This window comes from Berghia stephanieae, chromosome 3 (genome assembly GCF_034508935.2).
Source record: "Berghia stephanieae isolate SIO BIC M18660-M18661 chromosome 3, UCSD_Bste_1.3, whole genome shotgun sequence".
Taxonomy (NCBI): Eukaryota; Metazoa; Mollusca; class Gastropoda; order Nudibranchia; family Aeolidiidae; genus Berghia; species Berghia stephanieae.
In genome coordinates, this window is record NC_088362.1 from 73,891,631 (window position 1) to 73,944,130 (window position 52,500).

Genomic DNA, 52,500 nt, shown 5'->3' on the forward strand with positions numbered 1-52,500 from the left:
TACTACTACTACTACTACTGCTGCTACTACTACTACTACTACTACTACTACTACTACTACTACTACTACTACTACTACTAAACTACTACTACTACTATTATTATTATTATTACTACTACTACTACAACTACTACTACTACTACTACTACTACTACTACTACTACTGCTGCTGCTGCTGCTGCTGCTGCTACTACTACTACTACCGCTACTAGTACCACTACTACTACTACTACTACTACTACTACTACTACTACTGCTGCTGCTGCTGCTGCTGCTACTACTTCTCCTCCTCCTCCTCCTCCTCCTACTACTACTACTACTACTACTACTACTACTACTACTACTACTACTACTACTTAACATGTTGGACAAGACAAGTCGACTGTGGGGTGCTATTACAATCTTTGACAAAGACAACGCTCCACAGGCGATTGAGAAATTGAGTAAGCTCCGATATTGGGAATGAAAATTAATTCAGAAAAGTGAGTGGAGCAGACAGTTATGTTCGAGCCCCCATCACCGCAAAGTTTTTATTCTCTATTGTCTTCTAGCACTTTTTTACTCACGTCACTTCTTGTTATTGTCCGTGGGTAAGGCATTCCATACGCTTTACTCCGTTAGAGGCAGGTATAAATGAGCATCTGGCTATAGACAAGTGACAAGCATTATGTTATATGAAATGGAAATGTGGTTCCACGTTTTCCTTAGGGAAGTAAGTAAAGTTTGATAAGCAATGACCAAGACGATGCATGGAAATAGGCTCAAATTTACTTCTTTTTTTTTTTTTACTGTTGCTTATCTAGATCAGAGGTTTGAAGACCAAGCTAATCGTGAGCCGACGTAATCCTAAGGACACCCTGGTCAACTGTTTTCATAACACAGTACAACGGAAAGATCTCTATAACTACGATGGTGATTTCACCAACTATTTTCAAATGTTCCTACGTGGACAAGGCGAGTCTTTCACTTTACTTATCTATAGTTTGTATTGCTTGTGTTGTGCTTTATTTAAAAAAAAGTCAAATGAGTATTATTACACCCAAAAAAATTATCGATCATTTAACATGTAAATCAGGTTCGTATTGTCATAAAATTATAAAGTCAAAATTATAGACAGCAAAGAATATATCTTTAAAAATACATTCCATTGAACAACAGGAATCGCCCTTGTTTTCTACTAAACAATGTTGATAATCTTGACCCAAAATGGACTAAACGTATATTTAAATGTATTTTTGCTATCTGCTGAAAAGATCCCTTTACTGATATTGATCTTGGCCTGTCCTATGAGCACTAATGTTTACTGTTAGCTTATTATTTAAGTGGACGCAGGGGAGAACATGGTGATACGAGATCAAAGAGAAAAAGCCGCCAGCTCTTGGGTGTGGAAATGGTTGTTGGGGGAGGGGGGGGGGGGGGGGTGTGTGTGTGTGTGTGTGTGTGTGTATATGTGTGTGTGTGTGATTATTCTGTATGACCTGAGTTAGATACGATTTTTTTTGGGTTCGTGGATAGCTCATACGGTCGAGTCACGCTCTCACCAGCCAGGCGGAGTTGGCGTACCAATAAGTCGCGGGTTCAAACCCCCATCACCGCCGCGAAAACTTTTTATTCTCTATTGTCTTCTGGCACTTTTCTACTCACTTCATCTCTTATTCTGTTTTTAATGACTTAGAGATACTCATGAGTCTCTCTCTCTGTGTGTGTGTGTGTGTGTGTGTGTGTGTGTGTGTGTGTGTGTGTGTGTGTGTTTACAAAGACCGAATTGTCACGAGAAGCAATTCAGACTCAGTGTCCGAATTGCCACGGGAAGCAATTCAGACTCGGGTCCGAATCAAAACTTCATGTCTGATTTATGTTGTTTGTTTACATTGCTTTAAAAACAAACTTTTAATTTGAAATCGTCATAATACCGTTTTTAGACGACGATCACATAATTTTATTAATAGTTTCCAATTCAAATTTTTAAGAATATGTTTTGTCATAATAATATGTTAAGGCTATCATACAGACTGAATGAAATTTATATCCCTCTCCTTTTTCTTATTATTTTAGACAGCCAGAAAGATAATCCATTCTAGCTAAATTCTCTTTAACCAATAATTGTCTAAGCTTTGTGTTTTTTCGTTAAAATAGTTTTGGCGGGCAGAAAGTTTCTTTACCGCATGCTATCAATACATCATTTTCAGTGGCGTATGGCTCATACTTTGATTACTATCGTGACTGGGAGAAAGTCGGCAAAGACAACCAAGGAATTGGGATTTACTTTTTGGACTTCGAAAATATGAAGGAGGTAACATATTATATTATATATATATATATATATATATATATATATATATATATATATATATATATATATATATATATATATATATATATCTTCTCTCACTTAGATTTGAAAGAAAGTCCACGGGCATTTTGGGTTGTCAGTCACCGAATGGGCGGCAACGACAACAAACTTTAGCCCTGGCTGGCGTAGTTGTAGTCGTATTGCCTCTCTTGAGTCAGATGTAAATAGAAATTTGGCTATATTGGTTTATCTCAAAACATCAATCTCTGAAAAAAAAACAATGTACCCATTTTTTCTTTTAACAAATCCATCGCACTTGAAGATATGTCTTGTAATCAAAAAGGATAAAGTTGGCCTTATAGGAACCTCTCTAAGCGTCAGTTCTGAACATTGTGTTAGTACCAGGAATAATGGAAGCCTTAAATGTTATACATAGTAGATGCCGCGTGAAATGGAAGTTTTATAATATCATGATCTGTCTGAGAATAGATAGTGGGATAGATCACTCGCTTCACACGCAAAGGAACCGGTATCGGTCCATGGTGGAGTCAGATTGTTTCCTACCACTCTGTCCACTCAGAGGTTGTATCAAAAGAATGGCAAGCAATTGATATTGTCTTTTCAACGCTACGGCAACTAAGAAGAATCTCAGCTTGATTAACCGAAGATAATACTCTACTATTTGCAAATCAAGAGACGAGAAGCATGCTTTTCATTTCTATGTAGATGGATTTTGTAACTAATCCATGATCAACTGATAAGAATGGTAATACTTTGGAGGTTAAAATTTGGGTTTATATCATTTTTATTTTTGTTTGTTTCTTTGATTTTCAAAAACGCATGTAATACATTTTCTGTAATTCTCGGTCATGAAGGGTAACGACATTATTATCTATTGTACGTTTCCAGTATTGAAATGATAAAGTTTATCTTAGCTTAACTATCTTATTTAAATGATTAAACAATTGTGGTTCAATTTGATGTTACACGTTTTCCGTTTGGCCAGAAATACTTCACTTTTATAAATATTGGTTTAAATAAAACTTGAGCTACCAGAATGAGCAATATTCACTGAACTTGCTCAAAGCGCTTTTCGAGGGATCCAAAATCAACAGTAACCCTTAACACATGGACGAGACATGACCACCGCGAGGCGATGTTATACTTTTTATCGATAGAGACAACGCTGTCACCGCCAAGTTACACCATTTTACACTTGAGTACAATTAAAGACTGTGAGTAGAAAGCGTTTAGTTTTCCGAGAACTCAGCTTTGCGGGATTCGTACCAGGAACATACCGCTTTGAAGGCGATTGTATTACTACTGGTCCATAAAGCCGCAAATATTGAATGTCTTTGAAGTACCAGGTGTGAAACGTATTTTTTCGTTGTTCTTGACAAAACGAGTTTTATCTTTAGTTCATCAATTTTTAAAGTAAAATTTGTGTTTGTTTTGTTTTATTATGTTTTAATAGCTTTTTTGTTTGTTTGTTTGTTTTTTGTTTGTTTGTTTTTTGGTATTTTAAAAACTTTTGTCTGTTTTTGTTTTGTTTTTTGTTGTATTTTTTTAAGGGGGGGGGGGGGTATTTTGGTTGTTTATTGGGGGGGGGGGGGAGTAAAAATGTGTTTTTCACAGTACTGCAGAGTATGCGCAACGTAATGGAAGAAGATTTTTTTAATTCTGTAGGACCGGAATAGGGAATTACTGTAAATTGCTGGGATGCTTTCAATGATGTTGCAGACAATCACCACGATCATTTAATCAATTATTATTGAAAACTGATTCAATGGAGGAAATGCTCCTTTTCTTTCGTCATGAAAAAAAAAAAAGAATTCAAACATTGGTTTCTTTTCCAGGATTTACCGAGGACGATTAGAAGTTTGGCTAAATTCCTGGACGTGGACATCACCGATAGCCAAATTGATCAAGTGGTTTACGATGCACAGGTTGATGACGCTAGCAAGGATAGTAAGTTGTCCATTTTGACTCATAGACACTTTGGATTTTACACAGCGCAACATCCACTAAATTTGCTAAAAGCGCTTTACAAGGGGTACGGTGTCAATATCAAAACTTTAACATGTTCGACGAGACACAGATTCGGTATTCATTTTATTATCGAAGTAAGATTAAATGATGTGTTATTTTCTGCCTCTTATGATGGAGAAGAAATACTATTTCTTGCATTGGTAACAAATACTATATACCTTATTTATCTTTAACCAGTTTATTGTCTAACTGTGAGGAGCTATTTAATTTTTTTCGACATAGATTCGGTATTCATTTTATTATCGAAGTAAGATGAAATGGGTGACTAAAGGCCTTTTCAAATTGATGCAAATGTGCGTCGCCAATAGCGAGACTCGAACCCAGGGCCTACAAATCACAAGCGAGTGTCATACCAGTAGATCACAAACTGTACTTATCAAAACTTTAACCCTTTGTGGGCTGGATTGGATACAATCCAATTCGAAATATATTTTTCACAATATTTCGAAACAATTTTAGAATTTTATAACCTTACTATGTTTGCATGCTTTTGTGCATCCATTAAGCAGTTTATGTTCTTTGTTATTGTTTTTGACATGGCTTAATAGCATTTTTGTGCGACTTTGTGGTCTTTTGGTATAACATTCGCGTTTGGATCGGTAGGTTTTGGGTTAAGTCCCGTACTGAGCAGCGTAAAGTTGAGTCCTTGAAAACAAAACAAAACAAACAAAAAAAAAAAACAAACAAACAAACAAAAAAAAAAAAAAAGAAAAGGGTTTATTTATTTATCTTACCATGCTCCGATGTAAAATGATTTCAAAACTCGAGCCTCTATTTTTGGGATTTAAGTAAGACAACCAACACCACATTACCCCAAATCGAATCAAGTATGAATGCCTATTCTCTGATTGAATAATATAAAGGATAACTGACAGGTGATTTGTACAGTATGAAATCGAAATTTCGTGCCTTCTTGATTTTAAAATAAAGCTTTTAGTCAAGTGAAATTGTGGAAACATGATATTATAGAGATGTGTATATGCGTTTCACCGTCACAAAACGGTACTATCTCGAGATGAATCGGACCAAGAAACGTGAATCTAAAAATAAGATGATGAAAAATACGAACTTTGAGTTTTTACCAATACAAGAAATAGTATTTATTCTCCATCATAAAAGACAGAAAATAACTCAAAGTCTCATTTTTGTAGCTATAAATTAGATTTCCAGCACCGGGTTCATCCCAACACAATACTGCTTTGAAACGATGGGTCACATGTCAATTCCATTTTTTAAATATTGAGCTTATTTCATTTTCTAGGACTTGATGTTTTTTATTGGTCAACGTTGTTAAATTATGGTTCAGATAACCGTGCACGACAATAGTATTAAAAAGTGTATTGATTGCAGTTGTGTTTTCAGTAAAGTATTTACGCGGATATCTTTTAGCTTTTTGTGTTTTTCTACCCAATTTATTTTAACCTGTCACCTGCCCTACTCTGGAAAGACACGTATTTAAAAATTTGGCCTTCGTGAGGCCCCATGTTTGAGAGTTTTGTTAAGATAAGAGTCATTTAAATCGATCGATGTTTGAAGGACCAGTTTTCTGGTCAAATATTTGAATACGTGTTCTTGCAGAGTTTGGCAGTAAATCTGTTAAAGATAGATAAGGTAGTATTTTTTATTAGTGTTATGTTTATATTTTCTCAAATCGATTTGAAATATTTTGATTGCCTCTGTATCTGTAGTTTCCAAACTCATTTGTAGTAGGTATATCGTTTTTATGGTTTTATTTCTTATATATTTTTTAAAATCCTCAGAGCAAGTTGGAGTATGGAAACAACACATGACAGTAGCACAGAATGAATTAATGGACTCTCAAATTGATTCTTTCTTGAAAGGCATGGATTACAAACCAAGATACGCCCTTTAACTTTGATGATACGGACTTGTAATAGTTGTATAATAACACATATTATTCAGTACAAATTTGATGTAAAATGTATCTCAACACATACTCGTATAATAGCCAAAATAAACATAATATCCACAATTCAGCTGGCTGACTGATCACTGAAATGTGGACTTAAATCATCGTTGTAAGGGGGATTTTTGTTGATTTGAGATTTTATTCATAACATGAAACCACTTATAATGTCTAGTTGTTTTGTCAGACTTGTAAATATATAGAACTAAGTATGGGATGCACCACTCTGAAATGATGCCAACGTGAACCAGATTTTAATGGTGATACACATAATTAAAACCGCAAAACAATGGTTGCTTCAACCCGAAAATGACAGGAAACAATTTTCTTTGTGTTGTCACAAACTAAAAATAGTTATATATAACTATATATATATATATATATATATATATATATATATATATATATATATATATATATGACCCACTGTACAAAAAGACTTTATGTCGGAATAGTTTAGGTTTTACTCCATTTAGTAGACAAGTAAAATGTCATATCTCTGATCATTTCAACTTAATCGTCACTTTTCGTCATCAGCATCACATAATATGTAACCCACCGCCTTTATCTCCAGTGATATGCTGGGATGAACAGGGTGCTGGGAATTTAATTTATATCTATAGACGTGACACTTGGAGTTATTTTCTCTTTATTATGATGAAGAATAAATACTATTTATTACAGTGGTAAAAACTCGAAGTTCGTATTGTTCGCCATCTTATTTTTAGATTCACGTTTCTTGGTCCGATTCATCCAGACATCATACCGTTTTGAGACGGTGGAGCACCATATCAGCATGCGCAAGTCTGACCATGGAACTGATACTGATAAGTCATCGTGGTGGAAATTTTGTAACCAAAACTGTAAACGCATTGTTTTATAATCTCAAAATTCTCAGCTTGACTAAAATATATTTACTAATGCATCTTATATTCTTAAAAAGATATATTCTTGTATAAGAGAGTAGAGGTGTTCTCTAATAGGTAACTCGAGAACACAATCTTTAAAATAATTTCATAAAAAAGATTATCAAAGAAGTGATGTACAAAAAATACACCATTCGTAATTGTTAATTCTAGCAGCAAAAATATGTTTGGTTAAAGCGTGTGAAATGTTTTCAATGGTTGAAAAGTAACCGCGGCATGGTCAAACTTTATTTCAACCTAAAGTGTTATTTATACTTTTGTTAGTTAATGAGATATTACATTACGGGCGAACGTCCAAAACGTGCATTTTCCCAGTCTATTATTGTGAGAACAATGGGGCAGATAATCCCATTCGATGTTGAGCGTTTTCCAAAGCGCGCATAATATCGAACACTACCACACTATCACCACTACCACTACTACCACCACCACCACCACCATCATCATCATCATCATCATCATCATCATCATCATCATCATCATAATCATCATCAGCTAAATCATCATCGTGATCATCATCATCATCATCATCATCATCATCATCATCATCAGCTTAATCATAAGTGTCATCATCATCATCATCATTATCATTATTGTTGTCCTCGTCGTCTTCATGATTATGATCATCTTACTCACAATTAAAATTTTCCAACTTTTCGAAGAGTTTGTTGTTGAAGAGATTCTCATACTTCTATCATTTTGATTTAATTATATTCTTACTTAAACCACTACACCAGATTTCGGTCCAAAGTTGCTTTGATTAACTGTGTTATGTACCAATTCCAAATAAATAATAAATTCGTTATGCCCAATTGCTAGTTGTGTTTTTGCTATATTTTTCTGATTATTAACTGAAGCTTACGAGCGGCTCGAATTATTTTTGGACATTTGTTTATCTTCATGACGTTAATTATTTTCTACTGATAAAAACCACTAGTAAGGACAGCACCCTCTGGGCTAAGGAAGAGTAACCCACAGATGGAGTAACCTGCTGGAGGCTAAAAAGCTTGAGCCATAGCTTTTATTTAACGCAACACCAATTAAATGTGATTAAAGCGCTTTACAAAGGATGTTATGTCAACAGCAACACCCATCGAACTTGTAGGACGAGGCCTGTAAGGTTAGTTTTTGTGTTGTTTTTTTTTTAGGGGGAGGGGGGGGGGGCGGTGTTGTGTTTTTGTTTTGTTTTTTTTGGGTTTTTTTTTTCCAGATAGAGACACTACACTGCATGCAGCTACCGACCAGGCACTTATTTTTCGATGACTCAACGGACCAGAAGAGAAAGTCCAACCAGGAACCTACAGGTTTGTATGCGACTTTCATGTCGGCACAGATGGCGTGGTGGACAAAAGCACGCAATGAAATTCTGATCCGAAGATTGTGGATTCAAGTCCCCGTATCGGCACTTTATAAGAAGAAATAGCATAAAGGCAACAAGGAAACATGACTCAGATGCGGTCCAGCCTCTTTAGAATTTAAGAAGTTAAAGACCGAAACACTTGTTGATAGTAATAATGATGATACTGATAATAATAATAATAATAATAATAATAATAATAATAATAATAATAATAATAATAATAATAATAATAATAATGATGATGATGATGATGATGACGACGACGACGACGAAGATAATATCGATGGTGTCGACGACGAAGATAATATTATTGATGATGATGATCATCATGATCGAGACGACGACGACGACGATGATGATGATGCTGCTGCTGCTGGTGATGATGATGATGATGATGATGATGATGATGATGATGATGATGATGATGATGATGATCACTGAATGGCATTTTTACTATATATCATTGTCATATAAAAGTGAGAAATTGGGGAGCACTCACGAGTGTAATATAAAACATCCATTGACTGGAGTCCAATGAAGGGGAAATTTTATTTATTCATCTTTTTATTCATTTATTAATTTATTTTTATACAGTGCTAGATAAATAAAATTTAAAAATACCAAGAAGTATCATTTTACACAAATAATATATATATATATATATATATATATATATATATATATATATATATATATATATATATACTTCTGGTCTTCATCATGTGAAATTGCACATTTCCTGACAAAGGGTGTGTCCCCGAAACGACCCCGGTGTGTATTAACTCTTTCCTTACCTGTCATTTTCAAGATTTTCCCCAAAACTTCGCACCAAACCAACACAAAAATAGCCTTTCTTTTTTTTTTTTTTTACTCCAACATAAAAGCTGTGTGTATCTAGCTCATACTATCTATACAATTTTTTTTTAACAAATCGAACTCTACAGCAGTAGTATGATTTTATAATCAAAAGAAAAAATATTTTGTTCATCACAAAATTTAATCAGAAAATGCTGGTTAACGTAAAGAGTGTTACGATTTTCTAATAGTTGGTTAGCAAAGGGTTACAACAAGATATGAAGTGAGTAGAAAAGTGCCAGAAGACAATAGAGAATAAAAAAATTTTTCGCGGCGGTGGTGGGGTTTGAACCTGCGACCTTATTGGTACGACAACTCCGCCTGGCAGGTGAGAGCGTGGCTCTACCGTGTGAGCTATCCACGAACACAAAATATTCGTTTCAAACCCAAAGTCATTTCTAGATCCCTCTCTCACCCACTTCTTGAGATCGCCGATTCGTTCACCACCATCGCGAAGTAATTTTGACCAGCAGTTAAGCTTAATAGCCAATATTCTCATCACAAACATATAACATAGAAACGATTGAGACATTGAGTATGCTCCGGTGTATGGGGTGAATTTTAATTCAGAAAAGTGAGTGGGCAGGCACTTATGTTGGTAACAACAAGATATGAAGTGAGTAGAAAAGTGCCAGAAGACAATAGAGAATAAAAAAATTTTTCGCGGCGGTGGTGGGGTTTGAACCTGCGACCTTATTGGTACGACAACTCCGCCTGGCAGGTGAGAGCGTGGCTCTACCGTGTGAGCTATCCACGAACACAAAATATTCGTTTCAAACCCAAAGTCATTTCTAGATCCCTCTCTCACCCACTTCTTGAGATCGCCGATTCGTTCACCACCATCGCGAAGTAATTTTGACCAGCAGTTAAGCTTAATAGCCAATATTCTCATCACAAACATATAACATAGAAACGATTGAGACATTGAGTATGCTCCGGTGTATGGGGTGAATTTTTAATTCAGAAAAGTGAGTGGAGCAGGCACTTATGTTGGTAACAACAAGATATGAAGTGAGTAGAAAAGTGCCAGAAGACAATAGAGAATAAGGGTTAATGACTGACGCCGCGTTAGGTGGTGGTGCAAGGTGGTTAGGTGAAATATTTAACGAGTTAACAACCGGGCTCTGGAAAGCCTTGTGCGTGTATTTTAAAATTTGGCCAGAAAACTCATCCTCCGAATTAAATACCGATCGATTATATAGCCCTCACCTTGGCATAAAAAATCTCAAACCTGGGACTTCGCGTAGTTAACTGGTTTATATAAATGCGACATATCATTTCAACTTAGTGTTAAACCGGGACGAACCATTTATCAAAATGTGAATTTCAAGTCAAAATGAACAGGAATATGAAACAAGCATTTCTCAAGAGGAAACAGTCTTTACTTTTCTCAATAAAATATATCAAATCGAAAAAAAAATATCATGTTTTTAACTGTATGATATGATACATAAATTTCAAGCATGCAAATCACCCCTATATAATACTGTTTTGAGACGATAGGTCACAAATTAAAGACAAATACACTCCTCATCGGATTTAGATAATGACAATGATTTAATACCCTTGCTTAAAACGCGAACAAAGCTGATCGTAATCACAATAGGTGTCGATCGTCGGACAACCTTGGAAGAAACAATAGAACTCAAAACAATTGCATGTACAAAGACTTTAGTGGGCAGCTGTCAAACAAATTGACCACGTCTCTTTCCCCTCGAGCTACCCGCGACAACCACCTCCACCTCCACCACCACCACCAACTTGGAACGCCCATCCAAGTCTTTGTCTTTTGATTTTGACTGTGAGGCAATATTTAATGCAACAATTTGTTATAATATGGTTCAGTTGAATTTTTCGACACCTACTGAGCTGTACCGAATTTCTCTTGCAGTCCTCGAAGCTGAAACAAGAAAAGGCTTGACTAGTTGCTTAACTTAATACTTTAAAAAAAATATCTTCGTGATTTCTCTGTGATTTCCAATTGAATTCAAAATGGATAATGTTCTGGATTCCTCGATGTCGACTTCTTATGAGGCATCGGTCACAATTTGTGAAGGAGATTTTTTCAAAACATATGGCTTGAAACACATTCGTGTTGCAGGTAAAGGACTGACGAGTATTGTGATTTTATCAAAGCCGCTCGATGGAGGCGCCTTACGTGCGGTAAAATTGCTCTCAAAAGAAGAAAGATTTGGAGGAAAAAAGAGCAAGGGATATTTTGAGACCGAGGCAAAAATTCTACAAAATATTCAGCACAAACATATCGTGGAAATTTTTGAGGTAGGCCCTAGTAAATATTTATATCATATGCCATTATCATTGTCGCCCCTTTCGGCTTCTCATTAATTCATTCATCAGTTCATTCTTCTTATTTTCATAATGATAATAATTATAGTAATAATAATAATAAGAAGAAGAAGAAGAAGAAGAAGAAGAAGAAGAAGGAGAAACAATAAGAATAATGTTAAAAATAATAATAATAATCAATGTAATAATAATAATAATATGACATTGATAATAATCATAACAATAATGATAATCATAAGAAGAAAAACAATTAGAATAACTTTGATGATAATAATAATAATCAAAATGATAATGATGGTGATGATAATGATGATGATCAAAATAATGATAATAATAATAAGAAGAAAAAAACAGAAGAATAAACGATAAAAGAAATTTTTAAAAATAGTTATACTAGTACTATCTTGATGTCAATAAAGCAATTATGTCACATGCAAATGGGAATAAATGATAAATATGATTCTTTGAAAATGAGGATATTAAAAACATAAATATCTTAAACAGATATGTTAAAACACATTTAGTCTAGGTATACAGATAAATTAGACATAAATGGTACTGTAAAGTATGTAGGATATACTGTATCAACATTATTTCTGTTGTTGTTGTTTTCTTATATTTTTCACTCATTAAAAACGCTTCTATCACCAACACCTACTACTACTACTACTACTATTACTACTACTACTACTACTACTACTACTACTACTACTACTACTACTACTACTACTACTACTACTACTACTACTACTACTACCGCTACGACTACAATTTCAACCCTCATTACTATTGCTGCTGTCGTTATTAATTATAATACAAGAAAATTGAGAACGTACAAAGGCGCACTAATAGATTTTGCCTGACATTCGGTATCTCTAAATCTCAAATTGACTTTTCTAAAATATCGGAGAATACGAGGTGATCTTATTCTTATTCATGCGTATAGACTTGTGGATGGCCTTACAGTAGTATTATAACGATTTAAATATTATTCTCAAGTAGGGGAGATAAATTTAAGATATTTTTTTGAAAGATGTAATTCGGCTAAAAAGCAATTTGGAATAATCTAAATTTTGAGACAACATACTCTAATTTAATAAATGTTTTTAAGAATGCTATGACAGAGAGCTTACCAACATAATATTTGATTTCGATAAATAGTTACCATGACGTTGAATATTATTTGCATTTTTTATCAAAATTAATTGAAACTCACGAATGTTGATTGGGAAAATTGTGCAGCGATTTTTTTCTAATACTCTCATTTACTACTCATTTGTGTATTTGATATTTATTCATTTGAAATCGTGATTTGGATGTAGATGCTAAATTAATAGTGAATGTTGTTTATGTTACTTTGAAAATATTATCTATGAAGCGATGTTACAAAGAGTCAATTAGCTCTGTAATGACAACAACTGCAGGTCCTATTGCTACCATTACTACTACAACTATTACAACTACTACTATTTCTACTACTTCTACAAGTACTCGTACTTCTACTACTACTACTACTACTACTACTACTACTACTACTACTACTACTACTACTACTACTACCACGATTATTATTATTATTATTATTATTATTATTATTATTATTATTATTATTATTATTATTATTATTATTATTATTATTATTATTATTATTATTATTATTATTATTATTATTATTATTATCATCATTATTACCACTACTATTACTGCTGTTGATGATGACGATGATGAAATTACATCAATAAGTACGATTACTACTACGACTACTACTACTACTACTACTACTACTACTACTACTACTACTACTACTACTACTACGATTATTATTATTATCATTATTATTATTATTATTATTATTATTATTAGCTGTTGATGATGATGATGATGATGATGGTGATGAAATTACATCAATAAGTACGATTACTACTACTACTACTACTACTACTACTACTACTACTACTACTACTGTTACTAAAATTGAGCTTTTATATAGCGCACTATCCACTAAATGTGATCAAAGTGCTTTACATGGGGTTCCTGGCCAACAGCAACATTTAACATTTAGGACGGGACAACGCCTGTTAGGCGATTTTACTTTTTTTTTTTCGGACAGAGACAACGCTGTTAACAGTCAGGTACTCATTTTACACCTGAATACGGTGAGAGAATGTGAGCAAAGAGCCTTCTCCAAGGACTCAACTATGTGCCGAGAGAGGCTCGAACCCAGGACCTTCTGATCCGAAAGCGAGTGTCATACCACTAGACCACATAGCCGCACCACTACTACTACTACTACTACTACTACCACTGCTGTTGCTTCTGCTGCTGCTGCTGCTGCTGATGATGATGATGATGATGATGATGATGATGATGATGATGATGATGATGATGAAATTGCATGAAGTACGATTATTACTACTATTAAATTAGAGTATGTTGTCTCAAAATTTAGATTATTCCAAATTGCTTTTTAGCCGAATTACATCTTTCAAAAAAATATCTTAAATTTATCTCCCCTACTTGAGAATAATATTTAAATCGTTATAATACTATTTATAGTAGAGACATGGCTCTCACAGTCTGGAGACGACCCAGTTGAAAAAGCTATAACACCCCCTGGGTACAATTTAGATCGTATCCAAGGAAAGATCAGCGAGGGGGTGGCATTGGCGTATTTTATAAAACAAAATTATCTAAACATGTGGAAATCCTCGAAATGCGCTGCAAAACTATGGAGGCCATTGATCTTAGATTATCCCTCCAGAATACAAGATACAACTTAAACTGCATCTACCGACCGCCAGCAAACAAGAAAAACAAAATAAAATTACCTGATGTTAGGAAGGAAATCAACGAGATGCTAAGTTTGCAACACACGCGTCCTGGCCATTCAATTATACTCGGCGACTTTAATTTTCACTTCGACAACGTCACAGACACCGCTAAATTGCACGAGTCATTATCGGAGAACATGTGCCAGATCGTAACAGCGCCAACCCACTCTGCTGGTCATATTTTAGATTGGGTAATTGTAGAAAATTCAGAGTCCCAAAAAACCAACGTCATCGTCGATTATCTCCCCTTTTCGGACCACTCCCTCATTTCTTACAATCTTGACGTTTCGAAACCATTCCAAGAAACCACCACCACATCAACCAGAAACATTAAAGGCATTAATTTGGACAATTTCAGAGGCGATTTAGAAACAAAACTTACTAAAAATTCAATGATTTCTCCAGACCAGTGGAATAGTTGTCTCATCAAAACGCTTGACAAACATGCGCCATTCCAAACAAGGACCGTCACCAACCGCAAGTATGCTCCGTGGTATACGTCGGACGTTAAAGAAGCTAAAACGAAGTGTCGGAGAGCAGAAAGACTGCTGAAAACATCAGGCCTTACGATTCATCGTGAAATATTCAAGAACACATTTCGTGCCTGGAAGACAACAATAAAAAAGGCAAAGACTACGTATTTTCTTTCAAAATTCGAAACTTCTAAATCTTGCAAACAATTTTTTAACATCTGCAATGATCTACTTGGACGTGAAAGATGCACTTCATTACCATCTACAACCAATCAAAGAGACTTGCCAAACACATTTGTCAACTTTTTAAAAGACAAAATCCATAACATTCGTTCAGAACTAGATCGGCATGAACCATTTATAGATACAAATACATTCTGTGGTACCCCTTTAGACAAGTTCCAACCAGTTTCACCTAGTTTCATAAACGAGTTGATAAAAAAAGCCCCCATTAAATCCTGCGACCTTGATCCCCTACCAGCACAGCTTTTGGCCAGCTCCATCGATACATTATTACCATCCATTACATCAATCATAAATACATCCATACTGACTGGCGAAGTTTCATCGTGCTTTAAAAGTGCCCTCATCAAACAACTTCTGAAGAAACCATCACTGGACCACAATACATTAAACAATTATCGTCCTGTATCAAATTTACCTTTTTTTGTCAAAACTTTTGGAGAAGGTAGTTCTTACACAATCAACATCTCATCTTAAGAACAACAGTTTGGAACAACCCTTTCAGTCAGCCTACAAACATCAACACAGTACTGAAACGGCGCCTTCTTAAAATCTTTAATGACTTGTTATGTAATGCTGATGCTAACAATATCAATGTATTATGCCTTTTAGATCTTTCAGCTGCCTTTGACACAATTGACCATGACATTCTGTTAAGAAGACTAGAAAATACGTTCGGCATAAAAGGAATTGCCCTTAAATGGTTTACATCATATTTACAGGATGGATGACAGACTGTCGTGGTGAATGGTGTTCAGTCAGAACAAGTTTTACTAAATTTTGGAGTGCCACAAGGCTCTGTTCTTGGCCCTGTCCTTTTTACTGTATATATGCAGCCCCTTTCTAGTGTGATATCCAGATTCAATCTGAGTTATCATTTTTATGCAGATGATACGCAAATATATGATTCAGCATCCTTTAGTAATTTACAGTTCTTAATACAACGAATTACGAACTGTTTTAATGAGATTAAATCTTGGTTGTACCACAATAAGTTAAAATTAAATTATAGTGAAACTGAGATTTTAATGTGTGGAAGGCCGAGTATCCTTAAACAGGCAAATAAATCACCTATTGCTCTCGGAAATAGCACAACAGAATTTTCAAATAAAGCAAAAAACCTTGGCGTCATCATTGATGAAGATCTTTCCATGACAAGCCATGTGAATAACACCATACAATCTATGTACATGGAAATGAAAATAATAAGCAAAATTCGTAATTTGATACCGAAGCATATAGCAGAACTTTTAAATAATTCCCTGGTTTTATCTAAATTGGACTATTGTAACTTCCTTTGGGCGAATTTAGCTAAAGACAAAGTTAGCAAACTTCAGGTTGCTCAAAATAACGCAGCCAGGCTCATTGTACACAATAACAAAAAATACCCGTCAGCAACTCTTCTTCTCCGTGAGTTACATTGGCTTCCTGTGGAAAAAAGAGTTGCCTATAAGATTTGTACTGTTGTCTACAAATCCCTGAGCACGAACAGTCCCTCCTATATTAAAGACCTTCTAAACATATATGTCCCCAATAGAAACTTGAGGTCAAGCAGTGACCAATCAATCCTTGTCAAACCTAAGCCATTGCGTAAAATACGTGAACAGTCTTTTCAATTTTCGGCCCCCCATTTTTGGAACTCTCTCCCATCACACGTGAGATGCTCGGATTCGTTGACAACGTTCAAATCTCGCTTAAAGTTTTATCTTTTTACATCATAATGTTGCAATATTATTTTCATATTTTGTTGTTGTTAAATTGAATTCGTATCACATTTCCTTCACACTTTTCTCACTGTAATATGTTTTGTTTTATATCACTGTAAAGCGCTTAGAGCCTGTGACAACGGGGTAAAGCGCTATATAAATGCCATTTATTATTACTACTACTACTACTACTACTACTACTACTACTACTACTACTACTATTACTACAACAAGATATGAAGTGAATAGAAAAGTGCCAGAAGACAATAGAGAATAAACATTTTTCGCGGCGGTGGTGGGGTTTGAACCTGCGACCTTATTGGTACGACAACTCCGCCTGGCAGGTGAGAGCGTGGCTCTACCGTGTGAGCTATCCACGAACACAAAATATTCGTTTCAAACTCAAAGTCATTACTAGATCCCTCTCTCACCCACTTCTTGAGACCGCCGATTCGTTCGTACACCACCATCGCGAATAATTTTGACCAGCAGTTAAGCTTAATAGCCAATATTCTCAACACAAACATATAACATAGAAACGATTGAGACATTGAGTATGCTCCGGTGTATGTAATTTTTAATTCAGAAAAGTGAGTGGAGCAGGCACTTATGTTGGTAACAACAAGATATGAAGTGAATAGAAAAGTGCCAGAAGACAATAGAGAATAAAAAATTTTCGCGGCGGTGGTGGGGTTTGAACCTGCGACCTTATTGGTACGACAACTCCGCCTGGCAGTGAGAGCGTGAGAGCGTGGCTCTACCGTGTGAGCTATCCACGAACACAAAATATTCGTTTCAAACTCAAAGTCATTACTAGATCCCTCTCTCACCCACTTCTTGAGACCGCCGATTCGTTCGTACACCACCATCGCGAATAATTTTGACCAGCAGTTAAGCTTAATAGCCAATATTCTCAACACAAACATATAACATAGAAACGATTGAGACATTGAGTATGCTCCGGTGTATGGTGAATTTTTAATTCAGAAAAGTGAGTGGAGCAGGCACTTATGTTGGTAACAACAAGATATGAAGTGAATAGAAAAGTGCCAGAAGACAATAGAGAATAAAAAATTTTCGCGGCGGTGGTGGGGTTTGAACCTGCGACCTTATTGGTACGACAACTCCGCCTGGCAGGTGAGAGCGTGGCTCTACCGTGTGAGCTATCCACGAACACAAAATATTCGTTTCAAACTCAAAGTCATTACTAGATCCCTCTCTCACCCACTTCTTGAGACCGCCGATTCGTTCGTACACCACCATCGCGAATAATTTTGACCAGCAGTTAAGCTTAATAGCCAATATTCTCAACACAAACATATAACATAGAAACGATTGAGACATTGAGTATGCTCCGGTGTATGGGGTGAATTTTTAATTCAGAAAAGTGAGTGGAGCAGGCACTTATGTTGGTAACAACAAGATATGAAGTGAATAGAAAAGTGCCAGAAGACAATAGAGAATAAAAAATTTTTCGCGGCGGTGGTGGGGTTTGAACCTGCGACCTTATTGGTACGACAACTCCGCCTGGCAGGTGAGAGCGTGGCTCTACCGTGTGAGCTATCCACGAACACAAAATATTCGTTTCAAACTCAAAGTCATTACTAGATCCCTCTCTCACCCACTTCTTGAGACCGCCGATTCGTTCGTACACCACCATCGCGAATAATTTTGACCAGCAGTTAAGCTTAATAGCCAATATTCTCAACACAAACATATAACATAGAAACGATTGAGACATTGAGTATGCTCCGGTGTATGGGGTGAATTTTTAATTCAGAAAAGTGAGTGGAGCAGGCACTTATGTTTGTAACAACAAGATATGAAGTGAATAGAAAAGTGCCAGAAGACAATAGAGAATAAAAAATTTTCGCGGCGGTGGTGGGGTTTGAACCTGCGACCTTATTGGTACGACAACTCCGCCTGGCAGGTGAGAGCGTGGCTCTACCGTGTGAGCTATCCACGAACACAAAATATTCGTTTCAAACTCAAAGTCATTACTAGATCCCTCTCTCACCCACTTCTTGAGACCGCCGATTCGTTCGTACACCACCATCGCGAATAATTTTGACCAGCAGTTAAGCTTAATAGCCAATATTCTCAACACAAACATATAACATAGAAACGATTGAGACATTGAGTATGCTCCGGTGTATGGGGTGAATTTTTAATTCAGAAAAGTGAGTGGAGCAGGCACTTATGTTGGTAACAACAAGATATGAAGTGAATAGAAAAGTGCCAGAAGACAATAGAGAATAAAAATTTTTTACTACTATTACTACTACTACTACTACTACTACTACTACTACTACTACTACTACTACTACTACTACTACTACTACTACTACTACTACTACCTATGATGATGATGATGATGATGATGGTGATTATTATTATTATTATTATTATTATTATTATTATTATTATTATTATTATTATTATTATTATTATTATTATTATTATTATTATTATTATAAATTGAATTCTCATTCAGTCCATCCATCTCCTTTTCAGGCTTGCGATTGTCCAGACATGTACGTCATCTCTATGCCCTACTACCAAAGAGGCAGCCTGATATCACAGCTACCAAAAATGACCTCTCAATTGACCGAGAAGTACATGTTAGAACTGACAAGTGCTGTCTCTTACCTCCATGGCCATAAAATAGCACACAGGGATATCAAGCCGGGCAATATTCTTATCTCAGTCGAAGGAGATGCCATTCTTTCCGATTTTGGACTGGCGTGTATTGTCGAGTCGAAGCAGATGCCCCTGACCCAACGGGTTGGAACCATAGCGTATGCCCCGCCTGAAATAATTCGAGGAGATTGGAATGATCAGATCAACTTCTACAAGGTAAAAATTTTTTTTGGAAAAACTTGAGCATTCATAAATCGCAATATCCACAAAACGTGCTCAAAACGCTTTACACGGGATTTCCAGCCAACAGCAACACAGTCAGAGACGTGACGCTTGTAATGCGATATTACAGTTTTTGTTTTCTACACGGACGGACAACACTGTGAACGTCTAAGTATTCATTTTACATTTGAATCTGAATATGGAGAGATAATTTTGTAAAAGTCCTTTTCCAAGGACTCAACTTTAAGCCGCTCAACGCCTCCCACTCTGAAGGCGAGTGTCATACCATAAGACTACATAGAAATGAAGTGCCTCTCGCTCGCTCTCTCTCTCTCTCTCTCTCTCTCTCTCTCTCTCTCTCTCTCTCTCTCTCTCTCTCTCTCTTTCTCTTTCTTTCTTTCTTTCTCTCTGTCTCTCCTCTGGTGGTGAGAAAAAAGTGCCTGCGTTTTTAAAGAAAGTTTTCTCTTTTATTACTTGATTTTTTTTTTCTTAAGGTTTTTCAAGGCGCTTTACAAAGGACTCCAATGAAACAATAATTCGGAAAAATAAATAAGGCATGCAATTGAAATATGAAAAAATATATATCGCAGCAAAAAGAAACGAAAGAAAAATCCATTAAATCAAGAAATTATAATGTTTGTTTATATGCATTGACTTGACTTACTTGACTTGACTTAGATGCCTTTCGCGTCTCGACCGAAAGATCGGGTCGCCTTGGCTGTTTCCAGTATTTCCTGTGTGAGGTGTCTCCAATATTGCCGGTCCTCTGTTAGGGTTCTCAGATTTTCAAGGTCCCCTGCCGTTATGAGACTAATGCTTTGTCCAAGTGTTGTGAGGTTTTTGTTTAGGATCACAGGGAGTGTTGTGATCGGTCTTCCTCTGAAAAGGTTCCCGTGTTTTTGGAAGTATCCCGACATGGCTTGGTTAGCTGGTATGTTTTTTGTCCCTGCGTAGTATGTGACCGAAAAGTTGCCATCGTTGTTGTAAAATGTCAAGGGAGATTGGTCTTTCTTTTGTGATCTTATAGAGTGATTCATTTGAGATCTTTTTTGGGTATTTGATGTCCAGTACCCTTCTTAGCTGTGTGCGATGGAAGGCATCCAGATATGCATTTAAATCGTTTTTTAAAAAAAACATCTAAAATAGTATTAATCATTATTCATTGCTTCTATGCCGTTCTTTTTCCTCTCTTCAGTGTGACACATATTCACTGGGAATGGCCATCTGGTGTATGGTTGTCAGAGAGGAAGCCAAACCTGGTCAAACCAACCACATGAACACCATACAACAACAAAGGGAGAATATTAAGGATTACCGGTACCTGTTAGAACATCTGCTTGAACATGACACCAACAAGAGATGGGATACGAACCAGCTAGTGTCGGAACTTTGTCAAACCCGGTCTACGATGGGACATGATCTTACTCGATATTTTAGTAAGTTGATTTGTTGATCATAATACTTTATGAAATGCAAAATATCGCCTGAATATGACAGCCACGCCTGGAACCAATAGAGATCCTTATGTTTGTGAGATGAGTTTATTTACTTACTTGCTGCCCATTCTGCCCGTTGACATGTAGGGCAGCAACGAAGGACCTCCATCTTCCTCTGTCTGTGGCCATCATCATTTGGGAGCTCTTTGTCTCCCTCCCCCCCCCTCTCTCTCTCTCTCTCTCTCTCTCTCTCTCCCTCTCTCTCTCGTCTCTCCCTCTACTGTTCTCCTCCAGGTTGCCCGTGGCCTTCCCATTCTTCTCTTTTCTTCTGGTGTCCAGTGTAGGGCAGTTTTGCTGATGTTTCCCTCCTCCTTTCTCATAACATGTCCTTTCCAAATCCACCTTCTTTTCACGATGAGGTCCTTCACGTCATCCATTCCACAGTGATCTAGCAGTCTTTCATTTTAAATTCTATTTGGCCAGTAAATGTTTATGATCCAACTGAGGCACTTTGTATGAGCAGCAGACTGTCTGTTCATGTCGCTATCTGTCATCCTTCAGCATTCAAACATACTGAAGTGTTGAAATGATACAAATTTGGTTTTCGTACTTGTAGCCGTTTGTTCTCCAAACTTTGTTTCGTAATTTACGTATTCCTTGCTTTATTTATACGCCTAGAAATGTCTCTCTCAGCTCCGCCAGTGCTTGTAATAAGGCTGCCTATATGAAATCTTCAGTTTTTTGTAATTCTTGTTCCGTGGGGTGTTGAATATTTAGTGTCATTAATTCTGACTTTTAAGCAATGATTTTCGGCACTATACTAACCATTTTCACATTGAATTCTGTCGTACTCTGAAAAATAAATACAAAAAAAAAAAAACCAAATCAAAAAACAAAACAAAACAAAAACAAACAAAAAAAAAAACCAAAAAAATCCATAAAATTGGCCAGAAAACTCTCCCTCCAACTTTTAATCGATTAAAATTACCGACGAGTTTTCTGGCCAAACTTTTAAAAGTGTGTTGGGGTTTGTTTGTTTTGTTTTTTGTTTTTTTTTTTGTTTTTCTTTGGGGGGGGGGGGGGGGGGGTTCAGAGTGCGGCACAGTTGTAACAGTATGCAAATCGAGATTCTTTAAAGCCTTGAGTTGCTCTGAGCTTTATTTTCACTTTTTAAAACTGCTTTAGTCATGAAAACGGTCAACTATAATGTCAAACTAGATTAAAATTGGATCGTGTTTGTAATAAATGGATAATTTAGCTTGGTGGGGGGGGGGGGGGGGGGGGGGGGGGGAGGGGCGTAAATGCGTGATCGGGCACTGGTGTACGATAAATAATACAAAAAAATGGTGAATATTTGGAATAATTTTTCTTGCATTGTTTTCTGCTTTGTCTGGAACTGTTTGATAAAAATATATTCAGATTTTAATTTTATTTTAGCTGTGGTTAAATCATCAGGTAAATAAGTATTTATCTCTTTATTTTTAAATCCTAAATACAGATCAGGATACTCCAGTCCCCTTGGCATCCGAAGTCCAAATGGATGAACTTTCACAGGCTAATAAAACCTTGGAGTTGGAGAACAGCAGCAGCCCGGAAACAGTTAGTGATCACATCACATAGAGAGCAGTAAAAGAAGATCCTTCCCACACTATTCATAGAACTCGCTCAAAGCACTTTAGATGAGAAGCCAACAGCAATGCTGTACATATAAGACGAATCTTTAAGTAAACCATACCGTTCTATTTTCACCCGGAAAACCTGGGTTTGGTTCGAGATACGTCAAGCTCCGGTTGGCATTTCATTTTATTCCTGAAGCAAAATCATAATATACCCAATTCCGTCGTTGCACTGTAGCTAACCAAAGGGTTATCTTAGTATGTTTTTGTTTTTTTCATTAAAGACCCTAAAGTCAAATTGGTTCGTAGAGTGAATGAGAGAATGTTTTAATCGTCATTTGTGCAAGCCACAGCCTCATTAGCAATAATATGTCGGGGGTTCGGGAAGGGGGGGACTGCCAGTGAAAATTAAATTATATGGACACACGAAAAAAAAAAAAAAAGTAGTATTTTCACTACATGTTCAATTATCAACATCTGATTTATGTAAATATAGTAGTAGAGGATTGTAAAAAAAAAAAAAAGGATACAATTAATAAAATAAAACATAGGAACAATTACAAGTTGAAACATCTAGTGGCTGCTGGAGTCATTAGCTCAGAAGTGCAATTTGTATACTTGTTGTAAACAGTCAAGTAATTTTGAGCGTGGTAAGCAACCGGTTGGTTGATGATAATCGCAATACTCTTGCCCCACTATTGCTGTTTTTCACAAGGCACTTTACACACACATACACACACACACACACACACACACACACACCCCACATATATATATATATATATATATTTTATATATATATATATATATATATATAGTGATAGATAGATAGATGAATAGATCCAAATAGATCCCTCTTTTGTCTATTTGTCAGTCTGTCTGATTTTTATCGCTATCCTTCTAAATAATTTAAACTCGATCAATGGAGCTGGGCCGACGTGCACATATTATGCAGGTCTGCCATCCGAACCCACTTATGGGCCTAGTTTAACATTGTTGTAAAGGACAATATTTTGCGTCATTTTTAAAGATTTCCATTCGAAGTGACTATTCTCATCCCCCTAGTCTAGGATGCTAGTCTTCATAATAGTAGTCCACAATTGTTGTACTTATGTTTAATCCAGAGGTTGTAATGCAGTAATTTGTTAAGTTTCTTGTCACAAGTTGCACAATTAAAAAAAAAAAATCAATCAAATCCAAATCGCAAAAAGCCGGCGACGTTTTTTTCGGTAATCCAATCGGCCGGGGGGGGGGGGGGGAGGGGAGGGGGGGGGGGGGGATGAGAATAGGGGCAGCCATTTCCATTACAACAACGAGCCCATAAGCCATAAGGAATTGGGTTATCAGACTTGCAAATAAGTGTGACGAGCTTATCCCCTGATCAGAAAATGAGCATGCTATTGCAGTACAGCAGTTGAAATCAGCGATCATGGAGCTCTTTTATATGAGGTAGAAAAAATTGATCCAGAACATGAATGTAAAGGAAAGGAATCTAAACAAAGATGTAGTGGTCCTCTTTTCGTTTATTAAATAAAATACGATAACTTCCACCATGCCCAAAGCCATTTCCATTTAAATAGATTACTGGGTCAAAATCTCCGGTGTTTACCTTACATACTTCTTAATTATCTATAAAATACTCTCCGGAAGTCTTTGCGATTTTTGCAATCATAAGAGCTGCTATGATATAAGGAATTCCATGATATAAATCTTTATCTCAATGATAATGGTTAACTTTTTCTGCAGACTTTTAAGCAAGCCAATTTTAAAAGTTTCATTTCAAACTTATATGTATGATTTTTCCAAATAATAATTGTCACGAAAAAAAATTTTTTTTTGTTTCGAATTAATAAAGTACTTATTTTTGCCAAATAAAAACAAGCTATTTACAGTCAACAATTCCGAAGTGACTTCCCTTTTTTTCTCTTTTTTTTTTTTAACACAAGTGTTGGGCGATATAAGACATTTTCAATATCAATACGGAGTAATGTAAATGTTGCTGCTCGAAGCTCGAAGAATTAAATAACAATGTGAAATTGAATGTAAGCTTCAATTTGGTATGCGGGAAAATATAAAATGGACGTTTCGCATCAACAAAACAGGACTAATGAAATACTACAGACCAATGAGATAATGTGGTGGCGGCGTTGTTAAGATGAATAAACAAAAACATTAATGTGGCAGGAAATAATATGCTCCTGTGTACTACTACTACTACTACTACTACTACTACTACTACTACTACTACTACTACTACTACTACTGCTGCTGCTGCTGCTGCTGCTACTACTACTACTACTGCTACTACTACTACTACTACTACTACTACTACTACTAATACTAATACTACTACTACCACTACTATTGCCTCTGCTGCTGCTACTGCCACTTATGATTATACCAAGGACAACTGGATTATACTAATACTGACATCCCTTGTATTTTGTATTTATTTCCAATTCCATTGTATTTATTTTCTAACAATAGTCTACACTTTATCTCATTTCACTTTCTATACTGCACTTAACAGTTTCGCCCCCCCCCCTTTTTTTTTTTAACGTAATTCATTGCGCACCTATAATAAATATCTATAGTTCTATTTTAATTCGTGCTTCCTTACAAAGGAGCATACTATTTTCTGCCCAATCAATGTTTTTTGTTTATCATCCTAACAACGCCACTACTACATTATCTCATTCGTCTGTAGTGTTTCATTCAAGGGGTAACCCGAAACGTCAATTTTATCTGTTTTCGTATATCAATTTCAAGCTTAGAGTCAATTTCACATATCAATACGATACGAAATAGCAGGGATACTGATATTTTAACAAGAAATAATGATTATCACTTCCCTCGTTTAATCTTATCTATGGAATCGACGACTGCTATCCTTCGCAGCTCAATTGTTGCATTTATATACGCAACATGTATGAAGCATGATGGTTTTGTAAATATAAGTCAATAACTCCGTGAGAAATATCTGTTGAAAAAGTCGATCAATTTTGAATCGAGACGAGGGAAATAGCGAAAGATAGCGTTTCCCTTAATTAATCCTAGACAAGAAGAGTTTTATTGATAGCCCGATCTTCCTATTCATCAAACGAAAAGAGCCAATTCCAGTATGACACAGTAATAACAGCTGATCGACCCAAAGGAAATTCCTCTTCGTTGGCTATCTATAGACGTCTAGTCATTCTATATCTATGATCCAGAAACCGTTCTGTGAAAAATATTCCTTCATGTTCCTTCATGTTTACTTTTTGCTTTTGGTCAGTTTGGCGTCTGCTGGAAGTGGAAGGGACAACGAAGACGATGTAGATTTCTTTGCTGCGTCAAAACTTAATAAACAACGTTATGGTCATTAGTCAGTGTAGTAAGGACAAAACTCTGAATCTATTCCTCTACGAAATACATCTTCAGCTTGAGTTTGACCCTCAGCCGTCAACCAGCTTGCACTTACTGCACTGCACGGGCATGAGGCTGAGGCCTGACTGGAGTGAGTCGCCCAACGAGTGAGGATTGATCTTTTATTATAAAGACCAAGGACCAGATTTTTTCTTTAATTTGAAAAATGGATGTTAGGACAGCATTGCTGCACCCTGATAAATGTGTCTACACCTCGTGTTATTGGTAAGATTCATTTTAGGCAATTGAATTACGGGTATGTGTGTTATGGGGGGGGGGGGGGGGGGGGGGGGGGGCAAGATTTAAAAAAAAAACAGAGCGTCTACGTAATAGTAATGGTAACATGTCTCAGAATCTACGGTAGGCCTTCCGTAAGCTCCTTATGTTATGACTATGGGAAACAACTCAAGTATTCCTTTAATCTGAATTTGAATCTTCCTTTAGATCACTCATAAAAATTTTGACAGGATGAATGACGAACAATAACATTAACATTAAGTTGAAAATTCACCAATGATCTAGAAGCTCTGTAAATAAATCTAAAGTGGGAGCAGATGTAACTTTCTGTGGTAAACTATTCCAATCTTTAACTAACCCTAAGAAAAAATAAAACACTAATCCTAATATGAAAAACAAACACCCTGGGACCTTTACTAAGACCTGTAACTAACCCTAATACTAATAGTCACTAATAGAAGAAAAAAAAATCCTCCCACCCCGAGCAAACCCTAATAGAAAAAAAATATTAAAAACTTTAGGACTGCTACTTCTTTGCACTACCTTTCAATCCTTCAACAACGAAACAGCGGCGGAGAACCAAAACAATGGTTTGTATTAGGAAATTTTAAACTTTCACTAATCTATCTCAAGGTCTGTTCTGGAGTTTTAAAAATATATATTGACAAATTGGATAAATAAATGCCTGACAAAAGATCCCAAGGTGAAAATATTAATATAAAGAGATACTACCCTTACGGAATTTCTCCCGAATCTACGTACAAGGTAACTGCTTTTGTACTTAACAGGGTGGGGGATTGAGCTTGGTGCATGGTAACTCATTACCCTGACTTTTTTCACATACCCCCTCTTTTGTGGATCGTTGTAAGCAGTAGCAAAGCTGCCAAATGGCCAGGTGTCTGACCTAATTGGCCACAAAGAGAATCGTGTTTCTATTATAAATTTTAAAAAATGTTTAGTCTTGTCAATTTTTTGTTGATCAAAACAAATAAATTTTCCTAGGGGGTCAGTACGTTAGTATTGTTTGACCATGTGAGGATCTATTTGGCCGAAGTTTGAAGTCGAAATTTGTCACGAGAAACCCTGACCACCTGGTAGCCTGTAATGAGATGTTGGAACTTGAGATTCTTAGTTTTGAAACCGGGATGCAGAGTATTAATTCAAACTGTATCAGTTTGTAACCAAGACATATCCAATTGTAAATAGCTAATTATAGTCTAGAAACCTGTAAACATTTAAAATACTTGCTTCTCCAAAGGTGTCAACTAATTATGAGTAATTTTTACCCAAATGATTACACTAACTAGCCTGAAAGCACGAAGCACTCAACAAATTTATGACACTTTACCGCTCTGCATCCTACCCTTTAAAAAAAAACTCTCAGTGTATGATTCTGTTCAATTAACAACACCCATGTATTGTTTGGCTTTAGTCATCTATTACCCAATGTCTTGTTTTGAATTGAATAGCCTAGTAAGGGACAAATCCTTTGTGAACTGAGCTGAATTTTTTCATTTTAACCATGAGATGATAAGGGAAAGAGATGATATTATGACCAGAGACACCTTTTTGTGTCTGGGAGGGATTGTGAGGAAGATGAAATAATCGATTGATTGCCTGATAATGTAGTAACACTTCATGATGGAGGGGATGAAGAAAAAGATGTTTTTAAATCAAAAGGGGTGGGGAGTGGTATGCAGAATTGGAAATTTTGGTGTTTAACGAGACACAAATTAAGGAATGAACACTAAGGGAAGTATTTCCATAAATATTTAGAGGGAGTTCAGGGGTCTCCTCCTGAAAGGTATGAAGTAGACTTAAATCTAAAGAGAAAGAGTTGTTTAGGGAATCACAATGGCATAAAGTCAAATGAAAATGATGGATCCAAACAGTTTATCGCTCAATTTGGTGGAGTTGTGGATAGTAGTGAAGGTGTAAAGTTTGCTTTGGATTTTAAATATTTTCTGAATATGAATGATCATTTAAAAAAAAACTCTAATACCTGTACCTAATTGTCTCGTTGATATGATATGTGTGGGATTTTATTTACCTCAGACATATTTCAGGGTAACTGTATGGTTAAAGGATTAAGGGATATTTTTTACCCCCCTTTATTTTGAAATTAATAATAAGGTTCATTTATTTGTCAACTAATAGCGAAGAGAATGTATGGAAACTCTGTAACCTGATAAAAGAATCTTGCAGTCATGAGGAGTTGAAAAGATGCCATGCTGTGTTTATTTCTAATACAAATAAACAGGTAGGTGTGTAAAATAATATGATAATAGCTTCTTGAATACTCGGCTTGACACTGAATATAACAATTTTGTGGAAAGACCTTAATACTTTGCGACAATGGGAAAAGAAATGGAAGATGGAATTTCATCCAAATGAAGGCCAGGTTTTGAAAATAAGTCCTAATCCAATAAGTTTATTGAGACTTCTCTAGCAATATACATCACCTGCCTTTTGCCAAATACAGACAATGCCGTCATGAGACACGTTTCGGATTCAAGCACGCAAATTGTCTCTTACTGAATGTTTGTTTATATAAACTGCACGCCTTAAAGCACAGTATCCATTCCTTTTGAACAAATGAGTCATCATAGCTGTGAGAAAGACAGATGGAAAGAAGGCGAGTGAGGGGTAGTGAGAAAGGCACACGCATACGCACACACAAACACACACTTAGACGCACATACACACACACACACACACACACACACACACACACACACACACACACACACTTACAGGTTACACACAGGCACACAAGAAACAAAGAAGGGAAAGTGTTACATACAATAATGCCTAAACATTGGCTGCAATCAGAGCTCACTTACTGAATTATTTTCACCAAAATAAGGCAGACCCTCCTCAACACCAACATTCTCAGCTATGACAAATTACACATGTACTTCATGTTTTTCAAATTGAGTGTTTTTATTTCATTTTTTCTAGATGAATTATTATAACTAAACTAAACTAAACCAAAACCAAACAAACACCACAATGACGGGTAACAATGGAGCAACATCATGTGGTGTAATGCGATCAGGACTAACTAACAAAGATAAATGGAGATCTTTGGATTATGTCGACTTTGAACTCAAGCACGCTTTGGCATTAAGACGCCTAAGCCTCCTCCTGTGCTTAAATGCGACATGGACTGAACCTGAGTTGATTGGGGTAAAGTGCTTTCCTCAAGTACATAATGCTTGGGCCTGTTTTTGACCATTGTCATCCATCTTGTCAACCACCATGCTCAACATGATTTATAAGAGGAAACATCAAACTGCTGAGCTACCAGTGCTTCAATATGTTAAATATTGATGGGCCTTAGAATACATTTTTTTTAATGTATTGATTTACTGTTGCATGTCTTGAATTATGGTAGAGAGTGGAAGAATGTTGGCTTCCTATCCAGGGGATACTATATGTGGGGGGGGGGGGGGGGGCAAGATTTAAAAAAAAAACAGAGCGTCTACGTAATAGTAATGGTAACATGTCTCAGAATCTACGGTAGGCCTTCCGTAAGCTCCTTATGTTATGACTATGGGAAACAACTCAAGTATTCCTTTAATCTGAATTTGAATCTTCCTTTAGATCACTCATAAAAATTTTGACAGGATGAATGACGAACAATAACATTAACATTAAGTTGAAAATTCACCAATGATCTAGAAGCTCTGTAAATAAATCTAAAGTGGGAGCAGATGTAACTTTCTGTGGTAAACTATTCCAATCTTTAACTAACCCTAAGAAAAAATAAAACACTAATCCTAATATGAAAAACAAACACCCTGGGACCTTTACTAAGACCTGTAACTAACCCTAATACTAATAGTCACTAATAGAAGAAAAAAAATCCTCCCACCCCGAGCAAACCCTAATAGAAAAAAAATATTAAAAACTTTAGGACTGCTACTTCTTTGCACTACCTTTCAATCCTTCAACAACGAAACAGCGGCGGAGAACCAAAACAATGGTTTGTATTAGGAAATTTTAAACTTTCACTAATCTATCTCAAGGTCTGTTCTGGAGTTTTAAAAATATATATTGACAAATTGGATAAATAAATGCCTGACAAAAGATCCCAAGGTGAAAATATTAATATAAAGAGATACTACCCTTACGGAATTTCTCCCGAATCTACGTACAAGGTAACTGCTTTTGTACTTAACAGGGTGGGGGATTGAGCTTGGTGCATGGTAACTCATTACCCTGACTTTTTTCACATACCCCCTCTTTTGTGGATCGTTGTAAGCAGTAGCAAAGCTGCCAAATGGCCAGGTGTCTGACCTAATTGGCCACAAAGAGAATCGTGTTTCTATTATAAATTTTTAAAAATGTTTAGTCTTGTCAATTTTTTGTTGATCAAAACAAATAAATTTTCCTAGGGGGTCAGTACGTTAGTATTGTTTGACCATGTGAGGATCTATTTGGCCGAAGTTTGAAGTCGAAATTTGTCACGAGAAACCCTGACCACCTGGTAGCCTGTAATGAGATGTTGGAACTTGAGATTCTTAGTTTTGAAACCGAGATGCAGAGTATTAATTCAAATTGTATCAGTTTGTAACCAAGACATATCCAATTGTAAATAGCTAATTATAGTCTAGAAACCTGTAAACATTTAAAATACTTGCTTCTCCAAAGGTGTCAACTAATTATGAGTAATTTTTATCCAAATGATTACACTAACTAGCCTGAAAGCACGAAGCACTCAACAAATTTATGACACTTTACCGCTCTTCATCCTACCCTTTAAAAAAAAACTCTCAGTGTATGATTCTGTTCAATTAACAACACCCATGTATTGTTTGGCTTTAGTCATCTATTACCCAATGTCTTGTTTTGAATTGAATAGCCTAGTAAGAGACAAATCCTTTGTGAACTGAGCTGAATTTTTTCATTTTAACCATGAGATGATAAGGGAAAGAGATGATATTATGACCAGAGACACCTTTTTGTGTCTGGGAGGGATTGTGAGGAAGATGAAATAATCGATTGATTGCCTGATAATGTAGTAACACTTCATGATGGAGGGGATGAAGAAAAAGATGTTTTTAAATCAAAAGGGGTGGGGAGTGGTATGCAGAATTGGAAATTTTGGTGTTTAACGAGACACAAATTAAGGAATGAACACTAAGGGAAGTATTTCCATAACATATTTAGAGGGAGTTCAGGGGTCTCCTCCCTGAAAGGTATGAAGTAGACTTAAATCTAAAGAGAAAGAGTTGTTTAGGGAATCACAATGGCATAAAGTCAAATGAAAATGATGGATCCAAACAGTTTATCGCTCAATTTGGTGGAGTTGTGGATAGTAGTGAAGGTGTAAAGTTTGCTTTGGATTTTAAATATTTTCTGAATATGAATGATCATTTAAAAAAAACTCTAATACCTGTACCTAATTGTCTCGTTGATATGATATGTGTGGGATTTTATTTACCTCAGACATATTTCAGGGTAACTGTATGGTTAAAGGATTAAGGGATATTTTTTACCCCCCTTTATTTTGAAATTAATAATAAGGTTCATTTATTTGTCAACTAATAGCGAAGAGAATGTATGGAAACTCTGTAACCTGATAAAAGAATCTTGCAGTCATGAGGAGTTGAAAAGATGCCATGCTGTGTTTATTTCTAATACAAATAAACAGGTAGGTGTGTAAAATAATATGATAATAGCTTCTTGAATACTCGGCTTGACACTGAATATAACAATTTTGTGGAAAGACCTTAATACTTTGCGACAATGGGAAAAGAAATGGAAGATGGAATTTCATCCAAATGAAGGCCAGGTTTTGAAAATAAGTCCTAATCCAATAAGTTTATTGAGACTTCTCTAGCAATATACATCACCTGCCTTTTGCCAAATACAGACAATGCCGTCATGAGACACGTTTCGGATTCAAGCACGCAAATTGTCTCTTACTGAATGTTTGTTTATATAAACTGCACGCCTTAAAGCACAGTATCCATTCCTTTTGAACAAATGAGTCATCATAGCTCTGTGAGAAAGACAGATGGGAAGAAGGCGAGTGAGGGGTAGTGAGAAAGGCACACGCATACGCACACACAAACACACACTTAGACGCACATACACACACACACCCCACACACACACACACACACACACACACACACTTACAGGTTACACACAGGCACACAAGAAACAAAGAAGGGAAAGTGTTACATACAATAATGCCTAAACATTGGCTGCAATCAGAGCTCACTTACTGAATTATTTTCACCAAAATAAGGCAGACCCTCCTCAACACCAACATTCTCAGCTATGACAAATTACACATGTACTTCATGTTTTTCAAATTGAGTGTTTTTATTTCATTTTTTCTAGATGAATTATTATAACTAAACTAAACTAAACCAAAACCAAACAAACACCACAATGACGGGTAACAATGGAGCAACATCATGTGGTGTAATGCGATCAGGACTAACTAACAAAGATAAATGGAGATCTTTGGATTATGTCGACTTTGAACTCAAGCACGCTTTGGCATTAAGACGCCTAAGCCTCCTCCTGTGCTTAAATGCGACATGGACTGAACCTGAGTTGAGTGGGGTAAAGTGCTTTCCTCAAGTACATAATGCTTGGGCCTGTTTTTGACCATTGTCATCCATCTTGTCAACCACCATGCTCAACATCAAACTGCTGAGCTACCAGTGCTTCAATATGTTAAATATTGATGGGCCTTAGAATACATTTTTTTTAATGTATTGATTTACTGTTGCATGTCTTGAATTATGGTAGAGAGTGGAAGAATGTTGGCTTCCTATCCAGGGGATACTATATGTGGTCCCTTTCCTGTCTTCGTTCCCCTCGATCATTTGTCCCAACAGCAAACTTAGAGACAGCTGATTTCTAGTACAAAAATCAGAAACCGCTTATCGACACAGTTTAGATGATTGGATTCACCAGGACAAAATTTGAGACCACTATAATATATATTTTATTTTATTATTATGATTTTATTGTATCTTTGACATTTGTAATGACTGAATTAATTTGATTACTGTGTCGTTGTTTTTTCCAGTCTCTTGCTGGTATGGTTAAGTCCCTTGTTTAGAAGGAAAAGTATTGGGGCTTTTTTCAATCTTTCTTTTTCTCCCAATATTTTTATTTACTGCCCTTATTGTTTTCCTTTTAAAATATGTCATAACATGTGAACTTTGAAACATTTCGTTGATGTTTGTGATATCTTAAGTTGTGGAAATTGCAGTTTTTAAGACTGATGATTTTATATATTTTATGTATTATTTTAATAAAGTGTAAAATTTTAATAATGGTTTTCTTAATGCAGATTCCATTATGGCACCAAAAGGCCAGCACAAACGCTCAAAGATTAGTAGTCTGGGTACGTCTATTCAGTAGTTTAAAATCGTGTTACAACCATAAGTAAGGAAGACTAATTTGATGACCTTAATATACAGCTAATAGTCATTTGGTTTTTATGATATTCTTTTTATTCTTTAATTTACACTTTATTGTAAAAATCATATTTCTTATTGAATCAGGAATAATTTTAAGTTACAAGGACCTAAATTGCGGATTATATTTTCAAGTTCTGTGCTAATTATTCAGCATAAAGAAAGGTTTTGTCTAAATCATTCAGGAGAATTATAAATTCCTGTTTTTAAAATAACTTATTTCTTCTTTCTCCATTCTTTTCCCTCCCACCTCCTCCCTCTCTTTTTCTCCCTCTCTCTTTTTCTCTCTCCCTCCCTCCCTCTATCTCTCTGTCTCTCCCCTCTCTCTCTCTCTCTCTCTCTCTCTCTCTCTCTCTCTCTCTCTCTCTCTCTCTCTCTCTCTCTCTTTCTCTCTTTTTCATAAAGGTTTTTGTGTGCATGTCGAAAACCGCTCTTCTGCCAACTCAATATCCATCTTTTATTCCAGGACTATCATGTGATAATGGTGTACTCCTCACCTGAAAGTAACCTTGTCTATGACTTAGATACAGAGCTTACATTCCCTTGTAGTTTTTTGGAATATGTTGGTGCCTGCATTGGAGAGGAGACGTTAGTGAAGAAAGAGTACTGGAGGTAATAAAAATTGACATTTCTTTCACATCGTTTAACTTGCAGATGTATTACTTTGAAAAAAATAAAAATAAACAAGAAACAATGGAAAGACATGCCGAAGGTGGTTCAATCTTTCCTGCCAAACAAAATCTGTCGCTAAGATGCTTCATGTTCAGCACTCATTGATGACCTTGGTACACTGCCCCAAATCCGTATGATAATAGCGGGTACCAACTTTGATTGCTCACCACTGTTATGGTATTCACTAAAACATAGCTTGATCCCTCAACATTGATTTCATATCAATTTTATGAGTAACTATGCGTCTAATACAGTCATGTCCAAAAGAAAGTTCAGTTTGTCCTTATGTTGTTATTTTTTATGCGTGTTATTGTATCTTATATCATTTTAAAGATGAATGAATTCCCCAAATAAAGCTGAAAAACTTATTTGTCTGCTGCTGTTTGTCTTTAAGATGTTTATTCATTTAGTCTTTGCATCAAGTCCTGAATTCGGTGTCTCATTGATGATGTTAATGCATGGATTTGTACTTTGGTTAGCTCATTCCAAATTGTATTCAATGTTTCAAATGGAGTGTCTGGATTCAATGCGAGACTCGAGGGTCCGTTTCATTAAACTCCAAGCGTTCTCGACAGGATTCATATCGAGACTGATTCTTGGCCATGGCAATATTTGAATATTGTGGTTCACAAGAAATTCTGGAGTTATTTTGGCCGTGTGCAGTGGAGCAGTCATGCATAGAAAGATCAATATCATGGCCATTGTTTTTAAAGAAAGGAATGAAGCACATGGAAAGGATTTGCTCACTGTAATCTTGTGCTTGGAGGCGCCTGGTAATTTTGATGAGCCATGTTTTCTGATGGCCAAAAATACCACCCCATATGGTAACCACACCGTATCCTTGGATTTTTGACAGTTTGAACATTGTTTTCAGTATTACGCTCATTTTCTCAACGATAGCACCGTAGTCTCCTGTCTGAAGAGTCTACTTCAAAAGTTGCCTCATCATTGAACAGAGCTTTCGGCCATTGCTCTTGTATTCATTTAATGTGACCACAAACACATGCCATTCGTAATAATATATGATGTTCCGTCAATTAGACCTACAAATTTGAGGTGATGTGTATTAGTTTGACTGCTAACTCCTATATCTTCGGCCATTGATGTCACAGTTTTGAAAGGGCTATTTTCGTGAACACAGTGTCAGTGAAAAGTTTAAATAAAACCCTATGTGGTCTATGTGGTCTTGCGGTTGGTATGACACTCGCTTTCGGATCGGAAGGTCCTGGGTTCGAGCCTCGCTCGGCGCATAGTTGAGTCCTTGGAAAAGACTCTTTACTCACATTCTCTCACCGTACTCGGGTGTAAAATAAGTACCTGGCAGTTAACAGCGTTGTCTCTGTCCGAAAAATTGTAATATCACCTAATAGGCAGCATGTCCCGTCCTAAATGTTAAATGTGGCTGTTGACCATGGACCCCTTGTTAAGCGCTTTGAGCACATTTAGTGGATATTGCGCTATATAAAAGCTCATTTAACCCAAAAACAAGTAGTAAAGGGAAATCTGTAATTAAGAATACCAGTGCCAAAAGTGAACCAAAATCATCTATTTTAATCTATACTATTGTGTCACTCAAATTGTCATCAACGTCATAGGGGAAATTGAACATAGAAATTATTAAAGAACAATTAAAGTCCTCAATCTAACTTGTGCCTGTGGTACAAGAACTTTAAAAAATACCCATAATGCATATAATTTGACTCAAAATGATAAAATTGCCCCACTTGTGACTGAGTCACATGAACATGAAGACGGTGATGGTGAGGGAAATGACAACACATCTCTATCGTACTGGTCGGTCACATAATCAATAAAGATATCACAACTGCAAACGTTTTTTGGAAAAGTTATGGACACACAAAACCTATTAAAAGTACACTAACATATAGTCCATCTTCTAACTGCAACAGATTGCGTGTTGTGGAATGCAAGGCAGAAATTACTAAAATGTTATCAAATCAAACAAGGTTGAGCTTGAACTTTTATATAGCACATTATCCACTAAGCATACTCAAAGCACTTTACAAAGGGTCCCCGACCAACAGCAACAGGTAATGTGTGGAATGAGACACGACAGCTGTTAGGTGATACTACAGTTTTTTCCAATAGAAATAATGCTGTTAACGATCATGTACTCATTTTACACCTGAGTACAGTGAGAGAATGTTGCTAAAAAGCCTTTTCCAAGGACTCACCTATGCAATGAGCAAGGCTCGAACCCAGAACCTTCTGTGCCAAAAGTGAGTGTCATACCACCAGACCACATAGCTGCACAAGATGCACATGGTGAGGGAAATGTCACATTTATTCAAAGTCCACCCACGTTATTGAAAGGACTTAGAGAAACTTTGTGTGCATTTAATATGTTCAATGATATCATAACACAGTGACCTGAAGAAAGAAGAGGGGCGACAAGAATGCTCTCAGATTTTTATTACACTGATAGCAAAATCCTCTCACCAACTTGATATTTCGAGATGATTTCTTGTAAAAGAGGAATTAAAAGTGAATTTTCATCTTTGTGCAATGACAGCTATCCTGTGCAGGACTTTGTATTTGAGGACCAACTTTTCAATAAAATAAAACATTATTAGAGACACAAAAGATCTAACAGAAAATGGCAAATCCAGGTCTTAGCCATACAATACCAATGCCAGATATAACAATAGGAGATGGTTCCCTATTTTAGGGCAAAGGGGAAAAAAGATGGGGGAGGGGCAAAACAAGGACAACCCTGCATATCGTGCATACAATGACAACAAAAGCAAGAAAACAATCATATCTTGTGATATCCCATCATGCTGTAGGACAAAAAATTGTATTGAATCATCAATAATCTATGAAGTTTTTAAAACTTACATCACTATAGCACCTTTGGACTGGCTATCCATCATCAGCTTGTTTCAAAGACAGCTGTATGAAGTCGGACATCAACACACACAATTGCACAATTTTAAAATAAACCTTCGGTTCTAATATGGATACTGCATTTGGTGTGACAATAATCAACAAGGTGCTCTGGTGGTCATGACTTTAAAATCTTTGAGAAGGGCAATGCAAATTAATGAGGACCAACAGAATTTAAAAATTGAGTGAGACAGATCGGAAGGAGATATTTGATTATAATTCATGTGGTACTCAATATGCACATGCCTTTACTGCCTGACCTCTACCACTGTTTGAGCTTATCATAACTTAAATGTCCTAATTCCGATTGGAAGTCTACAAGTGTTATACTAATGCAATTAATAAGAATTGATACCTTATGTGTTCAGTCGCTAGAAATTTGATTATCGTTGAACATGATGGGAACATTCAGTCTTTTTTGGTAAAAGCATATATGCATGTATTGAGTACTGCCAGAATATCACCTTAAATATAAGTCACATTTAATTTGAAAAATAAATCCTTTAAATTGATAAATAAGAATCTAAAAAATTATAATTAAATGAATAATGTTTTCCCCCTTAATGTGCTTAATTATGCAGACGTGGTTACTGTTACTTGTTTTTTTACACCATTCCACTTCAATGGTCTCATCACTGTCTCATCACTTGTTTCATTCCCAACACTATCAATCTTGTAATAATTTTCTATTTCATTATTTTCAATGATTCAACACCATTGTCTAAGTTATGGTCAGTAATGATTTTTTTAAATTATCCAAAAGCCCATAAATATAAAAGAATCTCTTTCGAAATGAAAGTATAGATAAATGATTACTTGGCAATCTTTAGTAATAAAAAAAATGTATTAATTTTTTAAAAATCCTTAAATACCAACTGAAGTTTCAAGTTTTAGTCATGAGACATGCACCTGCTAAACGAATTTCATCATTAAGGTTTTTGATGTCATAATTTTGAAGCGAGACACAGAGATAGAACAGGATGTAGTAGAATTAAGTTAGATTAGAGAAGCGAAAATTCATATTAGATTTTTTATAAGATTTTTGTCAACAAAGATTTATTATTATAAGCAATGGGGAACAGAAAATTTTAATTATTTAGAAGTTGTCTGCCAATGGAAAGCTATTAGGAATTTTATATCTAACAATGCCTTTCCATGTATTTCATCAACAAGATGTTTAAGAATACAGCTCTGGTAACATTAAAAGAGTATTTTCTATATTTATTTAAAATTATAATTTTTTAACTTCAACCACAGAAAATTCAGAGTAGTTTCTGCTGAGGATTTCCTCTCTAAGTTTGCATCTGATAGAAGCCACATGATTAAAGAAGATGGCACCTGGTTCTCACCTGCCCCGAATTACCCACCGATCTATACAGCAGGTAAGGGAAGTTTTCAGTTTATATGTCTGATCAGTTAATTCACTCTGTCCTCAGTTATTAACCCATTGCCTCTTGAATCACCCATCATTGCCCATTATGAACCCACCCTTGAATCGCCCACTATTTCTGCCTCTCAGTTTACTTTCTGTAACATCCGTAAAATAAACTGGATTACAGTATTACAGCATTAAATTCCTGGATGAATTGCCTTAATTGAACATAAATTTCGTCTCAGATTCTCCACGATCGCAAATTTACAATAGTTCAACGAACTGTTTTCTTGGTCAAAATGGCATTCAACTTTCTGATTGACTTACTTTGTGACCAACTTGATGATGATAATATTGATATAAATGATGGAGAATTTTATGAAAGTTTATTCATTTCCCTTCCTTTTTCTTTTTATTTCATTGAAATGGCATGGGTAATTATCTCATAAATAATTTCTTAAACATGTAACACATAATTTATGCGGATTTGTGCCCATTGGTGCAAGGAGATAAGGTAGGATTCTATGATACAATCCAAGGGGCAAAGGGTTAAGAGATAGATAATATTGAAACAGTAGGGAAAGAGGGGGGCAGATTTGGAGATTGTCACGTTGTCCTCTTGTTGTGACATTGACACAAGGCTTAAAGCGGGGTAAGGGAAAGATTGTCACCAGATGTGGTCATAATGAATTAATCATCGATAAAGACAGTCAATTTTGTATGACAACTAAGGTGTTAAGTGAGCTTCTAATGTGAGGTATGAAGACAAGGTTTGCATCTGTAGTGCTTTTGTCTGTGACTTTCTTGATTTCAAGCACGTGTCTGCTGACAGTCTATTTTGTGCTACATACCTGCACTCTGCATCTACAAACTCAATGGTAGGACAAAAAGCTAAACCTTCTCAACGTAATGGCAGAGAACAGAGATGGAACCAGTTCACATAAACTGAGGCGACATAAACAAGTGCATTCATTCAATAGTCAAACAAGCAACAATCAGAAGCTTCTTTACTCTCGTCTCATGCCTACGGCATAAAGTTGTCGCCTATTGTGACAGAAAAGAGAGGGTTTGTTCCATGGGCCTAATGGCTCTGATGGACTACTTGTTTTTCTTTTTGCTTAATGATATATACTTACAAAAGTACCTAATGGATTATTTCAAAAGTTTGTAGGCACATTAAAAACTGTCCGAGTGCATTTGTTTGGTTTGCCATGATAGCAACTGTAAGAGACGACTAGAGGGGCCTCAAACTGTGCACTCAAGTAAAATACTGCTCGGTTTTGCTTTTCCCCATGAATGAGTGCCCTTTGGCTGACTTTTTATGAGCATCAATGGCACAAGAGTGTATTGTATACCGTCTTCCTTTTCTTTGTTACTCATCTGACCTGCTTGCAAACTTAACAAAAAATCTGGAAAGGCATTGACATTTATTTGAATACTGTAAGGTCTGTGCACCATCATACTAATTGTTTTTCTGTTCTTTCTTTTTTTTTTTTTTAAATTGTACTATCCAGATTGCACCAACAACCTCCAGAGTTATATCAATATGGATGAATCAAACGACTTTGGCATTGTCTTCAATTTGGAGGAATTCAGGCAGCATTTTTTACATAGATGATATTTATCAAAATAGTATTATTTTCACCATAATTCATCACCATCCCAGAAATTTCCTGAAGACGCTATTGACATTGTGAACATGACTTTCTTGTGGTTCAAAACTTTAATATATGATCATGGTGTGAGGGAAGAACATTATTGAGTATGATAGTTAATAGATCCAGTTGCAGAATATACCATGGTAATGTCAATCAATTGCTTATAAATTTAGATGTTTGATGCCTCTATTGCATGTGTAATCACTATTACTAGAGGTTAGCATTAGAGTGTGTGTAGATACTTGTGTATAGCCTAACCGTAAACTGCTGTGTCTAATGTGGCGAATTGTGATGGTATTTGTGTGTGTTCCGACCATACAGGTAACTGATAACCAAAGCAGAGAACTGCTTGTTGATATTATTGTTCTCCTTAGTAGAATGTGTTGGTTGATACATTTTTAGATAGATATTTCTCCTATTACAGTAAACTTTTTAAAAAAAGCAAGTTTACTATCCTTAGATCGGGCACATCTGTGCCTTCAAAAATGCATATTTTATCTCTTATACTATATTTATGTTATTTCAACATCTTAATTTTATTACCTTCAAATTTACATATAAGCGGTATCACACAATGTTTATTTATGTATTATGTAATAACAAAGTTGCTGTTGTGCCAGCCAATTTGTATGTATATTATTATGATGCACACTATCACTTGTAACAATTCATTGATTTTTGTAAATTGTATTTTGCTATTAATTAGCATTTTATTTTGACCATGTCAAATACCTAAACAGGAATTCTCATTTTTATAAACATTCCCCATCAATGTTATTGTAGTGACCTAGATGCTTTCCCTGAGGTCCGCATTGCTATTGTTATACATCGTGTAAATTTCATACTCCACAAATTGAAAATAAAGCCTTCCTGATGTTAATACTTTCACCAACACTTAGTTTGCATGGGTGATCGAGGAACTTACTTGATATTTTCAAAAAAATAAAATGGAGCAACTCTAATGTCTTCGTCCTCGTCCTCTGATGTTCAATGTATGTGTTGTTTGATGCAATATCATTATTAAAATTATCCCAATTATCAGAAGCCTCTGTGGTTTAATCGTAGCACGTCTGACCGGTAATCAGAAGGTCTGAAGTTGGATCCCCAGTCAAGGTCGACTGATTTTATCGGATGTTTTTTTTTCTTGTATTTTTCTTTCTTCCTTTGTCTGGCGCCTTACATACACACTTGTTCAGATCTTTATCTTATTTTTTACCCAAGTTTGAGACCAGATTCTACTTTTTATTAAGGCCACTTAAATTAAATTATTTTTCCTATTCAGATCTTTGTACTCTTTATATGCTATTGTTAAATAAAAAAAGGTATGGACTATAAAAAAAAAATCACATACATCAAATAAGTCACCTCCTAATAGCTAACTTTGTATAATAGCCCACAAGTTTTGTTTAAAAGAGTTAGTATTAAAACTCCTCTCTAATTTCCCTTTCCTTCTTTTCATAGCTCACTGTTTTCCATAGAGTTCATATCAGAATGACATAATTATAAGTATAATAAAATTGTCCAGCACTAGAGACAATATGATTTAAAATTGTAGTTCACAGAAACTTTTCTCAACGTTGGCAATAAAATCACACGTCTTGCGAGTGTAAGAATCAATTACGTCATACTGACTGCTTTATACGACACCCTTTTACACCTCTGTCCACTTTAATTATTGCATCTGCCAGATTGATTGTCAAAGAGTGACGCTAGTTGTTTTTGCTCTTCAATTAATTCTTGTGTAGTACATCAGAACTGGTGGTTATCACTTGTCTGTAGGATGACTGGGTGGGGTTTCTGACCTCCCATGGTGGGCAGGGAGGTACATACTGTGTCTTCTATCCCCCTATGTCTGTTTTCCAACATGTCTGTCTTTGTCTTGGAATGAGTACTTGGTTTTGTCCTGGCCCTGGCTGGGGGGGGGGGGGGGGAAACAGTCAAATGTACTTAGTTTTGGGAGATGATATTTTTTTTCCTTGTAAATCATCTCTCTGTTATGCACTGTGTTATGTTTTGTTTATGTATTATATATGATTTGTAAACATTTGAGTGTATTCCTCTTCGCGGGGACCTGTGCTTGTGTCTGGATGAGATTTTTAGGTGATCTCAAACTAAGTACAATGATAGTGAGCTCTTGGAATCTACGTCTGTTCCCTATTTGAACCAATTCCCCTTTGTCTGCCTTATTCTTGGATGCTTTAATTGTAATTCTAGAACTTTTTACTATCCCATTTTCTTCCTTTTTACTGGCGCTGATATGACCTTAATGTGTTGCAAGCGCCGTAAAACCTTTAAAAACAAACAAAACATCTGTTGGATGAATTTGATAAAAATAACACTTTTGTCTCTAACCACAAAGAAGACTACGAATTTTAGCTAATATCATTTAAAAACAACATTACTCCCCTTTCTATTGGTGTTAAAAATAACACTTTTGTATCTAACCACAGTGGTGTCTACGAATTTTAGCTTATATCATTTGAAAACAAAATTGCTGCCTTTTCTATTGGTGCTAAATGTGTTTAGACATAAAGAAGGAGAGGAAATTATGACGGTTTATTTGTAGGTCACTTTCATCAGAAAAATGCCGGTCCAACCAGTGACTAGACACTCACATTTTTTTTATTCTTCTCAAGATTTAAATGCAATTTTAAAAAGATTAAAAGAATTAAACAACCTTTAAAATTAATGAAAACATATTAGAAGTTATATTGTATTGCAGACCATCCTTTTTTTCTTTTCGTTCATTAAATTTCAAAACCACTAATTGACGCGTCATAGCATGGATATTTGATTACTACAATACAAAAAATTAACTCCAAAACCTTGGCATTTTAAAATGTTAAAAGTTGTTTGGCTTGAGTCCGACTTCAAACCTGCTATTTTTCCAATTTTTTGATTTCCAGAAATTTTAACACAAACTGAAAATACCATTACCATCATCATCATCAGCAGCAGCATCTTCATCATCACTACAACCTCTACTACTACTACCACCACAACCAGATCATCACTACAACCAATAGTATAGCCACCACTACCACATCATCATCATCATCATCATCATCATCATCATCATCTCTACCACCACTACTACAACCACCTTCGCTACATCATTATCACTACTACCACTACCACAATCACCACACCACCATATCATCATCAGTACTACCTTTACCACAATCACCACATCATCATCATCATCCCTCATATGTTTTCCAAGATTCTGTCTTTGTCTTGGAATGGAATTGGTTGGTTTTTATAATTTTTTACTAAATCCTAACTTTGACATTTTTGAAATTAAAATGTTCTTGCAATATGTTTATTACCATGACTATTTTGTTTTCGTGTTCCAATCGAAGACATGATAACGGCTTTTATAACGATGTTTCATTTTTATTTTGATTACAAAATTGAGACTTTATTTAAATATTTAAAATACACATTTGTTTATATTTTGTCTCTCCTTTTATTTTTTATTTTTAATTTTGCTCTCGGATGATTTTTGGTGCAATAACAGATGACGTTTTCATCAAAATACACCTGAAAAATGTTGAACTTGTCTGTGTGATAGAGTATAGATATAATGAATAATATTCACAATATTTGAATTCTTTTCCTCTTAAAATGGTACTTTAATACAATATTCATGTGGCTTTCGTGAACTTTATTGTTTTTGTCAATAATTTGAGATCTCATTCTCTGGGTGGGGATCCTGACCTCCCATAGCGGGCAGGGAGGTACATACTGTGTCTTCTATCCCCCTATATCTGTTTTCCAACATGCTTTCTGTCTTTGTCTTGGAATGAGATTACTTGATTTTGTCCTGGCCCTTTCCGGAGTCCTGGCTGGGAGGGAAACAGTCAAATGCATAGTTATTGTTTTGGGAGATGATATTTTTTTCCTTGTAAATCATCTCTCTGTTATGCATTGTATTATGTTTAGTTTGCATATTATATAATATGATTGGTAAACATTTGAGTGCATTCCTCTTAGTTGGGACTTGTGCTTATGTCTGGATGAGACTTTTAGGTGATCTCAAATTAAGTAAATTGGTGGTATGCTCTTGGAATCTACATCTGACCCCTATTTGTTCCCAGTTCCCCTTTGTCTTACTTTCTCTTGAGTGCTTTAATTGTAATTCTAGAACTTTTTACTATCCCATTTTCTTCCTTTTTACTGGCGCTGATATAACCTAAATGTGTTGCAAGCGCCGTAAAACCCTTAAAAACAAAAACAAAAACAGATCTCATTCTCATGGCAATTTGTGTGCTGTTACAAACTACAATGAAAAACAATCGTATCACTCCATCACACTCAAAGCTGAAAACAAGGATTTGGTGGGCTTTTTAAATATGCGATACCTCGGCCATCAAACAACCCTCATTAAAACAAATTGATACAAATAGAGATATGGTGTTTGTCCTTTAGACAGACTTGGTTCAAAGTTTATATCAATAATATGTCAGGTTTTTTCGCTGCTGTAAAGTTTTAAAACGGCATTTTTCTACATTTACTGCCCATTTTTATTGGTGAAGTGGTATAGGAATAAAGCTGAAACCGTCATCTTTAAGTTTAAGACAATACAAAATTTAACTTAAAAGTACATTGTATGTACTTTTGACCTCAGTGTGGTAATCTAAGTTTATCATTGTGGCAAACAACAATAGGACTCAACCGCTTTCATCATTGGCCAATGTATGGTTTATAATAGTAATAATTATTATTAAAATTGACTCTTATAGAGCGCATGGTATCCTCAACCATGAGGCTCTTGGCACTTTAAATCAACACAAAACAATATAAAGAAAATACATGGCATCAAAAAAACAAATGTTTTCAAGGATTCCTCGAAGACAGACAATGATTTGGACTGCCGGATGCTCTGTGGAATGGTGTTTAATACAGAGGGACCAAAATGAGAAAAAGACTTCGTTCCTGCCTTTGTACGAATGCGTGAGATAGGCCAACGGGTGGTGTCATTGGAGGAATTCAAAGATCGAGTGTGGAATATTTCTTTAGGTTCTGTAAGGTAGGGAGGGGTGGTGTTTTCCAAATCTTCGCAAAAGAGGTGTGTCAGAGTCAAACATCAGCTTTTGACAGACTAATCTGACAGCATTATTTTGAACTTTCTGCAGCCGCCTCAGCTTATTTTCCGAGACACCAAACAACAAAGCATTACAATAATCCAGCTTTGAAGATACAAAAGAAACAAGTTTCTTAGTAACATCCTCAGAAAGGAACTGTCGAATAGATCCATTTTTTTTTCAACAGACTGGATCATTGTTTTCATTTGGGTCGTCCAACTAGTTCTGAATCCAAGAATGCTCCAAGTTTTGTTTTTTTTTTTTACATTATCAACATTATCTACTGACACCTCTCCCACTTTCAATTTCATCTCGTTCCAAAATCTTCTGTTCCCTACGTATATCACATGTTGTCATTCAGCCTTAGCCTGTTTCTAACCACCCATTGCCTTACACCCAGTACACATATTCAGATCCAAACAATTGGGTGTTATCAGCTTATTGGTGGTGGGTCAGACCAAAACCCCTGAGAACCTTTGAAAGTGGATGTATGTAGAGAACAAAAAAGCATAGGTCCAAGAACTGACTCCTGTAACTGGGTGGGGATCCTGACCTCCCATAGCGGGCAGGGAGGTACACACTGTGTCTTCTATCCCCTTATATCTGTTTTCCAACATGCTTTCTGTCTTTGTCTTGGAATGAGATTACCTAGTTTTTTTCCTGGCCCTGGTCGGAGTCCTGGCTGGGAGGGAAACAGTCACATGCATAGTTATTGTTTTGGGAGATGATATTTTCTTTCCTTGTAAATCATCTCTCTGTTATGTATTAGTATATTTGTTATTTTTTAATGTATAATGTAAGCATTTGAGTGTGTTCCTCTTTGTTGGATTTTGTTCTTGTGTCCGGATGAGACTTATAGGTGATCTCAAACTAAGTACATTGGTGATATGCTCTTGTAATCTACATCTGATCCCTATTTGTTTCCAGTTCCCCTATGTCTTACTTTCTCTTGGATGCTTCAATTGTAATTCTAGAACTTTTTACTATCCCATTTTCTTCCTTTTTACTGGCGCTGATATAACCTAAATGTGTTGAATGCGCCGTAATGTTATCGCATTCCAAAGGAATTTGATCAGACTTCAAACTATTTATATAAGATTTAAACAGCGAGTGCCGTACGGGAAATGTCGAAAGTTATTTCTAAACGTGATCGATAGTGTCAAAAGCTGATGATAAATCAAGAAGGTTAAGAAGTTTGCAGGAACCCTTATCGATGATTTGAAGAAGACCATTTCCAACTTGAACAAGAGCTGTTTTGATCGAATGGTTCTCTCTGTAGGCTGTAGGCAGACTGAAAGATTTCTTCCATGAAATTTATTTTAAGGTGAGCTAGAAGTTGTTTTAGGACCAGCTTTTCAAGAATTTTCGATAAGAAGGAAGGTTAGAGACAAGATGTTAGTTTTTTTAGATTTTCTTTATCAAGATTAGTTTAGCATACGCAATTTTGTAGACATCAGGCACGAGACTTAGTATAAGTGATTTATTCATGATGAGAGTGATGGGTGGTATTAATTCGTTTATACATGATTTTAAAATGTCGGTTTTAACCGGATCTAAATTAGAACCGTTTTTACATATATACTTTAAAATAAATTTTCGTGTAAATTTTAAAAACATGTCTTTACTGTTTTTTGTTGTTTTTTTTTTTGTTTGTTTTTTTTTGTTTGTTGGTTTTTTATTTTTTATTTTTGTTTGTTTGTTTGTTTGTTTTTTTTGTTTTGTTTTGTTTTTTTTTTTTTGTTTTTTTTTTTTGGGGGGGGTTGTTTTTTTCTTTGTTTTTCTCGGGGGGGGGGGGGGGGGAGGGCTGTTTGTTTGATTTGTTTTTTTAATTTGTTGTTTTTTTATTATTATCTGGTGATCACTTCCCATAATCTCAGGTTCACTCCTCATCAGTGTTAACAGTCTACTGTAGTTGCTGATTCACTGCTCACGTATATCCACCTCAAACAGTTCCACAACTGGAGTTCACCTCACATAGTCCCAAGGATTCACCTCACTCTGGGATCGACATCTCGTTGTCCCGAATTCTCTCTACAATGGTGTCCACCTCCCGATAGACCCAGCTTTCTGGGTGGGGATCCTGACCTCCCATGGTGAGCATAAAGGTACATGCTGCGCCTTCTAGCCCCCTATATCTGTTTTCCAATTGTTTCCTGTCGTTGTCTTGGTATGAGATTACTTAGTTTTGTCCTGACCCTGGCCAGAGTTCCTTGGCTGGGAGGGAAACAGTCGAATGTATAGTTATAGTTTTGGGAGATGATATTTTTTTCCTTGTAAATCATCTCTCTGTTATGCATTTTATTATGTTTAGTTTATATATTATATTATATGATTTGTAAAGATTTGAGTGTATTCCTCTTAGTTGGGACCTGTGCTTGTGTCTGGATGAGATTTTTAGGTGATCTCAGACTAAGTACTTTGACGGTGTTCTCTTAGAATCTACATCTGTTCCCTATTTGAACCAATTCACCTTTGTCTTACCTTTTCTTGGGTGCTTTAATTGTAATTCTAGAACTTTTTACTATCCCATCTTCTTCCCTTTTACTGGCGCTGATATGACCTTTTAATATGTTGCAAGCACCGTAAAACCCTTTAAAACAAACAAAACAGTCCCAGCTTTATTTCCTACTCGTGTCCACCCCACTCAATCGCGGGTTTACTCCCACTGGTGTCCATCTCATTGGATTCACATTTCTCGCGTCCATATTCTATAGTCCCGGGTTCACTCCCACTTTTGTCTACGTCTTACAGACCCAGTTCATTCCCCACTAGGTTTAACATATCATAGCCCAGATTTTACTCACAAATTAATGGTGTTCACATTCCAAAGTCCCGTTTTTACTCTCCAAAGGTGGTCATTTCCCATTCCCCGGGTTCGTTTTAATTTGTGCCTACATCCCATAGTCCCGGGTTCACTTCCTAGCCGTGTCTACATTTCGTTTTCTCGAATTCATTCCCCACTAATGTCCACATCCCGGGGTCGCACGACTTCCGACCTTCTAATGTTGACTTTCCATTATCATGGGTTTAATCACCCACCCCCGCGCGCCCTGGTTTTGATCTTTCAAGGTCTCTGGTTCAATTCCCAAAAGTGCTCATCTATCAACGTCCCAGGCTCAATCCGCACAGTCACTTATCATTATTATTATTATTGTTATTATTATTATTATTATTATTATTATTATTATTATTATTATTATTATTATTATTATTATTATTATTGTTGTTGTTGTTGTTGTTGTTGTTGTTGTTGTTATTATTATTATTATTATTATTATTATTATTATTATTATTATTATTATTATTATTCGTAGTAAAAATATGAGCTTTATTGTCCAGAAATGGCAATTCGTGTTTGGTTCCCCACACAGACTACGTTTCACTGCAGTGCTAAATCAATTGCAAGGACCAAGACATTCTTCTTCTTCTTCGTCGTCCTCCTCCTCGTCCTTCTCCTCCTCCCCCTCCTCCTCCTGCTTCTCCTCCTCCTCCTCCCTATCCTCCACCCTGGAGGCAGAAACTTCAAATTGAAGATTTAAATGGTCTGTCTGTCGTTTCACGAGCGAGCAGATCTGGTGGTGGACAATGACGTTCTTAACCATTCCACTTCCACTGAGCCAGACTGTATCGTAATGGTTGGAAGCGAGTTTCAGGTCCTTTTTTTAAGTTTTTCACCAAGCGACTGATAATTTCAGGCACACTCATATAATATTATGTTGCCAAGATTTATATTATGAAAAAGAAGACAGTTAATTATCGGGTTAAGAAAATGCGTAGAAAGAAAACAAAAACAATGAAGCAGGCGAATCCGCAAGCCACTGGACCGCAAAAAAGAGCTTAGAGACCAGAGGGTAGTCATTATTGTCTTATAGAAATCACGCTAGATTGGTACTATGGTACAATAACTACGTCTTCGCAACGCTGGGGTTGATTCTGGACTGGGAGCTTTTTCCTGGTCGATTACAGACGAGTTAACAACTTGTCGGATTTGAGTCTTGTCTTTTGTTTATGTGAGTATTATTATTATTATTATTATTATTATTATTATTATTATTATTATTATTATTATTATTATTATTATTATTATTATTATTTATTATTATTATTATAATTATCATTATTATTATTATCATTATTATTATTAATATTATTATTATTTATTATTATTATTATTCATTATTATATTATTATTATTATTATTATTATTAGCTTTATTATTAGCTTTATTATTACTATTATTATCATCATCATCATCATCTCATCATCATTATTATTATTATTAATAATAATAATAATAATAATAATAATAATAATAATAATAATAATAATAATAATAAAAACATTGCATCTCACAATAAGAATTGCTTAGACCCAAGACCTTTAAATACCCTCTGAAAAAAAAAAGATTGGTTCAGGTTAAAAATTATCTGATATATTAATAACTATGGTCATCATTTACTTCAGAAATAACAAAAAATATCAATTAAAAACTTATTCATCTAATTCATATTTTTAGTTATAGAGCTACCTGTCGATCGCGTTTTTGAAGGGATTTATGTATTTGGAGTCTTTGCTTATAGATTTCAAACTGGTCCTTGTATCAACTGTAAATGACTCAAATATCATAACAAATCATTTCGGTAAACAGTCCTTTTGTTCTGCCGCTGCAGTTTTGTGGAATAATCTGCCAGAGCACATGAGGTCAGAGACATAGTATTGAATTGGTTTGAGAGACTCTTATGGCAAATGGCAAATGCGGCAGCTTCTTAGACTTGTTCAGATCTGTTTTCTGCTCTCGTAAGTAGGTCCTATTATTTAATGCTGAAGCTGCTAAATATGTCAATTTATATGTAAAATATATTGTATCCAATTTATATGCAGTAAAAATTCGTATGTCGGTGAAAAGCCTAAAAGAGCATACTGATTTAAAATAAAATTTTATTAGGGAAATATACATTTTAAAAAATATTTTTATATTTATTGTATTAGTAATATTAGTTTTCAGAGCCACGACGGTGACTTAGATTGTGAAAAATGAATTTTTGATATTGTTCAAAAAGATTTTATTTATCTACATTAAAGATTAATTTATACATCAAAGTGATTCACTTTGTTGACATCAAACTGAATACTTGTGAATTGCATTTACACATTCATTAATCAACGATAGGCTTTTAATTTCAAAGCTGCATTAACAATAAATTAGAAGAAACATTTTATGGTTGTAAGATTTTTCCCCGAATGTTACATTTTTGTCTTTTCTAATAATTCGATTGGGGCAGCGTGGCTCAGCGGTAAAGTCTTTGCATCGTACCCGAAAGGTATCGAGTTCGAATACCCGCTGCGCTGTGTGGCCTTGAGCTAGTCACCTCGCCCTAGCTCAATTTGCGGCGCTGCACTGCGACTGACGCCCATGTTATTCCGGTCTTCTCTTGGAATAGACCCTGGAGACAAATGTCACCTATGAGATGAATAAACAGAATTTTTATTCATTTTTTTTTTGTTTTGTTTTGTAATACCGTACCTATCCTACTCCATCCAGCCTTTGATCTATTTACAAGATAATGGCAAATAGACCTGTTGAGGTTGTAGGACTGGACGCAATCATATTGAATTCTGTCAATTTATGCGCCTAGAGCTTTATTGTATAGAGGAGTGGGCGCAATATAAATAAATTTCATTATTATATTATTATAATTCTATTACTGTATTTAATTAAAGACTTACAGTTTTCTATCTTAAGATGTATATGTTTTCTAATTCCTCAGCCATAAGTGTGTTATATTTCCAGACTTTCTAAACTATAATTTGGCAATCATATATATATATATACGGTACACAAATAATTTTTACCATTGAATACCAATCATTATACAGGGTAGCGATGCTAGTCTTTGTGGGAATGTTTGATTGATTTGTCAATAGAAAAATGCATTAAAATTGTTAATGGACAAGAATATCTGATAAGTGAATTGTCCAACATTAACATTTTTTACCAGTTAGTGCGCTATAAATATAGCATTTTAATGGGAGTTCTTTGTTCGATGTTAGTTTATCATGAGATAATCAGGATTCTAAAAGAATATATTTAGATATGGGCACCACAAATTTACTTTCGTTTTGAAAGGCAGATTCGTTTTAAGTTCAAAAGTTCATAACTTGTTTTCAATCAAAGTGAAAGAACTTAAGTTGATATGCTTCAAATACTACATAATGCAGAGTTAGCTGGGCATAGTACATCAAACAGAGGTCTGATCTTTGTCTCATTGGAGATTTAAAGGGACCTCTAAAAAGCGATGAAAATTGAAGCACTTCGATTGCAGTTTCATATCAGGCCCATTTTAGATGCGTCTCATTTCTCTACCGAGATATAAGCATGTTAGGCTTTGTGTCAGGAAATTATTATTCTTTGTAATATTCCTGATTTTTTTGACAACTACCAGTCTAATCATTTAGATTGTTGATTTGATTCGGTTAATTTTGATTTGATTTCAGAGGAATAATCATAATAGCGTAGCTGAGCCGTGTCTGCTGCCATTATATCAAATACTCCTGAATCCCATCTGTATGATGCCTGCAATTCTCTTTGTTGGTTTATTTGTGATGTAAAGATATCACCTTTTGGGTAAAAAAAAAGGAATTTTAAATATTTCTATGATTTAAGCCCAGGAGGCTTTCATCAGCAATATAAAGATAAAGTCAGCGATCGTGTAATAATTTTAAATATTGATACCCAGAGACACAAAATGTGATTTTAAAGTCATCGACTTAGAGAAAGCATAGAATGCGATTCTATATTGATTGACACCATCGAAAACAGATCTATT

The 52,500-nt window shown here is 35.7% G+C and overlaps 3 protein-coding genes across 4 annotated transcripts in view; all 3 read left to right on the forward strand.

Moving 5' to 3' along the window:
* Positions 1-8,001, forward strand: part of LOC144968413 (sulfotransferase 6B1-like) — a 12,837-nt gene extending 4,836 nt beyond the window's left edge. Inside the window, exons 4-7 of the mRNA XM_078906733.1 lie at positions 804-954; positions 2,190-2,293; positions 4,150-4,261; positions 6,103-8,001. Of these exons, the coding sequence (XP_078762859.1) occupies positions 804-954; positions 2,190-2,293; positions 4,150-4,261; positions 6,103-6,215 (480 nt within the window). The 3' untranslated portion in view covers positions 6,216-8,001. The remainder of the gene's footprint in view (positions 1-803; positions 955-2,189; positions 2,294-4,149; positions 4,262-6,102) is intronic.
* A 3,242-nt stretch (positions 8,002-11,243) lies between these two features.
* LOC144969646 (uncharacterized) lies at positions 11,244-23,625 on the forward strand. Its single transcript, XM_078908788.1, has 4 exons — positions 11,244-11,690; positions 19,485-19,826; positions 21,028-21,268; positions 22,767-23,625. The coding sequence occupies exons 1-4, from the start codon at positions 11,403-11,405 to the stop codon at positions 22,886-22,888; spliced, it is 993 nt and encodes a 330-aa protein (XP_078764914.1). The 5' UTR covers positions 11,244-11,402; the 3' UTR covers positions 22,889-23,625.
* A 695-nt stretch (positions 23,626-24,320) lies between these two features.
* LOC144968414 (protein N-terminal glutamine amidohydrolase-like) lies at positions 24,321-44,251 on the forward strand. 2 transcript variants are annotated; one of them, XM_078906734.1, is made up of 7 exons: positions 24,321-24,388; positions 26,159-26,514; positions 32,083-32,185; positions 33,851-33,904; positions 34,444-34,589; positions 38,814-38,938; positions 40,443-44,251. In XM_078906734.1, the coding sequence occupies exons 2-7, from the start codon at positions 26,456-26,458 to the stop codon at positions 40,544-40,546; spliced, it is 591 nt and encodes a 196-aa protein (XP_078762860.1). In that variant the 5' UTR covers positions 24,321-24,388; positions 26,159-26,455; the 3' UTR covers positions 40,547-44,251. The 2 variants fall into 2 exon arrangements, with proteins under 2 accessions (XP_078762860.1, XP_078762861.1); XM_078906735.1 differs by lacking the exon at positions 24,321-24,388 and adding an exon at positions 28,684-28,786 and having other exon boundaries at positions 26,102-26,514.
* The last annotated feature ends 8,249 nt before the right edge of the window (positions 44,252-52,500 follow it).

Excerpts from the sequence above, each read along its gene's own strand:
- LOC144969646 (XM_078908788.1), top strand. The coding sequence starts at position 11,403 with ATGGATAATGTTCTGGATTCCTCGATGTCGACTTCTTATGAGGCATCG. Across the intron at positions 11,691-19,484 it reads ATATCGTGGAAATTTTTGAG|GCTTGCGATTGTCCAGACAT; the intron begins GTAGGCCCTAGT and ends TCTCCTTTTCAG. Across the intron at positions 19,827-21,027 it reads ATCAGATCAACTTCTACAAG|TGTGACACATATTCACTGGG; the intron begins GTAAAAATTTTT and ends TCCTCTCTTCAG.
- LOC144968414 (XM_078906734.1), top strand. The coding sequence starts at position 26,456 with ATGGATGTTAGGACAGCATTGCTGCACCCTGATAAATGTGTCTACACC. Across the intron at positions 32,186-33,850 it reads TTTCTAATACAAATAAACAG|ATTCCATTATGGCACCAAAA; the intron begins GTAGGTGTGTAA and ends TTCTTAATGCAG. Across the intron at positions 38,939-40,442 it reads CCCACCGATCTATACAGCAG|ATTGCACCAACAACCTCCAG; the intron begins GTAAGGGAAGTT and ends TGTACTATCCAG.